The following is a 72,089-nucleotide window of genomic DNA, read 5'->3' as shown; positions in this document are numbered from 1 at the left end:
AATGTCATAAATATATGAATTAGAAGAAGATTTTGAAGAATTATTTGAATTAGAAGAAACCACAAAATGGCTACTAAGTTGTTTAGACAAAGTAGGTTGCTTTTTAGTTTCCACCATATCATCTTCCTTTTCAGTCTTATGCTCTCTTGGGGGGGATTTTATATTCTCCTATAAAGGTAGGTGTAAAATATAATGACCCTCAATCATCTTCTAAGAGTACCTCTTCAAAGGAAGTATCTTTAGGAGGAGATGATCTTTCAACTTGAATGGAAGAAGAATCAAGAGTACTTGAAGAAGTAGGAGTATTTGGAGAAAAATTAGAAGTGGTTGAAGAAGATTTATAAGTTTGCAAACAAGCTTGTAGATTTGTATCAACAAATAATGTATACATCTTGTTGTTATAAATGAATTTGGCACTATGATGAAGAGTAGAAGGGACAAATTGCATAATATGAAGCCAAGATTGTACTAATATAAGATTGTAGGTAAGCTTATCGAGCATGACATGAATAGGTGTAGGTAAAATAATAGGTCTCACCTTAATAGGAAAGGTTATAGTACCTAAATATTGTTTAGCAACATTGTCAAAGCCATGAATAGTGTAGCGTCCTAAAATTGTGACACTTGCAATTTCGACTGCATGTCGGTCTTCACGATGGCGATGCAACACTGAACCTGAATGGAGACCCCGAAACTTGTCCACGACATCAAAAACTGCATTTTTCCAGCACCCTGGCCTGATCCCTCCTTGCACCCTGCTGTCTCCGGAGGTGGGACCAGAGCGCCCAGCGCCCTGGTCCCCCAGGACCATGGCGCTCAGCGCCCTGGTCCCTGGCCCTATTTTGGGCCCGGTCTCCTATGGGGCTTCGGGTCTTTTTGTTTGCAAATTGGAAAATAACATTTCCTGGTCGGCCTAAGGTCGGGAAAATCAGTCTATCAACCCTAATTGGCAAGTATATAAACTACATTTTCCTCTCTCATTTGAGGAGATGGGAAAAAAAGGTGGAAACGATACTCAAGCATTCAAGCATTCCTTCAAGCAATTGATCATTCTAAGTCTCCATTCAAGGCTAAGTGTTGCATTCAAGACAAGGATTCAACCATTGAAGAGGAGATCACATACTACAACATACAACATACAACAAACAACAACATCTACACCTTCGCATGTAAGAATACAAACATTCTTACAACAAGGTACTAGTACTTGTTTTGCATTACAGTCATTTACATTTACAGCATTTCTCATTTCTTGGTTAATTCCAAAACCGGGGTTTGACCTAAGGGCAAACCCCTAATCCCTAACCCCCCAATCGTCTTCGCTTTTGTGTGTAGGTTGCAGGTACGCGACTGAAATTGAAGATCTGGAATCCTTGTGCAGAGACGAACAGATCCCCCTTCATTTCGCGGATTTTTCGGAGGACCGTGTGCACGCCGGGTGCCATCGTCCTGTCAACTTTCGCTCAAATTTGTAGGACAGCGCCGTCTCGACATTTTACTGCTAATTCCAGGTCCGTAGCTTCATCCTATATCCCTATCTCAGTTTATAAGTGGATCTTTCTCACTTTTCATGCATTCCTAGCTTAATCATTCTATCTACATTCTTTACAAAAGAGGGTAGCCTTGCTGTCTTAACCCTTGAAACTCATTTAGAATCCAATCTTGCCTTGTGTGGGATTGGACCTTGTGGGTTTCAACCCCTCTTTTGAATGTAAAGTCTCTCCTAAGTGAAAATCGACAATCCTAAGTGACCCCCCTTTCCCCTCGGGAGTGGTGGAGGGAACACTTAGGGTTCACTCATGATTTTCCGCTTTACAAATAGAAAGAGAATCAGGTTGAATAAGAGAAGGGTCTACCTTAATCTTATGCAATAAATCAATGCTACAAATATTAAGGCCAGATCCATTGTCCACTAAGGTTCTTCTTATATAATTACCATTGGTAATAACAACAATCATAAGAGGATTATATTGGTATTGAATCTCATGAGAGGGTAACTCATCTTGTGTGAACATAATTTCAGCTTTATAATATTTCATAGGATCAATCAAAGAAGTCATATTCTTAGGTGTCACTCCAGGTGGGACATCTAAGTTCTTTAAAGCATCTTGTAACATTCCATGATGTGTGGATGAAGTTTGAATCAAATCCCAAAGGGATATCTTGGTAGGAGTAGCTTTAAGTTATTCAATAAGATCATACTCTTTAATAAGAGTTTGTGATATACGAGGTGTTGGTGGGAGAATAGATTGAGAAGCAAGAAGTGAAGAAGGGATAACTAGAGGAGTATTAGGTTGCCTATTATTCCTTGTATTATATGTGTGGGAAACTGAATTATATCTCTCTCTTGAGTTATCTATTTAGCATACTCATAAGGACTCTTAGTGGTATAACCCCCTTGTATAGTAATAACTAGTTTTTTAGGACTGTAAAAGGAATCATTACTATAACCACCTTGAACCACTAAGAGAGGTTTGTTAAGAGATTGAGAAAATTGAGGAGGACTAGCACCTTAAACCGTGAAGAGGGGTTTATTAGGTGTTTCATTCACATGTATTATATTAATAAAAGATGGTTTGGGAACATGTGAGGAAGGTCTAGTAGAGCTAACACCATCGGGTGGTTCATAAAGAGGATTATCAACCTTACACATTTCTTCATAAATAGGATTTTATTTGGATTGAATGAAAGGGACATCCACATAAAGGGAAGTATTAATGGTATTAAACCTTTGTAACCTAAGATCACTCTCTTGTTCCAAATTATCCTTACAAGGGGTGTACATTTTAGAAGAAGGATCAACATCATTCATATGATGGGTAGTATTGATAGAAGTGTTGATAGTCTCTTCTTGCACCAAAACGTTATCATGGCTAGGATCAATTTTAAGCAAGGGACTATAACTAGGCATTAATGCTTAATCCCTATAGGGAAGGCCATTGAAAGAAGGTATAGTGTCACTAAGAAAGGTATCCATAATATCATCCTCTATCACCAAAGGATACACATAAGGGAGGTACTCTCTAGGAGAAGGGTCAACATTACTCTTCAATGCTTCATCCTTGAGAGGAAGATCTTTTAAAGAAATATTAACAATCTCTTCTTGAACTAGTGTATCCTCATGAGTAGATCCAATTTGGGTAGGCAAGGTGTCATTAAGGGAATTGTCAATCATGTCACCCTCTTTTACCATAATATCATATTTTCTTCATAGAGGTACTTTCATCGAGGAGGAATGCATTAAGAGAATAATCAACATCATCATCCAATGGTTCATTCCAAATAGGGAGGTCATTGAGGGAAGTGATAAAGGTAACTTCTTTCACTATGGTGTCCTCATGGGTAGGGATAATTTTGGGAGGGAATAGCATTATTTATTAATGCTTCATCTTTACGAGGGAGAGCATTAATAAAGGTGTTATTGAAATTATCTGCTTGCCTCAAAATGTCCTTAGTAGGATTGTTAGGAAAAGGGTGAAGTGTTAGAACAAGGTCTAAAAAATTATTATGATGCAAAGATAATTTGGTTGAAGTTCGATGTGTCATCTTAAGATTGATGGCATGGAATGGGGTTCAGGGCAGTGCCCCGAAAAAAAAATTGGCAACATGAAAAGATTTGAAAATGTCCCTTTTTTAAGGTTTAAACAATGCAATGAAAGAAACAATGCAAGTAAAGAAAGTAAACTAAATATCTAAGCAATTAAGAAATTATGTGGTTAATTAAGTGTAAGTATATGAACTAACCAATACCATTAATGAAAGTGTTGAATATCCAGAATACTAAGAGGGGAGGGGTGAATCAGTATTCCCTTGAACTTATTAAAACTTTTCATTAGCCAATCACATAACATAATTTAAATATAGTATATGGAAAATGACACAAAACACATAACTCCAAGTTTTATATGTGGAAAACCCAATATGGGAAAAACTACAGAGAGATAGTTCTCTCAGGAATGATGCAATATGTAACTGACTACACAGTACAAAGGGGTGGCTCACTATCGATGTGGCTCACCGTCGATTTGGCTCATTGTCGATTTGGGCTCACTACCCCAATACAAAAAAAGCTTACTGTCTGATAACATAATATACAAAATTTGAACTATTGGAGTTGCATCTAACATATGCATAAGTTACAATTCCTTCGAAGTACACAAGTTATCTCATACATTCACTGTATTGAATTCGCACCACAATATTTACATCCACAGTCTTATCACATATACACATAGTACACAAAATATTTATTTTTCAACAACCATTCCTTTAACAAGAAACATAGATGACAATATATATCCACATTGATATGACTATCAGGTTGGCTCAACCGAAAAACATGAGACCGGACTATCCATATGCTACATCAAATAAAATATCTTCATGATGTGTCATCTTCCATATTGAATCATTAAACAACTAGTAGAACATGCTTCCAAGATATCTGGATAGGATCATATCTAAAACATCTTGAAGAAGCCGCTCTCATCACATCCGGATGGGACCGGACCCAAAACAACTTTCGATAAGAGTAAATATCAGATCTTGAAGCTGAGCATACATATATTGCCTAATAGAGAAATATTCCATACTTGAAGTAAACTTCCAGAATGAATCATATATATACATGAGATCCATGATATCAATGACAACAGGCCAACAATCTCCCCCTTTGTCATTGATGGCAATATAAGGTTATACAATATAAGTTTGCTGAAATTTTGCTTGAAATAACATAAAGATTAACAATACCTAACACTACTACCCCTTTGACAACAATGACAAAGGGTCAAAAGGGAAGGTTAGAAATAGTGCAAAGATAAAACTGAAAAATCCCCCTAAAGGGGACAACCATTGTCATCCAGAGAACTGCTTAAGGTTCTGAGCATGAGCATTCTAGATGTCCTTGTGCTTATCCCAGTGAGAAATAGCTTCAAACAAAAAAACAATGTATACCAATAGGGATACGTGTAACTACGCTGCCTCTTGAATGGAGCCAGGAATATAATATGTGAATTGAGTTGCTCAGGAGAGGGCTCTTTTCATGAAGGAAATGCTTTCATTGCTAAAATCTCCTAGCTTGCCTAAGGGAAGACTAATATCCCATTTCTACTGCAATTCATAATACCTCTCATGGAGTTCCTCAATCTTGCATCTTCCAAAACTAGATAATTCCTTAGATAGTTTATATTTAGCATGTGCTTGTTAGATCTTATCTTCAATGATATTCATCTCATCTTTGATGCTCTTGGTGGCATCCAGCCACTGAAGACTGAAAGCAAAGTGTATGTCACCATTTTCCAAATAAGACTAACGTTGAGAAAACAAGTTGTGAAAGTTAGTGACGCACAGATTCACACTTAGCTTTGAATTCATGCAAGAGCTTTTCTTTGTCATCGGCTTTATCATTTTCATACTTTTCTCTTATTTTCTTGGTGTGACTACTCAAATAACTTATTAACATTTTGCATTTCTCAGCACTAGGAGTGTTTGGATTTATTTGACACTCAAGCATTGCAGCATGGAATGCCACCAAACATATCCTCAACAATCTTGTCCTTTTTTCTGAAAGTTCTACCTTGCAGACAAGATAAATGCTTCTCCAATCTCAAGCTTTTGAACCATATCAACATTAAAAAAATCAACTGATTGCATAGATGAAGTGATAGGGGGAATATTTAAGGGAGCAAAAAATATTTCCTTCCAAACATCTTCAGATGTACCAGAACTGGAACCTATTATAGATACCTACACACTAGATTCTTTTACCGGTTTATCTACTTTGTCTTCTAAAGGAATATTGGATTTAGGTTCATACCTTTTAGGCTTATCAGACACTTGATTGACAATAGAATCTTCAATCTCTTTACTTTTACCGGACTCAAAATCAACGAGATGAACCTCAGAGGTTCCAGGAATATCCATGCCATTATCCATAATATTATTTGTAGCATTGACCATGGCAAATACATCATCAACTAGATTATAAACAGGATTATTAGAGGGATTAACATCGGGGGCATCAACAAGATTGACTAGCACATATTGTTGGTTCCCAAACCAACAGATTCTAAACCCTAAAGAATTAGCCACTTACTTATCAACGGGTCTAGAATAGGATTTGGCCAACGAACGAGATTCAGTCACAAGACTGAAATCTCCTACAGTTTTGGCTCTGCAAAACCAAGGTGGGTCTCCCTAAACAATGTCTTAATGACCTACAACAATTTTATGCTCAAACATTGCATCCTACAATAGATTATCCCAGTGAAAATATACCAAGGAAGGTGAATAAACTCTTGGTTTTGGCTACAACCTTAGTTCATAGACACTTATGCAACCATTTGGACTTGTTTTTCTATATTAAACCCACTCATAATATAGAAAATAAAATGATTTTGATAAGATATTTGGGACCAACTAAACCAGAACTTGTAAAGTATTGACCAGTGCCAAAGAGAGGGCAGCAAAGTCATATGAAAAGCCTCCTATGCTATGACATTTCAAACAAGCTTTGAAAATATTACAAAAGTTATTACATGGTAATAACAAGATTGTTGAAAGTTTAGCATTCAACCATTCTTAAAATCTATTCGAGAACATAAAATTCCCCTCACATGCATGAAAGCATTTACTCTAATCCTTGAAAATAAAGCAATCAACAATGCAATTCACAACAGCAAATGTGTTGGAAGAATGTAGATAATACGTGATTATTTCCATTCCAAGAAATTTACATTCCATTTGGAGACAGTTAACAGATAAAACAAACTATGAAACACACTTCAAAATACAAAGACTTCATAAACTTGAGGCTATCTTCCATATACCTGGCTCTAGCTAAGAACACTTTACAAAAAATTTACGATGTTTTGTCTGCCTTTGCAAAAATCAAAACTGAACCCTTCAAAATGAGAAGAAAAAGAAATAAATAGACAGAAAAGAAAACCCTAAATTGGATCTCCACTTGACACATGGCCTCATCTCTTTTGAATTTTTAAATCTCAATTTTTTACTTTTCTCCTCAAGTCTACTTTCCATCTGCAACTCTGAATCTACTAATGACACCCCAAAAATCTGGAAAAATGACCCTACACTCACTTTTTAAACTCAATACTTTGCCCTTTGACTGAAAAATTTCCCTTTCTAGTTCACTGTCTTCTTGGGCTGTAGCGCACACTTTCTCTGTGATCAAAGTAAGAAAATTTTCTCCTTTGGTTGGAAGTGCTCTATCACTTTCAGCATAAATTTTCTCTCTATTCAGATCTGGAAAATTTTCCTTAGTGGCTGGAAAATGTCATTTTTTGTATGGTTCTTTTTCTAAAAATCTCACCTTTTGACAAAGTAATTTTCAGTACATTCACTCTTTTACTGCTTCACCTATCTCATGAAAATATTTCATGCACATTCAGTTACTAAGCAGGGACAAATCATTGCAACTTCATTAGTCATATTTCTTCCCCTCTCGTGAAGTATAGTTTCTCACTTTGAAGTAAAATTCCCCTTTCCCTTTACACTTCTAGCAAAATATTTTTCAAAGAAAAATAACTGAATCCCATTGATGCACATCATACTTTTCCCTTACCAAAATCCATGTGAAGATATTTTTCACTTCTCGGAGAAATAACACAAACTCTGTTTTTACCAGTGCATAAACCCCTTATTCACTTTTACTTGAATGCAGGATCTCCCTCTTTCATTCAATTTTTTGCTCAGAAACATTTCACTTAATTAAGGGTGATTATCTTATCTCTCCACCTGAGGTACTCTGGAAAAATGATTCATCCTATTGGGAATCTTTTTGATATATTTTTAATTTCCATCTAGACCCGGACATTTTACCTAGGTAAAATAACATTTCAAAATCATTCCTCTGTGTGTCACTCTACATTCTGGCAAAGCCAATCATTGTATCCATCCCCTGAGACACAGATTGGGCATATTAGATAGGCACTATCATATATATATCAATTTTCCCCTTACAATTTTATCATGGAAAACATTGGGAGTCCATATTTACGCTTACTGTGTGCGCAGGAAACTATTATGCACTTTGGCATAGCTTCTCATCGATCTATAATCAGATCATCTTCAACTCAATGAGAAGCATACTTCTTCTCATCATCATTTATTTCAGGGATCTAATAATTTTTGAAACATCATCCAATGCCTCTCATGTTTTTTGGTAAATCAGAGTACAATGGATATATATAAGTTCGACTCTGATTTCAATGAATCGCCCTAAGCATGGCATCCCAAAAAGACTGCACAAGAAATACAAATCTACAACCCTCCATCAATGTTGTGTTCCTGCACTGCCCTTTGTTAGCAATATTCATTGTCCGTGATCAATGCTAGATCAGACCTTGCTCTTCTCTAATGCTCTCAAAAGGCCATCACGCATCTACACAAATTTATGTGCATCAGAATATGCCCAAACTAATACCTTTGTATTCTCACCATATCACTTTGTATCTCCATGTTTGTGGATTTTTTATGAACATTGTGCAGCTATATTTCCCCTGGACATGGCATCAAACATTTACATGCCTAATCGATGCCTTCATACCATGCATGTAGTGCTTTCAAACCAAAATGTGGCATCATTTTTGTGTCCCTTGCTTGCACCGTTTAACGCCTGACCCTTCCTTTCCAGCACTTGCCAAATTAGTTCCTCTAGTATTTTGAAGAACCACATTGCATCTCTAGTTATCTTCATGGAAGCCCATAGTAGCAAAGAAAATACTCAATAAAAACATGGTCTCTCATGTCACAGTGCGAACCCTAAAATGTTTTGTACATAACAGTCGCCAGGTCCTTTCACACTCATTCTTTCCCTAATTCTTTCTTATGCATTGGTGCTCACCTTTTCTCTTACACTACGCTTTTCCTCTTACCCCACAACCTCGTTTTGTCGGCCCTCTTCACCCTGCGGGGTGGCGGGGGAAGCTCCATCTTTCTCCCTTTGCTTGCCCCACGCTTATGTCTGGCCGCCCTTCTTTACATTGTGGGGTGGCGAGGAAAGGTTCTCCCCCACCCATCCCCACTAACCTGCGAGTTTTCATGCTGGCTTGAGAATTGGTGCGGGGTGAATTAATATAATCTTCCGCCTTTTAAAAAATTTATCAACTTTGCAATTCCTCCTTTGTGGGCCCCACAAGCTCACCCTGACAGCTAACTTCCTTATGTGGGTGAAAATTCAAAAGACTTTAAAAGTCTTTGAAATTTTATTTTTTAGGATGCCCATTCTCATGGGGCCCCTCCCACATTTCTTCAACTCGCAAATTTGACCATGTAGGATATTCATATTTGCATTCAATCTTGCATATTTGCACATTGCTCAATTAGTTGTGTCTTGGGAATGTAATTAATCACTAGATATGCATCATTGCAAATGATTTAATACTTTGATTTTTCTTGCCCTATTATTTAATGAATAAACACCTTGTTTATAGCTGGATACTTAGGGAAATCAACTGACTTTGAATAATCTCATTAGCTTGCCTTATCTCAACTGATTTTAAGTATGTTATTAATTGAGTCAAATTAATCCAAATAATAAATACCTCCTTTGGTGGCTTCAACTAGTCTTACTGGGTCATAGCTTTAGTTGGGTCCCCAATTGGCCTGGCTAAAAAAAATCATTCTCAAACAAATGACCATTGAAAATGCTCTGGAACACTAACTAGATGAATTATGGTTGCAAAACCTTGAGAAGATTTTCATTAAATTTAATGTTTTGCAACCTCTGATTTCTGACCAAAACAACTTGAGTAACCTCCAGAACTAGCTTTGAAAACTTATCAAAACACCTCCTTGGAGCCTGCAAGCTGCCATACTAGCAAATATCAGGAGTCTAGAGAATCAAACGAATGCTCATTATGATGCCCAAGGTCAAATATTTTAATCTATGAAGTTGTCTACTCAGGCTTTTCTGAAACTGCACTTTTCAAATCACATTGAAAGCCATCCAAACCCTAAGTTGAAAAAATATCAAATCTTCATTTCAAATCCCACCACCTAGCAAATTGATACATCTAGATACCCTGAGCATGTGCACAAGATTTCTTGACTGGATTTGATCCCATGTGCAAAATATTAACCTCCCAACTTGCCTTCTCTAAAAAATCTAAAAAATGTTAATTATGAACCCTGAAAAAGTTCATATCGACCAAGCTTTGAAAAATATCAAACAATGAGCTGGGGGGCTACAAACCAAAAAAATGGTAGATAATTATGTAGAGAATCATGACAAACATTCACTTTGATAAGCAGGTCAATAGGTTTCACCATAAAACTTGAAATGTGGAGCTACTTTCTGCAGATTTACACAGTTCAGTTTACAAATCTGAACTTTTTGCAAACAAACAGATTCATGGGGCTATGCCTACTGACACGGGGATTCATAAAAAAATGCAAAGAATCACTAGAAAATATCAATTGGGCTTAATCTTCACTTGACACAAAAATACAATATCTCGAAGTTGGCCTCCTCAAACAGGTGTAACTATTGAAAACAACAAACCAACTTTAGAACCTCAAAATAGGGTCTTCAAAAAATCATGAAAATTAATCACAGGAGGCTACAAGTGATCATATACCAACCTTAATAGTTTCTCAACACTTTTCCAAAGTGGTTTTGCATGAAAATTCATGGGTGCCAAAATATAAGCTCTCAAACTGAGCTAATCAAGCTTATTCAGTGGGGTACTTTTATGAGTGCTTCAAACAAAATTTTATATGGGCCCTCAAAATTTTAGCAAAATTTTGGAAGTTTCAACACATACTCAATCTTACCGATAGAGATACTGGAATCAACTGAAGGGAATAGACTAAGTTTCTTGCCCATTGTCATTACAGTTTCCATGATCTCATTCTTAATTTTTTCTTTGGCATTGTCTTCTCCTAGCATAAGACTGCCTAGAGTCTTCTTGGTCCTCAATTTAGTCTTGCATGCCTCAATAAGAGCAGCCTTCTTATCATAAGAGGGAGTGGAACCAATTAACTCAAATACATGATCCTTAATGAGTTGTTCCTCTTCCCTAGCTATTTGCCTTATCCTCATCAATTCACCATACAATTCATTTGGAATAATATTTCTAAATTGATCAACTGTAGCATCGTACTCGACACAATAAATCAAAAAAGATTTAGTAACACTGTTTTGATCATCAATACTAGCCTCAGAATAAAGATCACCTACCTCTTTTGGGCTTGTACCTTGTGCAAGGGATTCACAGACTTTATGCATCAAGTGGCTTCTTAACTTTCTTTCCCTTGGATTTCGGAACATGTATATGGTATCGCTCTACATCCTCCTCTTCTTCTAGAGTTCAAGGACAATGGTCTTTCTTTTTACTTTAATTTTCTTCTTTGGGGAACTCGATAAGGGAAGCTCCTTCTAAGAAACTTTAGATGCTCCTACAAGCCTTCTGGAATGTCTAACTTTAGAGATATCCTCCTCGGTCAATTTGGCCTTATCCAATGATTCCTGAATCACTTTCTTTACATTCTATTCATGATCCTTCTTGGAGTGCTCCATGTGAACCTACAAAAAGACCTTTACTAGAGTGCAGTCCCAAAACATTCTTGAGACTCATCAATCAGACTCTCTAGAAGAAATTTGGCTACACCTTCAAGCAGTTTAGAAGTCACCTCATAGCTGAAGGGAGGGACCCAAAATTTTATTGGCACCACCGCTTCCATATAGCATTTGTCATTCGTGAGCACAAATGTGATATTATTCTCGTACTTAACAACAATCTCTTTTGGGATCTTGTCCCTACTCTGCATATTCATCTAGAAAATGGCAAAAAAGGTTGCAAACGCTTCATTTCTAGTCTTGTCATTGATAAATCCTTGAAGCTTGTCCATAATCTGATGGACTACCAAAGTATCCAGAGACCAAAAAACCCTACCCCGACTGGGTAAATCTTGCAAGAAATATAATAAGATGCACCGGGCTAGGGTTCCAAACTTGAAAGTGTTTCTTCTTTTGACATTGGCCAAAATTCTCAAGAAACTGTTGTCACAAGATTTCACATGTCAAAATCCTTGTTTAGCTCTGCCATCTCATATACCATGTGAACTTTCATGGCAGAAATAAAGTTTTCCTTGTTTGTGAAATAAATTTTATTTAAAACCAACATCAACAAATATTAACCGTCGAATTCCCGACACTGTCAATTACCAAAGAGGTCTTGTTGAATGTTGTACCAGTTAAGTCCATAACAACCTTGTTCTTGGCGGATTTTGGTTCGAGGATCTTAGTAGAGTCACTCAAACCAATGATGGTCTTCATTACATCCTTGGTTATGAGGTGATTTATACCTAACCAGAGAAATCCATCATGAAACCTTCCCATGGCTAACTTGACCCATTTTTTGCCATAGCAGAAATCAGGAAAAAAATTTCATGTGTCCAAATTCTTCTCAGGTAGGTTAGCAAATTCAGGCCTTACCTAGTCATGCTTGTTAATCATTTTATTGGTCTAGAATTCCAACATCTTTCTGTGATGGTTAAAATCTTCCAACTTGGCATGGACGCAAGACCTAACATCCTCAGTGAGAACAACCCAAATGGGTATGTTCGAAAAGGCTCCAGCTGGATCGGTCTCTATTACTTTGTATGGTGTCTTTGTGAATACATGTCAGGGCTCAGAGGCTACATCATCAATAGTAGGAGTATCCATGATCTCTGACTCTGCAAACAGTTAACTCCAATCGATCTTGCTGGAGAAACCTAAGCTTTCTGGTTGCCTTGACTGCCTTCAATACACTTAAATGCTTCTTTAATTATATGTGAAATAAAAAAATTGAAATGCTATCATTTTATTCCTTCATGTAGTTCTTTGCATTAAATGCACATGAGTTGTCTTCCACTTTTTGATTTTTGTAAAAGCCTACCAGATCTTGTGATGAGTTATGACTTTGATAACTAGTTAAACTCTAATATATTGGTACTATGACCATATACTACTTTGGCAGGGGATAAGGATATGCTTTCAGATTACTTCCCCTGGGCCAAAGCCACAAACTTCCTAATTACCTAATGAGGTGCCTCCACCAGAGCTAGGCGCTGACGCATCTTTTGTTTTCTTTTTCCTCTAGATCTTCTTCATTTCAAATTTTACATCCTTAGCACTAATCTTTTTTGTCATTTTTATTGGATTTTGAATCTCATTTCTTCTGCACTATCTTTCCATATGTCCGGATTGGTTGTAGTTGTAACACCTGATTTTCACTAGATTTTATCTTGCCTTGCACTAGTTATCTTTGTGTCTAAAAATATTGCATGTATAGCATCTTCCTCTAAAGTAATTATATATATTCTAATTCATAACCGAATTTGTACATTGATTATCTTTATGACCATAGTTATTGCATGTGTAACATTTACTGAAAAATGGATTAAAAGTTTGGTTTGTGTTACTTCTACACTCTACTACCTTAAGTCCTACTCTATTACATTTATAAAAACAACCTTTAAAGGAGGTATTTTTAATACTTACTCGCTATAGCAGAGACTTGCCTTTTTCTTTATTGGTAGTTCTTGCTTTTTCTGGAGGTGAATCTTCCTTGTTGGATTGTGAGCATTCACTAGATTCATCCTTAGCTTCCTTCTTGGTTTCTAAAACTTCCTTTGAATTCATCATTATGCCAGGTTTAACGGATTCAATTTTGCTCTCTTGTTTCTTTGCTTTTTCTAGATCTACCTTTAGAGATGTTACTTCTTGCCTTATGAAGCAGTCACCGGCTAGGAGGGACCTCAAAGAGATCAGTCAAGACCGGTCAGAAAGAGTAAACACAACGGAAACATAGGGACATGATGGAGGCAATGCAGAAAAGATTGAATTATATAATGAAAATTGATTACAACCAACTAGTAACAACTGGGTTACAGAAACCAGCTCACAAGCCTACTAAAACATGCTCAAAATATAGAATAGGTCACAACCGGGACCTCAAATCTTAAGATCTATCTTCTTTGCTCAGTCTAACTTCTTGATTGCATTCTAATTCTCTATTATAATGATTTATACGATTCAAGGGTATCTATTCGGCCCAAGAAGGGATCAAAACCCGAAGAACAAGACCTAACATGTAAAACCAACAAGGTCGGCCTCCACCAAAGAACTTCCTCCAGAAAATCCAAAGGATGAAGAGTAGATCATGAAAAAAGGTCGGCCACACACCAAGGAACATCGGAATCAACGTTGAGGGATCCGCAAGCTACGGAAGGGGATCGGGTAGATCACCAATGCAAATAGGTCTAGCAATCGGTAACAGAAAATTGTCTCGAAAACCGGTAGCTATAACTTGTCAGAAAATGATTCAAATGCTCCACAGTTTGAGAATAAGGATGATGATCAAGTCTTCAAGTCAAATCCAACTCCACAAGTTCCGATGAGCCAAATCTGGGACAGACCAAAAGAAATGTTGAAACTACAAGCAGAAAGAAAAACATAAAGGAAAGATTTGGTTGATGCAAGATTGCTATGAACCGGGGATGCTCCTACATCAGACATCCAAGGTTATTGAAAAAGTGAGTCTCTCACTTTTCCAAGGTTAGAGGAAAACCAAGGTGGTCTACCTCTACCTGAGAAATCCAAGATGAATCTTCAACTGGTCTATCCTTCCACTTCACAAGATAATCCTTATACTGACTGCTACGGGTACTATGCCCAATCCTATTGTCCAAAATGTCTTCAATCTAATCTGGTTCCTTCTGGAGCAACTATTTCTCCAAGTTTGCAATACTGTCCTCACTGAATTCTGGTTCATGATAATGATAAAGATCTGCAATGTTAAACATAGGTGAAATCCTCAAACTATCCGGTAACTCCACTTCATATGCATTCCAAGAAATGAACTTTCTCAAAATCCTGCAAGGTCCAAACTTTCTCATCTGCAACTTGTTATAAGTTCCAACTGGGAATCTTTATTTTCTCAGATACACCATCACTTCATCGCCAACTTCAAATTCCTTATTTCTCCTCTTCTCATCTGCCTTCTCTTAATACTTGTTATTCATGTCCTCCAAATGTTGCTTAACTTGAATATGTAAGTCCTTCATGTGATCTGTGAATTCTTCTGCTTCTGAACTTCTCTAGTCTTCATTGCTAATACCCCTTAATTTTGATATACTTCTAGAATGTACTACGATAACAATCTCAAAAGGTGTTCTTTTGGTACTCATGTTTACTGAATTATTGTAGGCAAACTAAGCTTGTGCAAGAATCAAATCCCAACTTTTGGTTTTATCTCCAACTAAGCATCTCAACAAATTTCCTAAGCTCCAGTTAACTACTTCTATTTGTCCATCAGTCTGTAGATGAAAAGTAGAACTTAACTTCAAATCTATCTTCATCTTCTTCCAAAGTGTTCTCCAAAAATAGCCAATAAACTTAGTGTCTATGTCTCAAATTATGCTCTTAGGTAATCCATGCAATCTCACTATTTCCTTTAAAAATAGGTCTCATACATGTAATGCATCTGATGTCTTCTTAAAAGGTATGAAATGAGCCATCTTCAAGAATCTATCCACTACTACAAATATAGAATCATTCTCTCTCAGTGTTTTAGGCAATCCAAGTATGAAATCCATGCTTATATCCTCCCAAGGTCTTATCGGTATGTCAAAGGTTTATATAATCCCACATTCTAACTACTACCCTTTGCGACTTGACAAACTCTACAACTTTGCACATATTTCCTAATATCCTTATGAATCTGAGGCCAAAAGTAATGCTCACTCACCAATGCTATTGTTTTGTCAATACCAAAATGTCTGGTTAATCCTCCATTGTGTTTCTCCTTTATTAGAATCTCCATCATAGAACTCTTAGGTATGCACAACTGAACTCCTTTGAATAACATCCCATCCTAAATGAAGTAATCCAACCACTTGCTTCTATCTACCGTAACTGGTTCTCTACATGCTCTCCAAGGTTCTGCAAAATTTGGGTCATCATCATACAAGGTCTTCTGATCCTCAAATCTTAAGACTGTCACTGTCATCTTTGTCAACAAATTCCTTCTCCTACACAATGCATCGATGTCTTTATTAGATTTCCGACATCTATGCTTCAACACAAAGGTGTAACTCTCCAAAAATTCTACCCATCTCATATGTCTCTGATTCACCTTACTTTGACTGTTCAAATACTGCAAAACTTGATGATCCATATACAACACAAACTCCTTAGGCAATAGGTAATGTCTCCACTTCTTCAAGGCTTGAACTATGGCATAAAAACCCTGATCATACACTGAATATCTCCTCTGGGAATCATTCAATTTCTCACTGAAATAAGCTATTGCTCTCCCTTCCTGACTCAAGATTGCTCCTATTGTTGTTCCACTTGCATCGCAATCCAATTGAAATACTTTATTGAAATCCGATAAAGCTAACACAGGCTGCTCAGTCACCTTCCGTTTCAACAGTTCAAAACTTTTGTTTTCTCCAGTGGTCCACTTGAATTCCTTCTGATCTCCCCTCATGGTCTTAGTCATAGGGTTACAAACTAAACTAAAATTTCTAATGAACTTCCAGTAGAAACTAGCCAATCCATGAAATGATCTTACCTCTCCAATGCTTTCCGGTGTAGGCCACTCAATAATTTCTTTTACTTTCTCAGGGTCTATCTTCAAACCATCCTCAGTTATCACAAATCCCAATTAGACTAACTCATCTTTCATGAAAGTAAACTTCTTAAGATTTATCAGCAACTTTCCTTCTCTCAACCTCTGCAAAACTTGTCTCAAATACAATAAATGCTCCTCTTTTGTCTTACTAAAAAAAAATAATGTCATCCAAATATACAATAACAAACTTACCCAATAATTTCTTCAATAACTCATTCATCAGCCTCATGAAATTAATTGGTGCATTAGTTAACCCAAAAGGCATCACTAACCATTCATACAGTCCTTCATTTGTCTTGAATGTTGTCTTCCACTCGTCTCCTTCTCTGAGATTGATCTAATGATATCCACTCTTCAAGTCTATCTTTGTAAAGTATTTGGCTCTACTCAAACAGTCCATTATGTCATCCATCCTAGGCAAAGGAAACCGGTATTTCACTGTGATCTTGTTTATTGCTCTGGAATCGGTACACATTCTCCACTCTCCATTCTTCTTAGGTGTTAATATTGTTGGTACTGCACAAGGGCTCAGACTTTCTATGATCAAACCTTTCTTCGACAGCTCCTGCACTTGTCTATTCAGTTCTTCATTGTCTGTCGGTAACATTTGGTGTGCAGCTTTGTTAGGCAAACTAGCTCTGGGAACCAGGTCCCTACAATGACTGATACTTCTCACAAGTGACAATCCATCAAGAACATTATCTGAAATGATGTCTTCATATTCTGTCAACAAATCTTTTATCTCTTTCGGTTGTTCCTATTCATGCTATGGATTCTCAGTCTTCTTAGGAACTAAGGCAAAACACACATTCTCGTGTCTCAATCCATCCACCAAATAGATTCTAGCATTCCTACAGACTTCACTCTTCAAAGGTTCCTCCAAGGGCAAGAAGGTTTGCTTCATCCCGTTGGCCACAATAGTGTATGTATTCTTCCTCCCATCATGTATTTCATGTCTATCGAACTACCAAGGTCTAATCAATAAAAGTTGACAAATATCCATAGGCATAATTTCACACAAGACTTCATCATGATAATTCCCAATTTTTAATTTCACCAAACATTTCTCGCTTACTAAAAACTTATGTTCATCCTGAATCCATGCTATCTAATAAGGATTGGGGTGTTTCAATATTTCCAAATTCAACTTATTCACCATCTCTTATGAAACAAGATTATCTGAACTACCACTATCAATAACAACTTTACAACACTTATCGGATACCTTAGATATGGTCTTGAACAAATTCTTCCTCTGCAAGGGCTCTTCATCTCTCCTAGTATGACACAAAGCTCTCCTCATCATCAACAATTCTCTATCTTCTGGTTTATTATCTGATCTGGTGAGGTTTTCTTCCACCACTATTGTTCTTCCAATATTCTTTGTCTTCTTACACTCGAAAGCATGATGTCCTTCTCCTCCACACTTATAGAAAATTCCTCTAAATATTCTCTTGTCTTGTCTTTTATCATCTTTGCCAAAATTCTCATTCTGATAGCCATCCAGTTCTCTCCTTCGGTAGAAATTTCTATCATCTTTCCGGTATGAATTACCTTCTTTGCTTACTTCCTTGTCCTTGTTCTAAACCATACAAGTTCCTCTACCTCTAGTTTATCCTCTTCCTCCTTGAAATCTTCCTCCCGAAAACCTTCCACCTCTTCCTTTTTGCCTCTGCTCATGTCTTTTGTTTTGCTTTTCTTCTACCTTCAGTGCATATCGGTGAGCCTCTAGAACACTTTGTAATTTGATCAAATTGAGTTCATCTTGTATAGACACCCGCAATCCATTCAAATATCTTGCAACATGTTCAACTTCATCATCAACATGTTCGGATCTGATATTCAACTTGTAAAATGCTTCAGTGTATTCCTTCACACTAGATTCTTTTTGTCTCCAATTCTGCAACTTTCAGAACATATTCACTTGATAATCAGCTAGCATAAATTTTGATTTCAAGTTGGCAACCATCTGATCCCATGTCAATCTTCTCTTTACCTCTTCTCTATGTATCAACCTGCAAATGCTCCCACCAAAGAGATGCATGACCTTTCAATCGAGTACAGGCATATTTCACCTTCCTTTCTTTTGTAATGTTCAAAATCAAAATATTTCTCCACCTCTGAGATCCAATCCATCAATTCATCCAAATCCAACATTCCATCATATTCCGGTAGGGTAAAATGAGGTTTAGTATTCACCCTACTAAAAACCCTCAAAAACCTTTCCTCATCCGGATCAACCACTGATGGGTTTACTTGTTATGTCGGGGCTTCTTCTCCATCATCTTTACTTACATCTTCAATGTGTCGGCCTCTTCTTTGGGCTGTCTCCACAGCTTCCAATCGGGTTGCTATTCCTCGCAACATTTTCATCACAGTGGGGTCTGCATTCCCACATGCTCCACCATTCCTACTTCCTCTTTGCACCATCTTTACGTCTGTCCTTTGCAGTTGTAGGTCGTATCCATAGTCTACCACCCTACAACAAACTTCTCGGGACAACACAATCTCCTAAAAGAAAGCTCGCTCTGATACCACTTGAATTAGTCACCGGCTAGGAGGGACCTCAAAGAGATCAGTCCAGACCGGTTAGTAAGAGTAAACACAACGAAAACAGAGGGACATAATGGAGAAAATGCAGAACAGATTGAATTATATCATGAAAATTGATTACAACCAATTGGTAACAACCGGGTTACAGAAACAAGCTCACAGGCCTGCTAAAACATGCTCAAAATATAGAACAGGTCACAACCGGGACCTCAAATCTCAAGATCTATCTTTTATGCTCAGTCTAACTTCTTGATTGAATTCTAATTCTCTATTACAATGATTTATATGATCCAAAGGGATCCAAACAGCTCAAGAAGGGATCAAAACTCGAAGAACAAGACCTAACGTGTAAAACCAACAAGGTCAGCCTCCGCCAAAGAAATTCCTCCAAAAAATCCAAAGGATGAAGAGTAGATCATGGAAAAAGGTCAGCCACATGCCAAGGAACATCAAAATCAATGCTCAGGGCTCTGCAAGCTACGGAAGGGGATCTGGTAGATCACCAATACAAATAGGTCCAAGCAACCGGAAATAGAAAATTATCTCAGAAACCAGTAGCGATAACTTGCTGGAAAACAATCCAAATGCTCCACAATTTGGGAATAAGGAAGATGATCAATTCTTCAAGTAAAATCCAACTCCACAGGTTCTAGTGAGCTAAATCTAGGACACACAAAGAAGTGCTAAAACTGCAAATAGAAAACAAACAGAAAGGAAATATTTTTGGTTTATGCAAGATTGCTATGAGTTGGGGATGCTCCTATTAGATAGTTCAAATAAACAGAAGACAAATGATAGGGGGTGAATTAGTTGTCACAGATTATCAGAACTATTAGCAATTTAAACTTAAATATTAATATCGTAATAGCAGTTAATCCAATTAAGCATAAATAATAATCACAGAATAAAAGCCATCCACATAACACCAAGATTTATACGTGGAAAACCCAGTAAAGGAAAAAACCATGGTGGGAAGCCTACCCATAGTCAGATAATACTTTTGCATTAAGTATGTGAATTATAATTCAGGGGCCTGCACTTGCAGGAAGGCCAACAACCTAGAGCGCACTGCTCATCAAAAAAGGAGCCTCACTGACTACATATAAATCCAAACTAAAAGCCATCCACATAACACCAAAATATTAATATCGGAACCCAAAATATTAATATCGGAATAGCAGTTAATCCAATTAAGCATAAATAATAATCACAGAATAAAAGCCATCCACATAACACCAAGATTTATACGTGGAAAACCCAGTAAAGGAAAAAACCACGGTGGGAAGCATACCCATAGTCAGATAATACTTTTGCATTAAGTATGTGAATTATAATTGAGGGGCCTGCACTTGCAGGAAGGCCAACAACCTAGAGCGCACTGCTCATCACAAAAGGAGCCTCACTGACTACATATAAATCCAGACTACAATCCGAAAAAGTGTTAAACTGCAAAAGATAGCATCTCCTATGCCTGAGTACAGTTCTGGTTAAGATCAATACTAGAGGACTAAATCCTCTTACATAAACCCAACTCGATCTCAAATAATCACCCAACTCCTCTGCCTGAATGATATTACATTATTCGCACATTACATTCCTTGACCATGACCTCTAACAATAACCATGATGATCTACAATGAGATCTCACATCTCTATATACAAACCCTCGACCATAAACAATTAGGTCAGCCACCAGATAATAAATCAATTACATAATTATAAACCATGTCGGCCTTAGACCAAAAAAAAAATATCCAACACATAAGACATCCTGGAAATACAACGATAGGTCCAATCTACATGTTACATTAAAGTCGGTCCATAACCTAGATCATCTGGGACCCAATATAGGTCCACACGCTACAGCAATGGTCTCCAATTGCCAAGTCTCGAACATTATTACCAACAACATCCTGGAACTCCACCAGAAGCTACACCAACACCACTTATGCAATTCATCAAAGATCTTCATCAAAAGCTCTGCTGGTGAAACCCTCGATGGAACCAAAAACCAATCTTCTAAGAAAGTAGGATAGCATCTGATCACCAAACCAAAACCAACTAACCAAATAAGAGCATCAGTATCATGAACAAGCCAATTCCATCACCAAACTATACCAGATCATGTTGGATCCAAATCAACCAAAAACCACTCAACCTACCAGGACCAGGAGGGTGTCGGTAAAGCATCCAAATAGCTAGTGTTCACATCAATGACAAAATATCAATGCAACACAAATTAATTCCACCAAATGGCCAACAATCTCCCCTTTTGGCATTAATGGCAACACTAGATGTGAAAAACATCTAAGCACTAAGAAATGCTAAACAAGTCTCCCCCAATGGAAGACAACCAACAATCTCTCACATACAACTTTAAATGATAATATCTCTCCCTTTTACTTTTCTTATTCATATCTCTCCCCCTTTGACTTTTTCTTTTTCTTTCTTCTTCTTTTTCACATCAATATCTCTCCCCCTTTGACATTAATGCCAGAAATCTAACAAAAATATCAAAGAAAAAATATAAACCATTGAATCACAAACCTGACTACTCCCCCTAAACAGTAGCATCCCCACATCAGTGCTGGAATGAATAGTATCTCTGATAATGCATGTCAGACTGATGCCAAAATTGTATCAATCAAATCTCTACCAGGGGGCAGAAACTCCCAATCTGTCTCTTAGGTACTCAAATGATTCCTTGGGAAAAGGTTTAGTGAAAATATCTACAATCTACTCTTTAGTGTTCACATAAACCAGTCTAACTTCATTTGCTTCCACCTTTTCCTTCAAAAAAGTATACTTGATAGATTTGTGCTTTATTTTTTAATGAAATACCGGATTCTTTGATATATCAATAGCAGCAGAGTTATCATAGTGAATAACTACTAGTCCCTCATAATCCACCTTTATATCCTTCAACATTTGCTTCATCGATAAAAATTGTGTATAGTTAGTAGTAGCAGCAACATACTCAGCTTCAACAGTAGATAAAGAAGTACATGACTATTTCTTGTTGATCCATGTAACCAACTTCTTTCCAAGAAAGAAATCTCCACTGGAAGTACTTTTCTGGTCATCAACATCTCCAACCCAATCAACATCTGTATATGCATATAAAGTAAATTTATCATCCCTAGGGTACCACAAGCCATATTCTGATGTACCTTGTAAGTATCTAAAAATCCTTTTCACCGCCATCTCATGATTTTCTCTAGGATCAATCTGAAATCGTGAAACAATACAAATAGCATTCATAATGTCAGGCCTAGTCTGAGTCAAATAAAGTAGACCTCCAATCATAGATTTGTATCTTGTAGGATTTACTGATGTAGAAACATCTTTTCTTGTCAATTTCTCACTTGTAACCATAGGAGTACTTACCGGTTTAGAATCTCCCATACAAAATTTCTTCAATAATTCCTTAGCATATTTAGTTTGACAGATGAAAATGCCTTTGTCAGTCTGAGTAATCTGCAAACCTAAGAAAAATTTCATCTCACCAATCATAGGCATCTCAAATTATTTCTCCATATTCTTAAAAAAATTATGTATAACTTATCTTCACCACCAAAAATAATGTCATCAACAAATACTTCAATAATCAGTATATCATCATCAATGATTTTATAATATAAATTATTGTCATCACTTCCCTTAGTAAAACCAAGCTTCAAAAGATATTTATCCAACCTTGCATACCAAGCTCTAGGTGCTTGTTTCAATCCATATAAAGCTTTCCTTACCCTGCAAACCATATTCGTATCATCTGATAGTGAAAAACCATCAAGTTTCTCAATATAAACTTCCTCATCAAGATCCCTATTTAAAAATGCACATTTAACATCTATCTAATAAACCTTGTAGTTTTAATAAGAAGCATAGGCAAGAAATAATCTTACAACTTCAATCCTAGCTACAGGTGCAAAAGTCTCTCCATAATCAATTCCTTCCTTCTGAGAATATCCTTTACAAACCAATCTAGCCTTATTCCTTATAACTTGACCATCCTCATTCAATTTATTCCTAAGAACCCATTTAGTTCGAATAACATTTTTATTTTCAGGTCGGGGAACCAAGGTCCATGTCTTATTTTTCTCAATCTAATCTAATTCTTCATCCATATCTTTTAACCAATATTCATCTTTACATGCCTCAATTACTGATACCGGTTCAACTTGTGAAATTTAACATACCTCATTAGTTGCCAGTATTCTTCTTGTCATCACTCCATTGCTCTTATCCCCAATGATCTGATCTTCTGAATGATTCAACCTCACTTACCTAGGAGTCTTCTGACTTTTTGTTCCTCTTTGTTGTTCTTCAGTTACTGCAGAATTCTATGATGTTGCTGGAGTAATTGGTTCAACACTCTGTTCCAGTAAAGGTGCTACCAGTTCAAATATAATCATTTCCACTATCAGTTCCTTCTCATAAACTCTGATTTGACTTATGTTCAGCTCATCTACTTTGGCATTAGCACTCTCCACAATTCTTTGCAATCTCTTGTTATAACATCTATATGCTTTGATTTCATTAGAATAACCAAGAAATATCCCTTCATCACATCTAGAATCAAATTTCCCAATGATATCATCTCTCCTGATATAACATTTACTACAAAAAATTTTGAAATACTTAACTATAGGTGTATTGTCAAACCATAGTTCATAAGGTGTCTTACCTGTTTCTTCTTTGATATGTACTTTGTTGAATGTATAAACCATTGTGCTCACTACTTCTCTCCAGTAGATATGAGGTAGAATAACTTTCATCTTCAATGTTGTAGCAGAATCCAAGATAGTTTTGTTCTTCCTTTGCACAACTCCATTCTGTTGGGGTGTTCGGGGAGCAGAAAATTGCCTTCTTATACCATGCTTCTCACAAAAGTTGTTAAACTCACCAGATGTGAATTCTCCACCATGATCTGACCTCAAACATTTAATCTTCAATCCTGTCTCAGTTTCCACTTTAGCCTTAAAGTTATTAAACTTCTCAAATTATGTAGATTTTTCTTATAGAAAAGTAAACCATGTCATTCTAGAATAATCATCAATGATTAGCATGTGTAAAGCGGAAAAATCGAACCCTAGTCGTTCTCCCCTCCCCAACTCCAAGGAGAGAGAAGGGAGATCACTATGGTTGATGGTTTTCACTTAGGAGAGACTTTACATTCAAAAGAGGGGTTGAAACCCACAAGATCCAATCCCACGCAATGCAAGATTGGATTCTAAATGAGTTTCAAGGGTTAAGACATCAAGGATACCCTCTTTTGTAAAGAATGTAGATAGAAAGATTGAACTAGGAATGCATGTAAAGTAGGAAAGATTCACTTATAAATAGAGATAGGGATATGGGATGAAGCTGCGGACCTGGAATTAGCAGTAAAATGTCGAGACGGTGTTGTTCTGCAAATTTGAGCGAAAGTCGACGGGACGATGGCGCTCGGCGTGCACACGGTCCTCCGAAAAATCCGCAAAACGAAGGGGGATCTGTTCATCTCTGCACAAGGATTCCAGATCTTCAATTACAGCCGCGTACCTGCAACCTACACACAGAAAAGAGAGGACAATTGGGGGGTTAGGGATGAGGGGTTTGCCTTTAGGTCAAACCCCGGTTTTGGAATTAACCAAGAAATGAGAATGCTGTAAATGTAAATGTTTGTAATGTAAACAAGTACTGATACCTTGTTGTAAGAATGTTTGTATTCTTACATGCGAAGGTGTAATGTATGTAGTATGTTGTATGTTGTATGTTGTATGTGATCTCCTCTTCAATGGTTGAATCCTTGTCTTGAATGCAACACCTAGCCTTGAATGGAGACTTAGAATGCTCAATTGCTTGAAGGAATACTTGAATGCTTGAATGTTTGAATGTTTGAATATCGTTTCCGCGTCTTGCTCTTGCTTATTTTCTCTTTTTTCTCCCTCCTCAAATGGGAGAGGAAATGTAGTTTATATACTTGTCAATTAGGGTTGATAGATTGATTTTCCCGAGCTTAGGCCGACCAGGAAACATTATTTTCCAATTTGCAAACTTAAAGACCCGATGCCCAAAAGAGACCGGGCCCAAAATAGGGCCAGGGACCAGGGCGCTGGGCGCCATGGTCCTGGGGGACCAGGGCATTGGGCGCCCTAGTCCAGAAGGACCAGGGCACTGGGCGCCATGGTCCCACCTCCCGGGACAGCAGGGTGCAAGGAGGGATCAGGCCAGGGTGTGGAAAATTGCAGTTTTTGATGTTGTAAACAGGTTTCGGGGTCTCCATTCAGGTTCAACGTTGCGCCGCTATCGTGAAGACCCAAATGCAGTCAAAATTGCAAGTGTCACAATTTTAGGACGCTACATTTAGCCCCCACTTTAGCGGGAGTATAAGCGTACGCTCATACTTCCGATAAAGTACAAGGAAACAACATTGAGAGACTTTCACCACGTCAAGGAGGCAAGATACACCAAGCCCCCAGCGGACTAAGGATCTTACGACTTCGATTGACAAAGTAAAAGGGAAGATCACGAGGGAGAACCATGACTATCAGTAGTAAGGTTCCCTCACTATGAGTCATGTGAGAAAGATATCAAAAATTTTCAAGGCAAAGCTAAATTCGCCAAGAAATTTTGAAGTATCTTGAAAAGATATGAATGGGATGTATGCCCCCCTACGTTAAAGCGATCGCACATGCCTCACCGGGGGTGATTTCTTTAAGGTAGTGATACATATAAGAAATGAGAAAGGAGCACGTTATCACAAGGATTTAGCCCCCAAGTGTGAGATAAGCCCAAGGATAATAGACACAAAACACAAAGCACAAGGTGACTTCGCTTTCCTCGGGGTCAGTATGCTGTATGATAATTCATGTATATCATATGTATGTATGCATAATTGTTCTTCATTCCCCAATCAAGGAAGGTCGCCTAGAAGAAGGGAACACGTGTCTTTTGAGTCAACATGAGAGAGACCAAAAGAGATCTCAATGCTTTGCATCGTCCTCAAGTAGACAAAACTAAGGACAACAAATAGAAGAATGAGAATAACACATAGAAGAAGTAACAAAAGAAATCAAGAGAGGAGGAAAGAGTCTGCTATGCTAATGAAACTAGTCTAGCACGTCATCTACCCCCCGATCTTGCTAATCAATATTTCGGGAAGGTAGGAAACACACTAGAGGAGGAACATCCAACACAACAGATGGAGCTATCCAAACAAGGGCTATGTTCATACCCCAAGCCACGTTGTTCTTGTCTAGGAGCTAGGATAAGTGCTTTAGAAAATTCGTTAGATAGATGGTTATCAACATCAACATATTCATATTCACTATCAGAATGAACAGGAGTAACATTTTCATCATGAATAACATTTTCATCTATATCATCATCAAGATTTATAAAAATAGGATCTTTAACTCGCACAGGATCAAGACCATCATGCATCTTATGTTCAGGAGATTTCAGCTCAATCGTCAGCTGAGGAGAAAATGGAATAATATTAGTTGAAGGTGTTTTTGGAGATTGCAAAGTTTGAGAAGCAGCTGCCTGAGCTCTAAGACGACGCTTTCATCGGCGTTCACATGCAGAACGATTTCGTCTAGTCTTAGTAGGAAGTTGAGAAGATTGAGGAGGAGGAATGTTCTCATCCTTATCACTTAGGTGTTTAGGTTGTGGTTTCTTAGGTTGAATAATAGGAGAAGAGGAAGGTCTCTTCTCTCCATAAGAGGAAGGAGGAGGAACTGCTCCATATAAGGGAGGAATATTTGGTTTAGGAAGGAGACCAAGTCCATCATGACGAGGAGGTATAGGTCTACTTTTAGGAAGTTTATTAGTCATAGGCATAGTCACATTCATAGGGATGAGTTGGGAATCTTCTTGAGGAAAGACATTAGTTTTATCTTTCAAAGGAAGAACTTCCTTCTCAAGAACGATAGGAATGTCAAGTTTGGGTGTTCTAGGTTCACTTAGAGATAGGATCATATCTTTTTTCCACCTTTGATAAGATTTGAAAAGATGATCACTTCACAGAGGAAGAGATTGGAATTGTTTAGGCCAAAAGTAATCAATAGGAACGCTAGAAGTTCTTTCAGCTAGTTTAAAGAGACTATGATTGACAGTAACAACTTCACCATTATGGGGAAATTTCAAGCACTTGTGAATAGGAGAAGCAATAGCTTTCATGGAAGATAGCCAAGGATAGCCTAGCTTCACACGAAATTGTTCGGATGATGGAATAATAGCAAAGTCCACATCAAGGGATTTGTTATGGATCTCAATAGGTAATGTAATAGAACCAATTGCAGGAGAAGAAAATGCATCAAATAGTTTCACAACCACATTTGTTTCGTCATAGATCACTTGATTCAATTGCAAAGTAAAAAGAAATTCTTCAATAATGATATTAACCATACAAGAAGGATCAATAAGCACTCCACAGCAAGGTGTATTCTTGACTTTTGCAACTATATATAAAGGACCATCAGGTGCCCTGATAATTTCACTGGAATCAAAGGTGATGGAAAGTTCTTTAGGGATTTTTTGCTGCTCTACAAAGTTAATCACATTCGGAGTCATGGACACAAGATCATCAGGTGAGACAGAGGAATCAGTAGTATCAATCGCATTAGAGGTATGAGAAGGCAATGGATCAGTAAAAATCTTAAGATTTTGGTTAGGAGGAGCTATAGATGTGTTGCTTTTATCATTCACGCCAGAAACAGAGATAGTATTATTATCAATCAAATCTTGAATTTTACCCTTTAAAGCAAAACATTTTTCAGTATCATGCCCAGGATGACGATGAAATTGACAAAAAGATTTGTTATCAAAATAAGGTGAATTAATCTTTGCAGGGTCTATTTGCCTTATAGGAGGAAGAGTAAGCACATTTTGTTCCAATAATTTATTCATAATACTATGCAATGATTCATTCAAAGGAGTAAACTTTCTTTCTTTCTTGAAAAACTTAGAAATAGGAGGCACCCCTGATGTTGCATTCACATTGTTGTTGATGATGTTTTCATTGAATTTAATGGACTCTCTGTTCGGTTTAAACTTCCCAAATGGTTGTTGACTACTATCACCCTTATCACTCGGAGCCATAGGATTTGCTTGTTCCATTTGACTCACAGTCAGTTGATAATTGTGAAGAGTTGCGCACAACTGTTGGAAAGAAGTAAACTCAGAAAACAGAAGTTTTTCTCTGATATCTTTTTGTAAATTAGAAATAAATATTCTTTGAATATCATTGTCAGGTACTGGAAAAGAAATTTGAGCATACAAATGCTTATATCTACCAATGAAATCAGTCACTTTTTCTTTAACACCTTGTTTACAATGCATTAAATCAATCAAAGTAACTTTACATGCCTATTTACTTGTATACCTGTTTAAATGAATAAGATCAAGAACATCATTTGATTTATCTTGTATACTTCTGAAAGAGGTTCTGACCTGTTTACCCATCTGACATTCTTTACATACCGGATTATAGGGCTTCCTAATCTTAGGTATGTCCCTAACTACCTTAATTGAACTAATTTTCACAATGCAATCAAAATTCACATGACACGGCCTTTTATGACATAGCCAACTCTCATCAATTTGTGTAATCAAACATGTCTTCTCACTAGAGTTCAAATGAAATATATTACCTTTTGTGGATGTACTAGTTGCAGTCTCCAAAGAAGCTTTGGTAATGATTTTACATTTTCCATCCTTGAACTATAATTGAAATCCCTTATCTACTAATTGTCCTACACTCAAACGATTATGCTTCAAACCTTCAACATAATAAACATTGTTAGTAGTATTCTTACCATCCAATGATATAGTTCCTTTTCCTTTGATCATACATGCTTTTTTATCTCCAAATCTAACCAGACTGCCATCAAATTCTTGCAAAGATAGAAACTTCCCTTTATCTCCAGTCATATGATGTGAACAACCACTTTCCATTACCCATTCATCCTTGTCTTCAATTTTAGCAGCAATTGCCTTCTCTTCAAGTACATTATCTTCCAGTGTCGGAACATCTTCCTTGATAGCCAAGAACACCCATTCCTTCCCATTGTTGGAACCACTAGCAAAGTCCTATGTCAGTTCATCATCAGAATCAGTAATGCCTTCTTCATCCGCTATGTAGCATGACTTGTCTCTATTTTTTGTGTACTTATAATTGTTCTATTATCTAGGGTTATGCTTAAAAGATCTTCTAACTCTTTCTTCAAAACTTGAATTCCTTTCAGGACATCTAGATGAAAAATGACCAATCTTATTATATGTAAAACATTTAAAAGGTGTTTTTCCTTCATGCTTACTTCCTACCGGTCCTTTAGGTACTCTTCTAGTAAATGGTGCTTCAAGTTGCTCAAACTCTTCATCTTCTCTCTTCATATCATCCAATTCCTTTGCATACAAAGCTTTCCAATCTTACTTACCGGTTGATGATGCACATGCATGAAGATCAGGTTCAGTCTTCACAACTCCAGAAGGTCCAAATTCTTCAAGCTCAAAGGCAAATAGTTTCCCAACCAAGGTATCTTTGTTGACAGATGTATTAGCCATTATTCTCAACTCATTAATAGCAGTAGCCTTCATCTTGTAAGTTGGTGGTAAGGCTCTTGAAACTTTAGAAACAATTTCATCTTCACTCAGAGTTCCACCAGAACATTGAATTCCCATAACAATCGTATTTACCTTTTCCATGAATGCAATGATCCTTTCATCTTCTTCCATCTTCATATTTTCATATCTCACTCAGTAACCATCAAGTTTAGCAATCTTTGTAGTAGGGTCACCTTCATTAAGAGTCTCCAACTTATCCCATATAACCTTTCTAGATGATTTGTTGGTTAATCCTATTATTTGTTGATCAGAAAGTGCACACAAGAGGGATTCTCTTGCTCTGCAATCATTCTCAAGCTCCTTATCTAGGTTTGCCGAAGGAGGATTGCCAGATGTTAGATTATAAGGTGTGACACTATTTCATGTGATCTTCCAAATCTCCTTGCCAAGACAGCTCAGATGAGTCTCCATCTGAATCTTCCATACTGTGTAATTTGTTCCATAAAGCCTAGGAATATCTCTCTAAAAGATATCTCCAGATGAACTAGATGAACTTGAACTGATAGTCGCCATAGGATCTTCCTCGAGTGGTTAAGCTTTCTACAGAGAGGACCAAAGCTCTGATACCAATTATTAGACAATTCAAATAACCGGAAGACAACTGAGAGGGGGGTGAATCAGTTGTCACAATTTACTTGAACCTTAAGCAATTAAAACTTTAATATCAGAACCCAAAACATTAATACCAGAATGCTTAAACCAAATACTAGAATAGCAGTTAAACCAATTAAGCATAAACAGTAATCACAGAATAAATATCATCCACATGACACCAAGATTTATACGTGGAAAACCCAGAAAAGGGAAAAACCACGATGGGAAGCCTACCCATAGTCAAATAATACTTATGCAGTAAGTATGTGAATTACAATTGAGGGGGCTGCACTTGCAGGAAGGCCAACAGCCTAGAGTGCACTTCTCATCACAAAAGGAGCCTCATTGACTACATAGAAATCCAGACTACAATCCACAAAAGTGTTGAACTACAAAGATAGCATCTCCTATGCTTGAGTATAGTTTTGGTTAAGCTCAATACCAGAGGACTAAATCCTCTTACATAAACCCAATTCGATCTTCAATGATCGACCAAATCCTCTGCTTGAATGATATTATATTATTCGCACATTACATATTCATATCACATTCCTATATCTGATCTACAATGAGATCTTACATCTATATATACAAACCCTCGACCATAAACAATCAGGTCAGTCACCAGAAAATAAACCAATTACATAATTATAAAACATGTCGGCCTTAGACCAAACAAATAATATCCAACACATAAGACATCCCAGAAACACATCGAGAGGTCCAATCCACACGTTACATTAAGTCGGTCCATAACCTATATCAACCGGGACCCAATTTAGGTCTACACGCTACAACAATTATCTCCATCCCCCAAGTCTCAAACATGATCACCATCAGCATCCTGAAACTCCACTAGAAGCTGCACCAATACCACTTATGCATATCATCAAAGATCTTCATCAAAAGCTCTGTCAGTGAAACCCTCGCCGAAACCGCAAGCCAAGCTTCCTAAGCCAACAGGGTAGCATCTGATCACCAGACCAAAACCAACTTACTAAATATGAACATGAGTATCATGAACAAGACAATTCCATAACCAATCTATATCGGATCCTACCAGATCATGCTAGATCTAAACCAACCAGAAACCACTCAACCTACTGGGACCAGAAGTTTGTTGGTAAAGCATCCAAACAACTAGTGTTGACATCAATGACAAAACATCAATGCAACACATAATAAATTCCACCAAATGGCCAACAAAATCAGACAAGCTTTATCATCTCTAAATTTTACTATACCACCATCATACCTTTCCATCTTCATAAATTTACTTTTATCACCTATCATATGATGTGGACAACCGTTGTCAATACCCATTCATCTTTCTCTTCAATCTTAGCAGATAAAGCTTTCTCCTCAACAATTCAGCTTGTAGGATTCATTGGTACCAGATCATCTTCCTTGATAGCAATAAATACAAATTCATCTCCTGAATTACCATTGTCTGATTCTGCATCTGTCACACCCTCATTAGCAGCATAATAGCATCTCTTTTGATTTTTGTACTTCCAGTAGGGCTTATAGGGCTTGTCATACTTATCATGATTCTCATATTTATCATGTTTATCAAATCTATAATGTCTTTCATGCTTATCATACCTAGACATTCTTTCAGGACACCTAGAAGTAAATTGACCTATCTTATTACAAGAGAAAAATTTCAAAGGTAACTTTCCATCATACTTATCGACTCCCTTAGGCAATAAGTGTTTCAAAATTATCCAACTCTCTCTCCCACTCTTCAATCTCTCTCATATCTCTTTCATATCTTTACCCTAGATGAACTTTATCCCGAATCATACAGCTACTTCTCGGATACAGAGGGTTTAAATGCGGTCTTAAATTTACCATGTGATTCTCCAAATTAGCTCAACTCAAATGCAGCAAGCTTACCAACCAACATATCTCTTGTCACAATAGTCACACTATAGATCTCATCAATATTAGCAACTATAGCTTTATAAGTAGAAGGCAAGGATCTTAGCACCTTAGCAACAATCTCATCTTCCTCAAGAGTTCCACTCGCACATCTGATGTTCATAACAAGTTCATTCACTTTAGCCATAAAATATGTTATGTTCTCATCTTCTCCCATCTTCAATGTCTCAAAATTTCCCTTCAAACTCTAGAACTTAGCAACTTTAACTTATGCATCTCCTTCATGCAAGACCTCTAGATTTTTCCATATCTCATGTTCAGCTTCTTTGATTCCATCAGTAGTAACTAGTCCATTCAGAGGAACATTTTAGACATTCTATGTAATCTTCCAATAATCTTCTCCAATACACCTCAAATGAACTTCCATCTAGTCCTTCTAAATAGTATAATTGTTTCCATTAAATATAAGACTCTCCTTCTTGAACACATAGATTAAGCTTCTTCTGGAGGATCTATCTCTAATACCACTTGTTGACAACTTCGAGGAAAGAAAACTGAGAGGGGGGTGATCAGTTTTCACCGAATTATACAAATTAAGAACTATCTCAGATCTTATCAACTATAGCAAAAAGAAAGATAACAACAATAATAGCAATACACATAACATCAATATTTTTGACGTGGAAAATCTTGTTAAGGTAAAAACCACAGTGGGAACCTACCCACAATAAGATGATACTCTACAGTAGTATGTGAAAATATTACAATAGGGAATGCACATGCATTCAGGCACACTGCCTAGAAATCATTGCTCAGATTACAATGACCCAGAAGGGTACAACCCTTAGGGAAGGTTCACTACCTTAAAATAAAGTTTGGACTACAATCCAATTAAGATGAACTGCAAAAATAGCATTTTCTAATTCCTAAAGAAAGTTCTGGTTAAGCTCATATGTCTTCCCTTCACCAATATTTTCTCACTAAACCACACTTAAAGACGAATTTACTTGATTTCACATACACCACTCTTTGTTAATGCAGAATCAACAATCACACCTCACTGAACCACCAATAACACCCATTTATATAGATCATCAACCCTAGCTACAAGGTCGGCCAAACCCTTAACACCTAGTTACAAAATTACATCACATGATACATAAATCAACCATCGAACCAATACAATATCTTAGACAACATAGAATGGACCTAAATAATCTCCTCAAACATGCACCACCACTAAAATTTTTGCCAAGATCAACTGCAACAGTTGTGTTACACCACCAAAAATATCGCATAACATGAAGAATGTCATCTAACCCATAAGATCATCAAGAATATGCACAACAATCAATGCGGACCACCAAAAAAAATAGGACATGATTAGGAAACACCAACAAGAACATTAAAACCATCTGCAATATTTGCATTAACACCGCTTATTCAAATCTTCATCGATCAACACGCTAACACTCAAGAACACTTAACAGCACCAACTCGGACAAGAAAGATAGCTTGCAAAGCATCAAATCATGAACCATCTAAAAGTAAGATACACATGAACATCTCAAACATTCTCCCAAATCCACAACACACCATGTGATCATACCAAAGCACAATGGATCAAACACTAGAACACTACAACACTAAACACTGAAAACCAATCTCTATACCGAAATCCTCAACTCAATCAAACCATCACATAGAATCGTGGAATCAATAAAGAATGATGTATCTCCAGTTGATTTGGCATAGAAAATAGATAAACCAACCAAATCAACTCACTGCAATCACCAGAACACCGAAACACAAGAATATGTTGACATCAATGACAACAACATATCCTAGCAACAACAATATCCAACACAATCTTGCACAAGAATCAATACTAGAGGCTAGGATTGCGAAATAATTTTTCTTGAACATCTAACCATCTAACTCTTTCACCACAACCAAAACTATGCAGCTAAAATGAAGATCAACTCAATGTACCCATACTCTATATTCCACCTTCTAGACTTAAGCATAAATGAATATCAAACTTTCACTAGAATGAACCTGCATATATTAGATGTGATCTCTTATCTGAGTTTCCATCAATGAAAACCCAAAAACATTCCTCAAGCACTAATATTCATCAGTATAATGTCTCTTGCCAACAATCTCCCCCTTTGTCATTGATGGAAACACTTGATGAAAAATGACACTGTAACTGCAAAACTTCAAAATTTCAAAGCTAAAACAACTCAATAAGCTCAACAAGCTCATTAAGCTCCCCCTGGGAATATACATCATTTTTCATTCCTCTTTCTCCCCCTTTGACAACAATGCCAAAGATAGGTATCTGCCAAAATGTATGTACAAGGGTATACTCGGTATCTTACATGAATTTAAAAATGTCTACAAAAATGGACTTTAGGGACTGCAGGTGACCATCCCGACCTTTCTTAAGGTTCTCCAAAATGTTGATTAGTGAACTAAATAGATAAGCATGCATCTCTGCTCCTCTAAGATCTCCCAAAACACTCCTATTCAAAGCATTCATAGCATCCTATTGAATGCTCAGCAAGGTGTCCAACCAAGGAGAGATTATATTTGTGATCTCTCCCACTCTGCCAATTACTTTGTCTTTTTCTTGATTAAGGCTCTTGATTTTGTCAAGTAGAGCCATCACCTGAGCTTTATAGTTACTAGAGAAAATTGATTGAGGGGCATAAGATTCGGATATACCAGCTAACTGTCATTCACACTCGTTAAGCTTCTTATCTATCTCAATTTTAAACTTAGGAAAATGAAGACATGACTTATATATCTTAGTACCTTCATCTAGTGCCTCTTGAATAGTCTTCAAACTAGAGATCAAACTAACTCTATCACCTTCAACCATTTTCAAAATTATCCTTAACCGCATAACATTAAATTGAATAAGTACCTTTCCTTTCATTGCTTTCTCTAAGGATACAAAATAAGAACCTACTGCTTTTAGCATGCTCCTCAGCTTATCAGAGCGTGAGTCTGCTGAATCTTGCTTAAAACTTGGGAAAATTTTCTCCAACAAACTTATCACCATGGATATCGGTTCTTTGTCCTCAGAGTGATACTTCAATAAATCTTCATTTGCCTTGGTATGTGTAAGTATTGCAAGCTTAAGTACTTGGACCAGAGATAGAGAATTAAGATCTATAGGTCCTTTGGTGAGATCTGTGTCACTGATAATTTTCTTTCCCTTATCCATGATGTCTCTTGCCACTGGAACCTATTCGATATTATCTCCATCCTTCTCCTTCTTTTCCTTCTCTGCATCGTCTCCTTTCTCGGCATCCTCTCCATTTTCATCTCCAACCTCCTCAACTACCTTCTCAGATTCAACATTTATCATCGGAGGAGTTTAATAATCTTCATCGGAGTCAGTAACCTTCTGATTGTCAATAGTATCATCTCCAACTACATCTTGTATATTTTTCTGCACATCTGGAGCGAAGGTATCATCCTATACATGCACTTCTAGAGGGGTGTCAACTTTGGCCAGATTAATCTCATATTTGTTCTCTTCCATAAAATGTTTCAAAATTGTTTTTCTCTTTCACTACCTCATCGACTTTTTCGAGCATGATATTATTAACTCTTGTTTTTCTTCTAAATATCCTCTTCATAATCTTAAGTAATATGTCCACTTCACTCTTTGAAATCACAAAACATGATTTAACCAATACATATTCTTGTATTCTTTCATCTTCTAAACTAGGCCTATGCCTTCTAGCATCCAAAATTTTATATATACCCTTCAGAATCATCGATGATAATTCTATCAATACTTTTCTATATGCATTCATGTATTGTAAAATACCTTATTATATTGCTCTTTGATCATTCTCATCACAATTCTTATAATATTCAAATATATTCTTCAAATTTACTTACTTCACTACTTCGTCAATTATTTGACTTAATGAAATGGGGGGCACAATAGGGTAATTACCTTCTAGCTTCCCAGACTTTAGAGCTTTATCAAGCTCAAACTTAGGCTTCATGTTGGGTTGAGGTCTTATGCATTGTTCAGCTGCAACTTTAGGCTTTTTGCTTGGCTAACCTTCATCGGATGGTGGCTTCTTAACTACCCTGACACGGGTGGCAATCTTCTTCACTTCCCTCACTGCTTGATTAGATTTTGTCTCTTCCTCAATAGTGGTTGCCACATAGACTCTCTCAGGCTTCCCTTTCTTCCTCTTCTCTGCTCCATTAGATGATTTGGTTTGAGGTTTAGGTGGAGGGACATACTTTTGTGCATCGGAGGAAGTTGTTGACTTTGTTTGTCTTGGCTTTTCAAGAGTAGAGGTAGGTTTATTCTTCTTTGGTTGAATCATGCCCTCCTCTTTGAGGGTGTTCTTCTCTCTGGCCCTACAAACAACTTCCTTGGTTATTCCCATATCCTCATCGAGCTATTCTACTTCTTTCCTTACTCTCTTTTACATACCAAGCTCGGTAAATTAAGAATGTGTTGGTTAACATATTTGTCCCTTTCTTCAGATTATAATGTTTACTTTGTTTGAATAATCATATGACTCTTGTACACCCCCTTTATGAAAGGAAACAAATAAACCAACAATTGGCTGAATCAATTAAAAATCCATCCTCTACATTAGAGGGAATCTCCTCGTATGATTTGCAATGAATTTTATGCAATAAACTTTGAAATGAAGACACTTTTAACTAGAAAGTGTGGAAAGTCTTTAACATTCATCTATCAACACAAAGGAATGCTTTTAAAATGAAATGGAAAGAATATTTTGAAGATCAAATAAGAGCTCACAGACTCTGATTTTCACACATGTTCATTTCATAAATTCAGAGCAAAAAGCAAATGCATAGTAGTATGAACTCTGATCGATTCTCTCTCATGTCTCACATGACAAGGGGGATCAGCACAACTCAATCCACAATGAATTTACATGTAAATAATGGTAACAATGAATTCAAAAAACATCAAAATAACTGATAACAAAATGATATCATGCACATTAGCTGATTTCTCAAGAAAGATCGCCATTCCTTAAATACACAGATTCAAAGATTGCACACTATAACATTTCATTAATAAACCTATCATTCCAGTTACAAGAAATTCATAGAAAACAGATATTGTTTGTTCTTTGAAAAATCACAGTTTTTCCGACCTTAACATAAACTTACTTCCTATCTTATATAGCCTCCAAGATCATAGTTTGTTACATAATCATTAAAACCTCACTTTAACTAGAGGTTAAAGAAACCGTTTGCTAAAAATAAGAGAAACTAAAATAATAGCCACAGAAAGGCTGACGGCTCATCCCCTAATTAATCATGACTCCACCATGGCAGAGGAAGCCACTGGTCTATCTTGCTTTTCCACAGAAGTGTACACACCACGCCACTCTAAATGTTTCGCTAAGAAGTTCAGGATGACTTGAAAGTAGGGAAGTCAAATATGCTAGATTCGTTGCATTCAAACCTCCTTGTCCATATTCACTTGTGTCACCCTTGCCTTTTGCGCTTCTAGATAATCGAAACAGACCACGAGTATTGACTCAGTCCTGGCTACTTTTGGGAAATCATCCATACTCAAGGACTTTGTCTTCCGAATGAGTTGTATCGGTTCTTGGAATATTTTTGTCATCTCTGTGGCAACTTTAATTTTCTAGGCATCATCTTTCATAAGCTGGATGTCAATGCATTTAAGATCCTTTTGTATTGTATCAAGTAAATTTGTCAATCCTTTTAGCAGTTTAGTGGATTCTTCATGGCCCTGTTTGACAATTGAATTACGTCATTCCATGTTTTTCCTTAACAAATATAATACATTATCATCCAAGCTTTCTACAGGTTTTTCAGTCAAGAACTTCATCACTCCATATTTTTGTATATCATTCATCTATGAAAGAGCTACCACCCATTTGGTCCTTTCTTTCTCCTAGGAAACAACCTCTAATTCCAGTTTTTTGCTCACAGTCACAACATCATCATATACTTTCACCAGACTAACAATATAGTCTGAACCTTGTTGTATTATAAGATCTAGTCATTTATTGAACTTCTCCGCGACCATTCTATTTCGTTAGACTTGATCCAACATCTTTTGATTTGCTAGAGATTTGGGATCAAATGATACTGCCACCTATGACAAGGGTTGAGGATTTGGATGGTGGATGACATTGATGTCCTCAGCCATTTGAGTGATGATTTGCTTCAGCTCCCTTTTATCCTTCTTGTCCTTCCATGTTCTAGAAATCATTCTCTTCATGGAAGACTCCAAATGTTCAACATCAACGACTCATGAAGCAACTCCCAGATCAATCTTTTCCATTGTGAAGTCATCATCGGTAGCTTTGTTTGCGTCTCTATCTGGAATAGGCTTGGCTATCTCGGTTGTCCAATGACATGTTGCTTCATCTACCTCAAGCATTGTCTGCGTTTTGAGTCTTTTTGTCTTAGATAACTTTCCAAGACACTTGTTGATCATATCTTCTATAGGGATTGTAATTGGAACCACACTTTGTTTCTTCCCAACAAAAGCTTCCAACCATCGTGGTATGTTTGCAGGTTCTTTAGGTGGAGGAGTTGTCAGAGTATCTGGTGAATTGATAATAACCAAAGTGTTCATGGGGTCCAATTCACTCTTTGTTTCTTTACCTATGTCAATTTCCTGCACCGCAAGCTCACCTAAATCCTATTGATCCATTATTACTTCTACCTCTTCACTAGGATCCAAGTCCACAACAATCTAGCTCAATGTTGGCTTTTTACTCTTTTTCTTGCTCTTTGACCAAGTTACTCGGGCTGCTGTAGAACCTAATGGTGACCTTTTTGATCTCTTGGGTTGGATTTTTTCAAAAATTGGCTTTGAATCACCTGTTACCACTATGAATCTGGAAACCTTCTCAAGAAAGTAGAGTTGAATTTACCTTCGACGCCTCCAATTTGCTCAATTATAGCAGCTGCGACCCTTACAAATGTGGAGATGAATTCATATATCCTTTTAAATAGATGGGAAAAATTTGAGAAAACCACACATGCTTCATAATGATTCACTTAAGTGTGTGAAGTAATAGTGAAATGACTAAAAAATATGACACCTTCTTAATTGCCCATCACTTCCACACAAATAGTTAGTGTTCTCATGCGTACTTTCCAAATTTTGAATTTTAAACTGTTATATGTCGGGAATATTCCTTCTTTCCGCATAGCTTTCAGTGGTAACAAAGTCTTAGAATCAGCTTGAAGTGAACCTTATGAACCTTGAACCATCTTACAAAGAGTTCAATGGTTCAAGTTCATCCAGGAAGAACAACAATGAACTAGCGACTCAAAACAATACTGGGAACGAGCAATAACCATGACTAACAAGCAAGAACTTTGAACCTTTGAACCGTTGAACCGAAAAGACAATTGGTTCAAGTTTCAAGTTCAAAGCCAACTTAAAACATATTGACACCTGCTCGTTAAGCAACATTACATAGCCGCGACTCACAAAAAGACGTTTTGAACCTTGAACCAAAAAGGTTCACAGGTTCAAAGTTCAAAATGCATAATAATAATGTGCTTGCTTTAGTGGAGATAAAGGTCGCTAAAGACATTTTCCTAAAACGTGCCTTGAACCTTGAACCTATTGAACTGTTTTTTAAAGTTCAATAGCTTAGGTTCAAAATGAAAAGGTAGAAAAGAGCCAAAAGAAATAAAGACACCATAAGGCAACCCACAAGCTTGAACATTATAAATGAAAAATTATGGGGGGTGCTAACATAGGCTCTGACTGGGGACTAGGATTGTAAGGGAACTAGACATGAACTCCAAGATCTTTGGTTTTGCAAATAGACTTTATTACAGACCAAAACTAACTCAACAATAGAAAAGACACTACAAACTAAACAAGCCAAAATTTATGTACAAAACCATGAGGGACTCTCGTTTACAATTGATATAATTTCAAATTCTGGCCATTATAGGTCAGGGGAAGAGCAGAACCATCTTGATATGCAATTTTGAAAGAGTTAGGACCTTTTACCTCCTGAATCACGAATGGTCCCTTCCATAGCAATTTGAACTTTGTATGTGCTCCTTTTGGTTCCCTTCTTCTGTCCCACAGCAAGACCTGATCACCTAGCATGAATTTTTGTAGCCTGGCTTGCTTGACAAATATCTTCTTTACCCTCATTTGATGCTCTTTTATCCGATCCACTAACTTGCCTCTTTCCTCATCAATCCTCATTAAATACATAATCCATTTTTCCAGAGAATCTTGAAAATAGCCATCCTCAATGACAGTCTATAACTTGGTAGCTGCAAGTTCCAGAGGAAGTTCTACCTAAGCTCCTACACAATAGACCAATTCAAATGGTGACATCCCAATATCTCTTTTTGGTGATGTACGATCAGCCCAAAGAGCTTCATAATTTTTTTATGCCAATCTTTGAAATTTTCGCTCACCAATTTCTTCATAATATTTATAAGATTTTTATTGTTGGATTCTGCCTAGCAGTTCCCTTGAGGATAATAATCGGAAGAATGAGCGAGGGATATCCCATGATCATAGCATAATAATGAAATCTTAACAGAAGAGAAATTAGTGGCATTACCAGCCACAATTTTTAGTGGAACTCCAAATCGAACCAAGATATTTTCTTTGAGAAAGTTAGAAACAACCTCCGAAGATGTTTTCCATACCGAAATGGCTTCAACCCATTTAGTAAAATAGTTTGTGGCTATCAGTATATGTGTATGCCTTGCACTTGAAGTAGGCGTCAAAGGACCTATGAAATCAAAACCCCACTATTTGAATAGTTCATCCACAATCACGGGTCAGAGCGGTAATGCTGTGAGTTGCAGCTTACCTGTGAACAATTTATATTTCTCACACTTGGCCACCCATGCTACGCATATTTGAACATTCTTGGCCAATAATAGAAATTTCTTAAAATTTTGTAAGCAGTTACTGTAGATGAAAAATGGCCACCACAAGCTTCATCATGAAAGGTCTTCAACAATGACTCCTGAAATGATTTATCTACACAGCGTAAGAAAGTTCCATCCAATCCCCTTTTATATAATACATCATTGAAAATTACGTATTTGGCAGCCTTTAACCACAAGTTCTACTTTTCTTTTGAAGAAAGATGTATTGGGAAATCTCCATAGGTCAAATAGTATGCAACATCCACAAACCAGGAATCCTAAAGTCTGACAAACAAAACTAAAGGCAATTCCTCTGTCATTTCCTCCTTACTTTCAGCAATCAATTTGCACAGACCCTGTCCTCTCACCAATTTTGTGGGCTTAATATCCAATTTGAACTCTTGAATCTTTGACACTGATGAGGCTCTATTATTCATTCCTATATCTTGTTGTGTCAGTATGCTCTTGTTGTGTCAGTATGCTCTTGACTGCAAAGTGAGGCACATAAACATTTGCAAGAGAATGGAGAATATAGTACCTGAACTGTTTTATGACTTTCACAACCGCATATGCTTGTTTTTCCATCAAGGAATACTTCAATTTGTGTTCCTTCAAGGGAACACTCATAAAAGATATTGGGACTTCTTCATTATCCTCATTCTTTTGCAATAGAATCCCTGACATAGTATGCTCCAAGGCATAACAATAGATACCAAAGTCCTTAAAATCTGGATTAACCAGAACAGGTGCATGACCAATAGAATTCTTTATTGATTGGAATTCTTTCTTTCCTTCCTCATTCCATTTAAAAGCTTGATTTTCACTCATCAAATTTACAATATACCTAGTAGTCTCTGCAAAGTCCGGAATGAATCTCCTTAAAAAATTTACTTGTCTAAATAAGGATCTGACTGCATTTCTATTTGATGGTAGACTTAGTTGTTGAATTGCCTTTACTCTTTCAGGATCTACTTTGACTCCTTCTTTAGAGACAATATGGCCAAGCAACTTACCCTCTGTCACCCCAAACACTCACTTTTTTGGATTTAGGGACACCCCATGCTCACGACACCTCTGTAAAACGTGTCTCAAATCCCTCAGGTGATGTTTTCTTCTCTTGGAAAAGATGGTTAAATCATCGAGATACACAATGATTATCTTATCTTTCAAATGACCAAAGGATAAATCCATAGCTCACTGAAATGTCGCCACTGCATTGATTAAACCAAATGGCATTATGTTATAAGCAAAGGTAGACCAGGGAGTAATCAAGGTAGTCTTATGTTGATCACTTTCCATAACACTGATCTGATTATAACTCAAAAATCCATCAAGCATGGACATCATTTTGGAACCTGAAACTATTTACAAAAGGTGGTCCATAGCTGGTAATGGGTAGTTATCTTTTAGGCTGGCTTGATTCAGATTTCTAAAATCTACACAGTTCCTTATTTCTCCATTTTTCTTCCGAACAGGAACAATGTTGGCTATCCATGTAGAATGGTGGATGGGGTATATAATCCTAGCCTTTAACATTTTATCTACCTCCTGAAATATGGCTTCAAATACTTTAGGATTGAAACTTGTAAGCTTTTGTCGAAAAGGACTTACTCCAGGTTTCAGGGGAATTTGATGTTGAAATTTTCCATCTCTAAAATTCTTTAGATCATCATAACACCAAGCGAATACATCTTTGAACTCCAACAGGAGACTAATGAACCTCTCTTTCTCTGCGGGTATCCAACATTTTCCCAGATTGATATATTTGGGATCATCTTGAAACTTGTAAGCTTTTGTTGAAAAGGACTTACTCCAGGTTTCAAGGGAATTTGATGTTGAAATTTTCCATCTCTAAAATTCTTTAGATCATCATAACACCAAGCAAATACATCTTTGAACTCCAACAGGAGACTAATGAACCTCTCTTTCTCTACGGGTATCCAACATTTTCCCAGATTGATATATTTGGGATCATCTTCAGTGCCAATGTTAATCCTTTTGTAACCTCCAACATCTTGAACCTCGGGAGACTTATCACCTTTGCTTTTCTTGTAGGCATCATGACAATCAAATAGACATTCTAATGAAACTAAGCCTTTAGGAATCTTGTTCCCTTTTAATTGCATAACTCCATCACTCAACTCCCTGGCTCGTTCTGGTGAAAACTCCTTACACTCTGCATCTGAACCTTCAAAATATGTAGCAGCGAATGTTTCTACACACTGCATAAAATTATTAATTTTTTTATCATTTTCAAATACTTGCCAAAATTCAGAGTTATCAGGAACACTAGGCTGATATATTAACTCTACTCAGTAAGTATCATCAACAAATTCAGGAAGAGGAATCAATAAGGAAGCTGACACCACTAATGAATCTGCTTTTGAATTTTTCTTCTCTAGGAATAGCCTCAATGGAAAATGCATCAAAATCTTTGATTTTGTCCCAAACTCTATTTTGGTAGTGTTTCAGCCTTTCATTTTTTACATTAAACAACCCTCTGACCTATTTTACAATCAACTCAGCATCTCCTTTGACTCGCAGAAGTTTTACTCCAAGTTTCTTGGCTTCAGCTAAACCCAATAACAAAGCCTCATACTCAGTCGTATTGTTGGTGTTCTTAAACTTTAATTTCAAAGAAAAAGGGATATGAGTACCAGAAGGCGGAATTATCACTACCCCTGCACCTGAACCTGACGTTGCACAACTTCCATCAAACTCCATTAACCACAAACTTTCATCTCCCTTTGGCTGTGATAGGCCTCCCACTACCTCATTATCAGACAAAAACATATAGTTTATGAATTGACATTCATGATACAAAATTTGGGCCCTTGGATCATCAGAGGGAAAAATAGTGAATTTAGACTTTGGTTCAGGCTTCAAAATGACTCGTTGTTTTCCTACAGGAATTGTGGCTTGGGACCAATCCATTTTTATTTCACCTCCTAAGTCTCTACAAAATGTACGACTTAGTAACATTCCATAGCTAGCTGGGATGTCATCTATTAGAATAGTTAGCTCGATTCTTTTATTCGGGTGGGCAATAAGAACTACTTGAGCATCCTTAACTTTTCCCAATAGGGGAATCTGTTTAGAGTCCATAGATTAACATCTACCAAAAAAATTTGTCAAGGACAACCCCAAGGCTTTAGCTACTGCAGAGGGTATTATATTATCTGATGCACCTGAATCTATGATACAGTTGTTTAATTTATGACCATTTATAACAATGATATATAAAAGGGCTCAGGTTTTGACTCAAGGGCAGACAAAGTATCATCTATTTGGAGGGCAGTTATTTCAGGGGTCCTTTCATGAGCAATAGGGTAAGTTGATACATCACTATGGGAAGATAATGTGGCATTTGCTAACTGTTGTGTTCCGTTAGCTTATAACACATTATTTCCTTTTAAAAACTGAATGAGTCTATCCAATTCTTTGGGATTTAACTTAAGGTACTCAGTAGGTGTAATTTGAATTTGGGAGGATTTGCAAAATTCTACAATATCAAATGAACTTTCCTTTTCAACAAACCATACCAATGGGGACTCTTGCAGTTTTTTATCATTGTTGTGAAATTTTGAAACAATCTCCTCATAGCAGAAGATGAAGAAGTGCCCTGAGGTTTTACATTTTGTTGATTTCTTGTGGGCACAACACATGAAGGATCTTCTAAAGTAACCAAAATGTCACCTCCTCTTTCTGAATCTGACTCATACTCCAGGAAGTGGATTTCAAAGTCGTCGAGCTTCTTTAAAGATTCCTCTTCACTCCACTCATTTGAGATATCTTTAGAATTCATCAATTGTGCATAATGCACCATCTCAAGACAGGAACTGCCATCGTGTTCATCTATGAGATGAAAAACACACATACTCCCCTTAGGTGGTGGTGCCTCAATTGCCAATCTTTGTTGGGTAGTGAATAACTACAAAGATTTGTTTCCAATTCCCAAATACTGATTTGTATTTCTCCTAGGTATGTCTTGATAAGGGGATGAGTATGATATACTGGATTTAGGTAATTGTCTTTTAAGAGTTATTACATCGTTCATCAGTCTCTAGATCACAGGGCCTAATGAAGTAGAAGGTTGAGCATTGGGTATTTTTACTTCTCTTTTCCATTTCCCTACAGTGATCAGATCATCTTCCAACTCAATGGCAAGTGTTTTCGCAGCACTTATGTTTGCAACTCTTTGCCTGTGGATTAGGGAAACTATCTCAGAAGGCATGGAATTTATAAAAAACACTTCAGATTGTCATCTGAGGGTTTTTGATTGACTGGAATTTTATGTACAATCTTATCAAATTTTGCTACAAAATCCCTCATAGACTCCGGAATCTCTTTCTTTAACTAGGCCAATTGAGCCAAAAGAGAGTGTTCATCTTCAGCCACTTTGAACCTTGCCTCAAACCTTATTTTCAAATCCTGCCAATTTGTTATCACACTGTTTGGCAGGTGATAGAACCAATTTGCTGCTACTCCAATCAGTGTTTGTACAAATAATCTCACGGCAACATCCTCATGTTGAACAGCTATTATCCCACAAGCAACATTGAACGCATTCAAGTGTTCATCAACAGTGATTTTCCTATCGCCACTAAATTTTGGCAAGTGATCTCTTGCACATTTGGGTAAAGGATTTTGATTTAAACCTAAATTCAATGGACCTACTGTGGCCCCCCAAGGTTTATTTATTGCCATTGGAAAGATGATATTGAGAGGAGTAAGGTTGATTATATTTGGTAAAGAAATACCATGCAAGGTCAGAGCTTGATAGACTGAGGATATAGGAAATAAAGGGGACGGGGAAGGAGGCCTACTTCATGCTCATCTTTGAGGTGAAAAAGTGGGTTGAAAATTTAGGTTCTGCAACTCTTGAAAAAACATAATCAACTATCCTCTCCCTTCTTTGGGACCTAGTATATCTTCTTGACTCCAGTCTTGCAACTAGGCAACCAGTCTTGCGATTCGACTCCCCAGTAGATTCGCCAAGAATCTATTGGTTAATAGATTTGTCCCTTTCTTTAGATTATAATGTTTTCTTTCTTTGAATAATCATATTACTCTTGTACACCCCTTTATGAAAGGAAACAAATAAACCAACAGTTGGCTGAATCAATTAAAAATCCATCCTCTGTATTAGAGGGTAGCTCCTCGTATGATTTGCAATGAATTTTATGCAGTAAAATTTGAAATGCACTTTTAACTAGAAAGCGTGGAAAGGCTTTAGCATTCATCTATCAACACAAAGGAATGCTTTTAAAATAAAATGGAAAGAATATTCTGAAGATCAAATAAGAGCTCACGGACTCCGATTTTCACACATTGTTCATTTCATAAATTCAGAGCAAAAAGCAAATACATAGCAGTATGAACTCTGATCGATTCTCTCTCATGTCTCACAGGGCAAGAGGGGTCAACACAACTCAATCCATAATGAATTTACTTGCAAATAATGATAACAATGAATTCATAAAAATAGGAATAACTGATAACAAAATGATATCATGCACATTAGCTGATTTCTCAAGAAAGATCGTCAATCCTTAAACACATGGATTCAAAGATTGCACACCATAACATTTCATTACTAAACCATTCATTCTATTTTTAATAAATTCACATAAAAGAGATATTGTTTGTTCCTTGAAAAATCACAGTTTTTCCGACCTTTACATAAACTTACTTCCTACCTTAAACGACCTTCAGGCTCATAGTTTGTTACATAATCATTAAAACCTCACTTTAACCAGAGGTTAAAGAAACCATTTGCTAAAAACAAGAGAAACTAAAATAACAGCCACAAAATGACTGATAGCTCATCCCCTAATTAATCATGACTCCACCATGGCAGAGGAAGTCACTGGTCTATCTTGCTTTGTCGTAGAACTTCGCACACCACGCCACTCTAAATGTGCCACCAAGAAGTTCAAGATGACTTGAAAGTAGGGAAGTCCAATATGCTGGATTCGTTGCTTCCAAACCTCCTTGTCCATATTCACTTGTGTCACCCTTGCCTTGTGCGCTTCTAGATGATCGGAACAGACCGTGAGCATTGACCCAATCCTGGCTACTTTTGAGAAATCATCTGTAGTCAAGGATTTTGTCTTCTGAATGAGTTGTATCCTTTCTTGGAAGATTTTTATCATCTTTGTGGCAGCTTCGATTGTCTGGGCATCATCTTTCATAAGTTGGATGTCAATGCATTTAAGATCCTTTTGCATTGTATCAATTAAATTTGTCAACCCTTTAGCAGTTTAGTGGATTCTTCGTGGCCCTATTTGATAATTGAATTATGCCATTCCATTTTTTTCCTTGACACATATAATATAGTATCATCCAAGCTTTCAACAGGTTTTTTAGCCAAGAACTTCATCACTCCATATTTTTGTATATCATTCATCTATGCAAGAACTGCCACCCATTTGGTCCTTTCTTTCTCCCAAGCAATGGCCTCTAATTCCAATTCTTTGCTTACAATCACAAAATCCTCATATACTTTCACCAGACTGAACATATAGTCTAAACCTTACTGTATTATAAGATCCAGCCATTTATTGAACATCTCCGTGATCATTATGTTTCTTTGGACTTGATCCAACATCTTTTGATTTGTTGGAGATTTGGGATCAAATGATACTTCCACCTGTGATAAGGGTTAAGGATTTGGATGGTGAATGGAATTGATGTACTCAGCCATTTAAGTGATGATTTGCTTTAGCTCCCTTTTATCCTTCTCATCCTTCCATGTTCTAGAAATCATTCTCTTCGTGGAAGACTCCAAATGTTTAACATCAACGGCTCACGAAGCAACTCTTAGATCAATCTTTTCCACTGTGAAGTCATCATCGGTAGCTTTGTTTACGTCTCTATCTAGAATAGGCTTGGCTATATAGACCATCCAATGACCTGTTGCTTCATCTACCTCAAGCAGTGTCTGCGTTTTGAGTCTTTTCGGCTTGAATACCATTCCAAGACACTTTCTAACCATATCTTCTATAGGGATTGTAATTGGAACCACTCTTTGTTTCTTGCCAACAACAACTTCCAACCATCACGGTGTGTTTGCAGGTTCTTTAGGTGGAGGAGTTGTCTGAGTATCTGGTGAATTGATAATAACCAGAGTGTTCATGGGATCCAATTCACTCTCTTTTTATGTACCTAAGTCCATTTCCTGCACCGCAGGCTCACCTAAATCTTGTTGATCCGTTATTACTTCTACCTCTTCACTAGGATCCAGGTCCATAACAATTTGGCTCAATGTTGGCTTTTTACTCTTTTTCTTGATCCTTAACGGAGTTACTTGGGCTGATGTAGAACCTAATGGTGACCTTTTTGGTCTCTTGGGTTGGATTTTTTCAACAATTGGCTTTGAGCCACTCATTACCACCATGAATCTGGAAACCTTCTCAGAAAAGTAGAGCTGAATTTACCTTTGGCGCCTCCAATTTGCTCAATTATAGTAGCTGCAACCCTTACAAATGTGGAGATGAATTCATATATCCTTTTAAATAGACGGGAAAAAACCAAGAAAACCACACACGCTTCATAATGATTCACTTAAGCATGTGAAGTAACAGTGAAATGACTGAAAATATGACACCTTCTTAATTACCCATCACTTTCGCACAAATAGTTAGTGTTCTCATGATTACTTTCCAAATTTAGAATTTTAAACTATTAGATGCTAAGAATATTCCTTCTTGTCGCTCCGCTTTCAGTGTTAAAAAATTGTTAGAATCAACTTGAAGTGAACCTTATGAACCTTGAACCATCTTACAAAGAGTTTGATGGTTCAACTTCATCCAGGAAGAATAACAATGAACTTGTGGCTCAAAACAATACCAGGAACGAGCAATAACCATGACTAACAAGCAAGAACTTTGAACCTTTTAACTATTAAATCGAAAAGACAACTGGTTCAAGGTTCAAGTTCAAAGACGACTTAAAACATATTGACACCCACTCATTAAGCAACATTACATAGTCGTGACTCACAAAAAGACGTTTTGAACCTTGAACCAAAAAGGTTCACGGGTTCAAAGTTCAAAACACATAACAATAACGCGCTTGCTTTAGTGGAGATAAAGATCGCTAAAGACATTTTCCTAAAATGCGCTTTGAACCTTAAACCTATTGAACTATTTTTTAAAGTTCAATGGCTTAGGTTCAAAACAAAAAGGTACAAAAGACCCGAAAGAAAGAAAGACACCATAAGGCAACCTGCAAGGTTGAACATTATAAATAAAAAATTGTGGGGGGTGCTAACAGAATGCAAGCTTAAACTTTTCTCCTTATAGGTTCCAAATATTTCTTCCTTCTCATCCACCAGCTTTCTCAGAAGATGTTAAGCATATATGTCAAGGGTATTAGCATCAACTTCATACCCCATTGACATGATCCATACTATACTAGGCTCAACAATTTCCATTAGACATTGGTCAATCTTCACCATGAACCATATGGTATCCTCATAATTCTCTATAATTTCCTTCAGGATCCTTTCCCTACTCTACAAAATGCCTTGGAAGGATTTTAAGTAGCCCCATAGGATAGCTTTGTATGCTTGAGCATCTCTTAATCCTTGTAAAGCTTCCTTGATCTGCACTGCCACTAGTTTATCATATGCTCATTGAATTTTGCCTATACCAGGGTTCTCATTCATGAAATAGAAGGCCAGATAGACAATCAAAGTGCCAAACTTGAAAACATGCTCTGTATCCTGCTTAATCTTCTTCAAATTGCTCAAAATCTCACTTAGAAGTACTCTACATAGGTCATACAACTTGTTCTCCTTCAGAATTTGATATGTTGCATAAATTATCGTACCAAAGACTAAGTTAGCTCTGCTAGATTGATATACCTTATATCCAGTCACCATGGATGCGAATCTCACATCATACTCAATAATATCACTTATTGTCATTGATTTTTTCTCATTTTGAGAACTGGTTACCTCTGTCACAGTTGTGTTCTTCACATTTATCAAACCAAGGACTTCATTGATTGCATTCAAATATATTATTGCTTAGATTGCATTCTTGGTAATCTTGTATGGTTTGTATTGTTGGCCATTTGGTGGAATTGATTATGTGTTGTATTAATGTTTTGTCATTGATGCCAATAGTAGTTGTTTGGATGCTTTATCAGCACCCTTCTAATCTTGGTAGGCTGAGTGATTTCTGATTAACTTGGATCTTGCATGATTTGGTAGGCACCGGTATAATCTGATGATGGAATTAGCTTGTTCATGATACATATACTCATATTTGGTCAGTTGGTTTTAGTCTGGAGAGTGGATGCTATCCTTCTTGCTTAGAAGATTGATTTTTGGTTCTAGCGAGGGTTTCACCGGTAGAGCTCTTGATAGAGATATTTGATGAATTGCATAAGTGGTATTGGTGTAGCTTTTGATGGAGTTTTAGGATGTTGTTGGTGATCATGTTTGAGACTTGGCGGTTAAAGATCATTGTTGTAGCGTGTGGACCTATACTTGGTCCTGGTTGATCTAGGTTATGGACCGACTTTAATGTAACGTGTGGATAGGACCTATGGATGTATTTTTGGAATGTTTTATGAGTTGGATATTATTTTTTTGGTCTAAGACCAACATGGTTTGTAATTATGTAATCAACTTATTATCTGGTGGCCAACCTGATTGTTTATGGTCTAGGGTTTTGTATAAATAGATGTAAGATCTCATTGTAGATCATCATGGTTATATGTAAGAGGTCATGGTCAAGGAATGTAATGTGCAAATAATGTAATATCATTCAAGCAGAGGAGTTGGTTGATCATTGGAGATCGAATTGGGTTTATGTAAGAGGATTTTAGTCTTTCGGTATTGAGCTTAACCAGAACTGTACTTAGGAATAGGAGATGCTATCTTTTGCAGTTCAACACTTCTCTGGATTGTAGTCTGGATTTGTATGTAGTCAGTTAGGCTCCTTTTATGATGAGTAGTGTGCTCTAGGTTGTTGGCCTTTCTGTAAGTGCAGGCCCCTCAATTGTAATTCACATACTTACTACAAAAGTATTATCTAACTGTGGGTAGGATTCTCACCGTAGTTTTTCCCTTTACCAGGTTTTCCACGTACAAATCTTGATGTTATGTGGATGGATTTTACTTTATGATTATTGTTTATGCTTAATTGGTTTATTTTTTATTCTGATATTAATGTTTTGGGTTCCGATATTAAAATTTAAATTGCTAATGGTTCCTATAATCTGTGACAACTGATTCACCCCTCCGCCTCTCAGTTGTCTTTTGGTTATTTGAAATGTCTAACATGTATAGCCATATAAATTCATCATGGACCTTGCTCAGAATATACCTAACCCATTCGAGTTCATCAAAAACTGAAAAGTTCATGAACTGAATGAAACCATTACCCTGCAAAGATTTGAAATTGGGTTTGAGGTTGCCCATACTGTTAATCATGTGCTTGGTGTAAAGTGATAGCATTTATGTGTTTCCAAGCTCCTCAATATTGTAGTGGATGTATTTCCTAATGTCTTCAACATGCAATACGTCGTATAGAACATATGAGAATGCACCATTTAGATCATCTTCCATTCATTTGTATGAATCCTTCTTAAATTTTGGCCTTTCCCTATCAGTTATCTCAACAACCAATGGAGTCACCACACTCTTCTTCTCTTTCACTTTGCACGTAATATGAAAAATGAATGTTAAAATGCCTTTTTATCCTTCGAATACCTAACTTTAAGGTGCAATAAATGCTCAACCCTAAAGTTCTTCTGGATGCCCTAAATCTCACAAACATTATACCAGATTATCAAATCGGTATAAAATCTCTTAGATATCTCTTGAGATCATTTGCATAATCATCTACAGTCATCTGCAACCATTTGTAGCCAGTTATAGATCTAAGAAAGGGGGGTTTTAAGGATCTACATGAAAAGCTTCTCCCTAAGGCCAAGTGCCTTATCGGATGAAGATTCAACACCGGAATTAGGCATGGACCCATTTGCTACATTTGAATCTTCCTTTTTAAACCACATATTCTTGTGCTACTCTTTGATCTCTTCAACCTTCACTTTTCCCTTTTCATCTACTTTATTCTTGTCTGTCAAAGCATTCTTGCTTCTACAGTATTTTGCAATATGACCGACTTTATTGCAAGCATAACAAACAATATTGTATCTTTGATTAGGCCTGAAACTACATTGATTTCCTTTTGATCTGCATTGGTTAGCAATATGTAGAAATATTCCACAAGCATAACATCTTAAATTTCTCCTAGTTACCATACTTCTACATTCAACTAACTTATGACCATATTTATTACAATTGAAACATTGACCGGAGAATGATGTAGTATTTTTATAAGCTCTATTTCTACATTAACTTTCCATATGACCAACTTTATTGCAAATGAAACATTTACCATTGAATTTATAAGTAATAGGCTATCTTACCAAAGATCTTTTTTTCTTCTAATGATTACTTTGACCATATCTGGAGCTTTCTCCTTTCTCAAATCCAAGTCCTCCTATATCACCTTTGTTCTTCTGACTTTTCAGCATCTCATCCACCTTAGCTAAGCTAGCATTGAATTTTTCTTTGTACTCATTAGCAGTGGTAAGTTCATCTCTCAAAATTATGATATTTCTTTCAAGTTCTTGCTTATTATTTTGGGATTGTATCAATTCAAGATTCAACGGGTCATTCTCATGATTGAATCTAGAACATTCATCATATCTATCCTTCAATTACTAAGTCAAACTTTATTCATTCTTCTTCTTGTCTTCAATCTCCTTTGTTAGCTTCATCATAATGGATTGCAATTCATTCTTCAAGAATGCATTATCTCTAGCAATTTTTTTACATTCATCTATCATGTCTCTCTGAACTTGATCATCAATGCAATGCTCTTCTTTCTCCTTTAGTTTGTCCATCAGCTCCTTTCTCTTCTCTCTGGATGTGTTCACTTCATCTTTCAATAACTCAATGAAATTTTTTGCATCACTCAAATTTCTTCTCAGATCACTTGCTTCTTTCCTTGTTGCATCTAGGTCTTCAAGTGCCACAATAAGTTGTCTCTGCAAACCGGAGTCCATTGATTCAATCTCCCAGATCTTCCTCAAGCTGATAGGCTTCCTCAGAGGAACTAGGCTCTAATGCTAATTATTGGAATCAATGAACACTGAGAAGGGGGGGTAAATCAATGTTTTACAATTAACTTTTTTAAACTGATTCTTTAACCACGGGATACAAATGAATAAAAGTAAAGTGCAGAAACTGAATGCAAACAAGCACAAAACCATAACACCAAATTTTTTTATGTAGAATCCTAGAAAGGGGAAAACCATGGTGGGATTGAGACCCACAATATTATAATACTATGATCAGGAGTATAATAATATTACAAGAGGGGAATGCACATGCATTCAAGCACACTGCCTAGATCTCATTGCTTAATTACAAAAGAGGGCTGCAACCCAGAGGAAGGTTCATTGCCTTATAAATGATTACAAATGATAACAAGAATGAATAAAATAGATAATAGAATCTACTAATGCCAAATTGCAGTTTCGATTAAGCGCAAAGTGATTGTCTTCACTGTTTTATCAAACTGCTTTGCTCTACTGCTCTATCATATACCAGAGCACACATACAAAATTTTGCATTGTCGCTTATACAATATTTTCTCACTCACATCTCGTCACATCACACAAATCAAAATTCTCAAATGAATTGGTCTTATATATCCACACCAACAAAATAAATCAATTTTCATGTCGGCCCCCAAAACCGCATAACATGCAACATGAAACATGTAACAATAAGTCGGATCAATCCAATTACCAATACATATTCAAGCCTAAAAAAAATGATAATAAGCTTCACACATGTTGTCTTGACCTCCTCAAACTCAAAACAAATCACTGAAAACATCCTAAAGATTTTGCACAACATGTTACACCAAAATAACTTTGTTCTTCATGAATTACCGGATACCAAATCTTCAATCTTGCACCAAAATAACTTTGCTTTGAGTCAACATTGAAGAGACCAAAAGAGATCTCAACACTTTGTATCATCCCTAAGGTATACAACACAAGGGACAACAAATAGAAGAATTGAGATATAAATAGAAGAACATCACGATAGATTTGACCTCTTTGTTACCTTGTACCAATGGAGTAACAAGGATCATCTAAAGACAACTAATCTTCCTTAGGACATCTTAGAGTAACAAGGATCAATATATTAGAAGGAGACTTCTAATCTACCTTGGGACATCCTGGAGTTGAAGGATGTGGCCCAAAAGATGAATTGACTTGAAGCTGAAGTTGCTAAAACTTTAAAGAACCTAGGCTAGTATTGTTTCTTCTGCTGACATTTTGTTCACTTTTTGATGGTGTTGGGCTAGGCTTATCTCTGTTTTTCTATCAGTCCTATTGTCTTTCTAGGTTGTTTTGTTTTGTTGGGCTTTAATGACATGTTATATATATTTCTTGTAAAGGGTTTCGAGTCCCTTCAAAACATGTTTTTGCCTTAATCAAAAAACAAGGATCATCTAAAGAGAACAGAACATAACACAAAAATACATCATGGGGGAAACACAATATGAACAAGAAAGAGGATCTACAACATGAATGAAGCTAATCAAGCAAATCATCTACCTCCCAATGTTGTTGAACATTGTTTTAGAAAGGTGGACAAGTTGCAAGAGGAGAAACTTCAAGCACGGTAAGTGGAGATACTACAAGTTCCAAAAGAAGGACCATGCTCTAATGATAAGTCACTTTGTTTGTCACTAGGAACTAGGATTAATGCTTTTAAAAAATATGAATATAGATCATTGTTAACATCAACAAGCTCATACATATCATCAAAATCATTAAAATCAACATTGTTAGCATGAACAACATCATCATACATTTCATCATCTAAATTAATAAAATGGGATCTCTAACACGAAAAGAGCATGAACCATCATTTTTATTAAGAATTTTTAATCTTGGTGATTTAGGTTAAACTTCCTCCCTAGGGTTAGATGAAGGTTGGATAAATGGGACCAAGTCAACATTTGGTGTCTTCAAGGAGGAAATAATTTGAGAAGCAACTTCAGGAGCATTATCATGGTGTATTCATTGGAATTCTCTCACATAATGATTTCTTTTAGTTTTATCCAAGAGTTGTGAAGGTTGAGCATCAATAGACATAGGTTTCTTTTTTTCCTCTAAAGGAGGAATGTGAGAAGCCACATTAGGTTGAGACATTGAAGATGTTAGGTGCTTTCCTTTGTAAGACATAGGAGGCAGGACTGCAACATATATGAGAGGAATAAAATATGTGGGAAGGATAACAGGTCCATCATGAGGAGGAGTAATGGATTTAGGGTCTCTAAGCTTACTCAAAGATAAGATCATCTCATTTACCCCCTTTTGATAAGATAGAATAAGGACATCACTTTGAGGCTTAAGAGGCTCAAGTTGTTTACACCAAAAGTAATCAAGGGTGAAATTTCCACGCTTCATCGTGGGTTGATACAAACTATAATTAATTCTTATGATAATTCCATTATGAGGGAAATTTTTTAATTTTTATGAACAATAGAAGGGATAGCTTTTATTGAAGAGATCCAAGGATATCGTAACTTCACACAAAACTTATGTGATGTAGGAGTGATAGTAAAAGTCACATCTAAGCACTTGGTACCAACCCAAACATGAAGAGTAATAGAGCCTATAGTAGGGCAAGAGGAACCATCATACACCTTGACCATTACATCAAATTTATCGTATGTTACTTGATGAAATTGTAAAATGTAAGGATATTCTTCAGTGATCACATTCACCATACACATTGGATCAATGATCACCCCTCATAAGAGTTTGTCTTTGATCTTTGCAGTGATATATAGTGGGCCATCATATGAAACAACAAACTCACTAGGATAAAAGGTAATGCATAGGTCATCATGCAGTCTAGGTTGGTCAACAAAATTCACAACATTATTAGATTCAACACCAAGGTCATTGGGAGGAAAAGCAAGAGACTTAGACTCAGCCACATTAGTAGAATGGGAAGGAAAAGGATTGGTGAAAATTTGGATATTTTGATTAGGAGGTGTCATAGATTTGTTTTCTTTGTCATTTGCACTAGCTACAGATCATATGGTATTAGTATCAATGAAGTCTTGAATATTACTCCTTAAAGTATAGCACTTTTTAGTATCATGACCGGGTTGATGGTGAATTTGGCAAAAGGATTTGGGATCATGATAAGATGGAAAAGGTTTGGAGGTGTCAATTGGATTGATGGGAAGAAATTTCAACTTATTATTTTTATTAATATCAACATTATACTATGCAAAGACTCGAAAAGAGGAGTAGATTCTCTTCAAAATTATTTGGATAAAGGGGCAACACCTTATGTCATGGCTGCCACTTGAGTATTGATGTTTTCATTTATCTTGATGTATCCTTTATTTGATTTAAACTTCATAAAATATTATTGAGCATTCTCATTCTTATCAACCAGAGCCATTGAAGGAGATGATTTAAATTGACTCACTTGAAGCTAATAATTATGAAGCACTGCACACAATTGTGTAAAGGAAGTAAAACTCATAAAAGAGAAGCTTGTCTCTAATGTTTTTTTGTAAATTAGCAATAAAAATTCTTTGAATATCATGATCAGGCATAGTATAAACAATTTGAGAATACAAATATTCATATCTACTATGAGATTTTGCCAAGATCTAGAGCTCAATGAAAAGTACAATAGAGAGACAAAATAAATGATAGGAATAAACTGTATTCTATCAAGATGAAAATACTGATCAACTAGATCATCAAAAGTTACATACAATGTAGATGACCCTGCTTATAAAGGCAAGGCTAAGAGACAAGAGAGAAAACAATCATGACATGTGGCTCAATGAAATGCAAGGGTAGGTAGGGGTAGGTAGGAGAAATAGTAGAATATTCCACATGAGGTGGATCACCCACTGAAGGTGGAATTATCACTCCACAATAAGTGCATATGATAAAGTAACAACAAGATCACACCATAAAAGGTAGAAATTCTCCTACACACACACTCCCAATGTAGCACATCTCCCTAAGTGTCTCATATACAAACTACAAAGTTGTGCATGTACCTAAGTAAACTTAAGTAAAGTGTAATTATATCCAACATGAATAAATTATTACACTAACATCTACCAATAAAATCAATCACTTTCCCTTTAACTCCTTGCTTACAATGAATCAAATCATTCAAAGTATCTTGAGGACCAATATTAATGAAACTATTTAATGAAATCATTAGCTAATTGTTCAAATGATGTAATAGAATAAAGAGGCAAAGAACAATACCATAGCAAAGCTTTATCCCTAAAGGTTTGAGTAAGCAATTTAGCCATAAGTATTTGGTCATGAGAAATATCATTATAAAAAGTTTGAAATGTTTTCACATGAGTCAAGGGATCACTTTTTCCATTGTACAACTACAATTGAGGGGCTTCCATATGCTTAGGAGGGACAAAATGAAAATTGTCATCTAATAATGGGCTTGCTACATTAAATTTGGGCACATTAAGCTTGGATTAGGTAATGGAAGCCAATTGTTGTTGTAGGGATGTAACAGTTTGGGCAAGATTATTAATGATTGCCTCAGTGGATGGATTGAAATTGGACAAATTGGATTGTGATGGAGGAGTAATATTGTTGCATATAGGTGGAGGTTGAGAGTAAGGAGGTGGAACAGTATGATATGTGGGCATGGGGGATGAATGGGATGCAAATGGAAGACTCACAAAAGGAGGTATGCAAGAATATTGATTAACGGTATTGCCCTCATCACTAACATGTGTAGGACTAATATTTTGTGTGGAAGTAGTCATGATAGAAGATGTAAATGTAGGTACACTAGGCAAGGATGTAGGCATAGGAATTGAATGATTAACTTGACTAGTGGGTTGAGAGAAACCAAGGACTTCAACACAAATTTTGATACGCATGATACTAGTGTCAACAATATAAGAAAGGCCACACAACAAATCAACACCGATTTTATCACTTTGCACCATTCTCTTTAATCCTTCAAGTAATGGGATTGCCTCACTTTTCAAGTATTGTTGACTCGTCCATTGTTGAATAATTTTTAATTCATTGTCAATCTTCTTCAACTGGTCAATGGTAACCCTAGTTAGTGATTCATCCTCATCATGAGAATTATGAAGGGAATGGGGATAAATAGCATCATTTGTTGGGCTGGAAGAGGCACCAACATTCTCATGAAATAAGTTATCCTTACTAATTAAACCTTGAGAATCCTTAATTCTACTACTTCTCACGAGAATATTGTAGGTAAGAATAATAGTAACAAAACTCATGCACAAAGGAGGGAAATTTGAATGCACAAATTGAAGATTGCGATTAAACAATACATTTTTTTGTAAAAGTGATTGATTAACCAATTAATTAATCAATTTAATTTGTAATTGAAAGATAAATGCCTATACAACATAGCATAACATATCATAAAGAGCAGATTTGAAAATAGATTTAAAAAATATGCAATCCACAAGTGAATTTTAGAACTATAAATTAGGGATTTTGTGAATTCAACCTCTAAATTTACATACCTCATTTTGAAATGAGATCTATGAGTGAAAAAGTGAATTTTAAAATACATAAACAATCAAATCCAAGACAATGAATCCAAATTAAACAACTGACAAGTTCAAATTTAGAATTATAAATTAGGGTTTGTGTGAAATTAACCTCTAAATTTATGTAATTCACTTGAAAATAAAACTTATGTGTAAATTTGAATTTGAAAATGCATGCAAATTAGGTCTTTAATCACAAATCAGAAATTAAGGTGCAAGAAGTCAGGTTCGCCAAAATGTAACGGTGAAAATTAGGGTTAGGGTTAAATTAAAATAATAAAACCATTAGCAAGCCTAATTCACCAATACATTAAGGAGGAGAGGAATCTAATAGATATAGCCTTGATAGATCTATATTCTAATCAAATTTGAAGCCTCTTTGGATAGGGCTATTTCCCCCTTAAATTTAATTGTTTTGAATTATTGAAGATTAGGGCAAAATAGTGCATTATTTAAGTAATCTGATAGAAACAGTGATCTATAGATGTCGTACAGAGACACTATCTTAGAACTGAGAAGAAGACACTATTTTGGATCTATTCTCAGAAGTTTGGTCGATTTTTTCAAGACCAGGTAGTATCAATTCACCATGGTCCTCTGAATTTCTTGCCTTTGAAAGTTGAACCTGTTTGTCTCTGCGAATCATGTTGATCCTCCCAAACGTAGCTATGTACCTATTTCCTACACACAAAAAGGAGAAAATTATTGGGAATAGTAGTTTTCCTTAGATCAAACCCTGATTTTGAAATTAAACAAGAAATTGAATTATAAATGTAAATGAAGTGCTGTAGTAAAATACTTTCTTTTTAGGGAAAGCTTGAAAATACTTGAAACACTAATGATATACCTTTAATGAAGTTTTGTTTGTCTCCACAAAGGAATTAGGGTTTCATGTAGATTATCTTCATAAAACATAGAACATAAATGTCATCTCCAATGCTTGAATCTTGACTTCATTTTTTCTCCAATACTTGATAGAAGACTTATTGCTTGCTCACTTGAATTTTGCTAGAGTGTGATTGAGATCTTGAATTGGTTAGATGATTGATTAGCTTTTAAATGAGAAGGCTAGAACTATTTTTATACTTGCTTGTCAAAAATTTAAAATCCTAAGCCGACATAGGATCTACTTTCTCTCTCTCATAATGTGACTGTTGAGAGGGGCTAGTTTGGGGCCCAACTGAGGAGCCCTGGGCATGGGCGCCATGATCCTACAAGTCAGGGCTCCAAACAAGGGGGTCAAACTAGAAAATAGGTGAAAATGTGACATGAATGAGGTGTGTGAGCATAATAAATGCTTCAGTCAATTCTTGGAGGAACACCAAAGTGAGGCCTAAGTGAGGATAAAATTGTATGTGAGTACAATTTAGGACACTACACACATCATGAGGGAAACATATTTCAAACAAGAAAACACACAAGAGAGGATCTATGATGTGAATGAAGCTAATCAAGCAAATCATCTGCCCCCCAATCTTTCTAAACATCATTTAGGGAAGGTAGAAAAGATGCAAGAGGAGCCATTTTGAGCATGGAAAATGGATCTACTACAAGTTCTAAACAAGGACCATGCACTAATGATGAGTCGCTTTGTTTGTCACTAGGAGCTAGGGTTAATGCTTTTGAAAAATATGAAGATGTCATCATAAACATCTGATGCAGTCATGGTCTGGTGGGTCCTCAAAGAGAATTGACCAGATCATGCAGTAAGAGTAACACAATAGAAGAAACAACAACACATAGAAATATTACATAATCAAACATCCACATCGTCATATATTCATCATAGAACGTTTGTAATCAACCGATTACATGCAGGCTAACATGTCAGATTATAATCCATTTGGAACTCTCAAAGTTATCCAAATCTCTAATCATGAATATAGAACCTTACTCATTGATGTACCCCTAATGACTACTGAAAACAATATATCCTTCGGAACACATCTAGGTCAAGCACAAAACATTACATTAACCAAGGAAGCAAAATGGAATGTGTAAGACAGGTCAGTCCCAAAACATGAAGATCTCATTCGTCAAGAACAACCGAAAGTGTAGACCACAAAGGAAGGTTGGCCATGGGCCTAAGAATATTGAGTGTGGTTCCAAACTGATCTGCAATGCAAGAAATCACTTTGGAAAAGAAGAAATATCCAACTTACCGATAAGCTCAAAACTGCTCCGGAACCCAGAAACAATTACTCCAGAAGGAACAGCTCATCGGAAAAGAACCCAAATGAACTGGAAATATGGAATAATACACAATAACACACCTAGAACCTGAAAATATGATATGCAATGAAAGATAAACAACTACTAGAATACACTGAAAGAAACACATAAAACTGCTACAAGAACTAAACAAAAAAAAAACTAAGGAAATATTTTTGGTTGATGCAAGATTGCTCATAGACCGGGGATGCTCCTACATTAAACTTCCCAAGTAGAAAGATATGTTCCATGAGTGGAAACTCATGAACTTTGAAAAGGATTTGTAATATAAACCCCGTTCTCATTTCTAATCCAAACATCTTCCTTGTCTACAAACTACTTCCTTTCCTCTTCCGAAACCTCAGCCATATTCTCCAACTTCTGGTTCTCTTTATTCTTCTTTCCTTGCTTCTTACTCGCACATTGTCTCTTCTTACCGCTTCTCTCTTTACTCTGTAACTCAGATTTATTTCTACCACAAGACTTCATCTGGTCTACCACCAACCAGTGTAGCCTTTACAACCAGCTTCTCATTACAACAACTCTTCCCAAGACTCAAATTTCTCACGTCTTTCTCCTTCTCTCTTAAGGAAGTCAAAGTGAACTTCTTCCCATCCTTCTCAATAGTGATCAAGTTTCTTCTACAATCATAAATATCTCTTCTATCAAACTTATAAGGTCTACCCAATAAAACATGACAAGCACTCATAGTCACAACATCACATAAGACCTCATCTCTAAAAGGTCCATTATTAAAATGCACTAAACACTGCTCCTTCACTTCTATCTTTTGATCATCTTGTAACCAACTTACCTTGTAAGGACAAGGATTCTTAAGCCTCTGCAATCCAAGCTTCTCCACCATCTCCTCAAATACCAAATTATCGGTACTTCCACTATCCACAATAACCTTACAACACTTACCACCTGATTTGCATACAGTCCAAAAAAGACTCCTTCTCTGAGTAGGTCTGGTATCTTCACTGCTCTACTCCATCAAGTTTCTCCTATACATAAGAGATTTAGTGACTCCAACTTCCTGATCCTCATTTGCCACATAATTTCTTGTCACCCCTTTCTTGCACTCATAAGATATATGTCTAGTCTCTCCACACTTTTAACATCTGCCCAAAAATTCTTTGTTGCTACTGTCACTGCCTTTTCTCTCTATCTTTTGATTTGGTTCTTTATTCCACTTAGGTTTTGGTTCTTCATCCACTTTCTACTTCTCTAAACTGCCACTCATTTGCCCCTTATATCTCTCTTTTTCTCTAGGGTTATTCTACTGTCTTCTTTTCACTTTCTCCTTAGCTTTCAAAGAATATTGGTAAGCCTCCTCAGCTGTAAATTATTATCATACTCATCTCATCATGAATGTTAAATGTAAGTTCATTTATGCATCTAGACACCTTCTCCTTATCCATCTCTCTATGTTCAGATCTGGTCGTCACCTTGTAGAATTCCTCAATATACTCTTTCACATTCATGTTTCTCTGCTTTAGGTTCTGCAACTTCTTGAACAATTATAACTCATAGTCTCCAGAAATGAACTTGGCCTTCAATCTTGCAACCATCTGTCTCCACCGAGTGATCTTCATTTCACCATTCTCCACTCTATCTCCTACAACTCTTTCCACCATAAGGAAGCATGCCCTTTCAATTTATTTTGTGCCAACCTAACCCCTTGCGGGTCCTTAATATCCTCAAATTCAAAGTAGTCCTCCAACTCTCCGATCCATTCAATCAAATCCTCCAAATTCAATGTCTCAGAAAAGTTTGAAATCTCCACTTTATGTATTTTACTTGCTTGTGCCACCACTCTCAGAAATATTTCCTCTCTTCCATCTTCTAGTCCTTCAGCCTCTTCCACCTCAAGTTCTTCTCTAGCTTCTCTAGCTTCTTCATATTCATCCTCAGACTTCAGGTTCCTCTGCAAACCAGCCAATGTATTTTGGATCTCATTCCTCATATCATTCTTGAAATCCTCCATCGTCTGCTCTACCCTCTGGGGGTTCATCCTTCTAGGTGGCATCTCCTCCTTTGCTCTAGTGCAACTACCTCAAATTGGTGATCTAACTAAAGGTTTCAATTGCCTTACACTCATATATCTATTGAACACACTCCTAGCCTACCTCCACTTGGCGATCTGTTCACCCAAAGGAATGCCTCAAGGTTCACAACCAACTCTGATACCACTTGATGCAGACATGCTCTGGTGCGTCCTCAAAGAGAATTGACCAGATCATGCAGCAAGAGTATCACAATGGAAGCAACAACAATACATAGAAATATTACATAATCATATATCTGCATCGCCATATATTCATCATAGAATGTCTAGTAATCAACCAGTTCCATGCAGGCTAAAATGCTAGATTACAATCCATCCAAAACTCTCAGAGTTATTCAAATTTCTCATCATGAATCTATAACCTTATACTCATTAATGTCCCCCTAATGACTACAAAAAATAATATATATATCCTTTGAAACACATCTGGGTTAGCCACAAAAGATTACATTAACCAAGGAAGGAAAATGGAACGTGTAAGACAAGTCGATCCCAAAATGTGAAGATCTCATTCGTCAAGAACAATCTAGAAGTGCAAACCACAAATGAAGGTCGACTATGGGCCTAAGAATATCGAGTGTGGTGCCAAACTGGTCCACAATCCAATAAATCACTCTGGAAAAGAAGAAATCTCCAACTTAGATGATAAGCTCAAAAATGCTCCAGAACCTAGAAACTATTACTCCGAAAGGAACAACTCACTAGAAAAGAACCCAAATGAACTGGAAATATGGAATAATGTACAATAACATGCCTAGAACCTAAAAAACTAATCCATAATGAAAGATAAATAGCTACCGAAATACACTGAAAGAAACACAAAAAACTGCTATATGAATCAAACAAGAAAAAAACTAAGGAAATATTTTTGGTTGATGCAAGATTGCTCATAGACCAGGGATGCTCTTCCATCAACATCAATAAGCTCACACATATCATCAAAATTATTAGAGTCAACATTGTTATCATGAACAATATCATCATCCATATCATCATCTAGATTAATAAAAATAAGATCTCTAACATGAAAAGCAAATGAACCATCATTTTTCTTAAACATTTTTTATCTTGGTGATTTATGTTTAACTTCCTCACTAGTGTTAGGCAAAGACTGGGCAAATGGATGAATTCAATATTTGGTGTTTTTAGGGAGGAAATAGTTTGGGAAGAAACTTCACGATCCATAGTACGACATCTTTGTAAGCTTTCTTTCGCACAACAATTCCTTTTTTTTTTTAGTCGAGACTTGTGATGGTTGAGGATTAATGGACATGGGTTTCTTGTCTTCCTTTAAAGGAGTAGGAACAGGAGAATCCTTACGAGGTTGAGACATAGGATATTCCAAGTTCTTTACTTTGTAATATGTAGGAGGCAATATTGACGCATATATGGGAGGAATAGAAGGAGTAGGAATAATACTAGGTCCATTATGGGGAGGAAAAATATCCATAGGTATAGGATCTCTTGGCTTATTGAAAAATATGATCATCTCATTTTTTAACTTCTGATAAGATAAGGGAAGGATTTCACTTCAAGGCTTAAGAGGTTCATGTTGTTGAGGCCAAAAGTAATCAAGACTTACCATGCTTTGTTGTGGGTTGGTAAAGGATATGATTAATTGTTATGATAGAGTCATTATGAGGAAATTTCAAACATTTATGGATTGTAGAAGGAATAGCTTTCATGGAAGAGAGCCAAGGATGTCACAACTTCACATGAAATTGATCTGATAGAGGAATGATAGCAAAAGTCACATCTAAGCACTTAGTACCAACCTCAACATGGAGAGTAATAGAACCAATTGTAGGGCAAGAGAAACTATCATAACCTTGACCATAACATCAAATTTATCTTATATAACTTGATACAATTGTGAAGTTTAAAGATATTCTTTAGTAATCACATTTACCATTCACACTAGATGAATGAGCACTCCTCATGAGAGTTTGTCTTTGATCTTCGTAGTGATATACAATGGGCCATCGGGTGAAATAATACTCTCACTAAGATCAAAAGTAATGCATATATCTTTAGGAGGTAAAGGTTTATCCTCAATATTTATAATATTATTAGATTCCATACCAAGGTCATTGGAAAAAAATGCAAGAGAATCATACTCAATGACATTAGTAGAGTGTGAAGGCAAAGGATTGGTCAAGATTTGGAGGTTTTGATTAGGAGGAGCTACAGACTTGTTTCCCTTGTAATTCACACTGCCTACAGATATTGTATTGTTATCAATACAGTCTTGAATCTTACTCCTTAATATATAAAATTCTTAGTATCATGGCCAAGTTGATGGTGATATTGACAAAAGGCTTTGGAATCATGGTAAGATGGCAAAGGTTTATAAGTATCAATTGGCTTGATGGCGGGAAGTTTCAATACATTAGCATTTATCAACATCGACATTATACTATGCAAAGGTTCAAAAAGAGGAGCAAATTATTTTCTAAAGTATTTTGATAAAGAGATCACACCTAATGTTGTGGTTGCCACTTGAGTGTCGATGTTGTCATTTATATTGATATAACCCTTGTTCGGTTTAAACATAACAAATTATTGTTGAGAACCTTCATTCTTATCAACTAGAGCCATTGAAGAAGATGATTAAAAATGACTCACTTGATGCTAATAATTATGAAGCATTGCACACAATTGCATAAAGGAAGTAAACTCAAAAAATAGAAGATTATCTCCAATGTTTTTGTGTGAATTAACAATAAAAATTCTTTGAACATCATAATCAGCTTCTTGTTAAGTAATTTGAGAATGCAAATGTTTATATATCTACCAATGAAATCAAGCACCTTTTCTTTAACTCCTTATTTACAATGAATCAAATCAATCAAAGTAATTTTAGGACCAATATCATTTTGAACTGTTGAATAAAAGCATTAGCCAATTGTTGAAATGATGTAATAAAATAAGGAGACAAAAAACAATACCATTGTAAAGCTTTATCTCTAAAGGTTCGGTTAAAAAATTTAGCCATAAGTCTTTGGTCATAAGTAAAATCATAACACAAAGTTTAAAATCTCTTTACATGAGTCAAGGGGTCACCTTTTCCATTGTACAACGCCAATTGAGAGGCTTTCATATGTTTATGAGGAACTTCATGAATGATATCACCAGATAATGGGCTTGCTACGTCAAATGTGAGTACATTAAACTTGGATTGAGTAATAGAAGCCAATTGTTGTTGTAGGGATGTAACAATTTATGCTAGGTTCTTAATGGTTGCTTCACTGGATGGATTGAAATTCAACATGTTGGATTGGGATGGATGAGTAACATTGTTATATATGGGCAGAGGTTCTGCATAAAGAGGTGGAACACTATGGGAGATGATTGGTATACAAATGGAAGACTCATGAATGGAGGTATATAAGAATATTTATTAACGAGATTGCCCCCGTAACTAACATGTGTAGGATTAAAATTTGTGTGGATGTAGACATGATAGAAGATGTAAATGTAGACACATTGGGAAAGGATGTAGGCATAGGAATGGCATCATTATCTTGACTAGTAGATTGAGAGTAACCAAGTATTTTGGCATAACTTTTTATTAGCATGATATTAGTGTCAACAATATGAGAAAGGCCACACAACAAATCAACACCAATTTTATCACATTACACCATTCTCTTTAATACTTCAATCAAAGGGATTCCTCACTTTTTGGGTATTGTTGACATCCATTGTTCAAGATTTTAAAATTTATTGTCAATCTTGTCCCATTGGTCAATAATAACCCTAGTTAGTCATTTATCCACATCATGGGAATTATGAGGATAATAGAGATAAATGATGTTATTGGTTGGATTAGAGGAAGCACCAACATTCTCATGGAATAAGAGATCTAACTAAGGCTTCATACCCTTAGTGATTAAACCTTGGGAGGCCTTAGTTTTACAACTTCTCACAGGAATATTGTATGTCAGACTAATGGTAACAAAACTCGTGCATAAAGGAGGAAGACTTGAATGCACAAATTGAAAACTATGATTAAGAAATGCAATTTGTTGTAACAATGATTGGTTAACCAATTAATTAAGCAATTTGAATTGTATTTTTGAATAATAAAATGCCTTTATATCATAACATAACATGTCACAATAATCAAATCTGAAAATACACTTGAAAAAATATGCAACCCATGAGTTAATTTTAGAATGGAAAATTAAGGTTTTTGTAAATTTAACTTCTAAATTTATGAAATTAAACTAAAAGTAACAATTATGAGTGCAAATCTGAATTTTAAAATGCATACAGAATCAAATATGAGATAATAAATCAGAATTAGGCATGCAAGATTTTGGGTTCACCAAAATATAACATGGGGAAAATTAGGAATTAGGGTTTAAGAGAATAAAACCACTAAAGCCCATTTAACATACATACATTGAAAGAGGGTTGAACCCAATAGACCTAGGCTCAATCCTTGTGGGAAAGTTACTAAGATTCTGATTAGATTCAGTTGGGTTAGTGTTGTGATTGTCCTCTTTCTTAAGCTGAATTATATTGATTATGAAATTAGGGCAAAACAATAAAATATTAAAGTAATTTGATATAAGCATTAAGCTATAGATATCCCACTGAACCAAAAACTTGAATCTGGGTAAAAGAAGATGTGTTGGATCTATTCCTAGAAGTTTGACCTAATTTTTTGAGACCAGGTAGCATAAATTTTCCCTAGCCTTCTAAATTTCTCATTGTCAAAAGTTGAACCTGTTCATCATTGTTAACTCTTCTAGATTTCTCGAGTATAGCTCCACACATGTTTCCTACACATAGAAAGAAAGGGAAATATGTTGGGAATAGAGGTTTGCCTTAGGTCCACCCTAGTTTTGGAATAAACCATGGAATTGAATCTAAAATATAATGTTGAAAACCACAATGTTTACCTTGATGAAGTTTTGTTGGTCTTCACACAAAGAACTTAGGGTTTTATGTAGGATTTCTTCATAAAACATTGATCATGAATGTCATCTTCAATGCTTGAACTTGACTTCACTTCTACTACAATGCTTGCAGAATGTGTTGTTGTAATTTATGTCTCATGTAATTACACTTTACTTTAGTTGACTTAGGATAATGCATATCATAGTAATTTGCATATGAGACACTTAAGGCATTGCATATCTAGGGAATATGGTTGTGTTATCCTTGTTTTCATTTTGCGTGAAAACAAGATGACCCATACGATTTTTTCTCAAATTCATACTCTTTTCTCTAAAGTCAAGTTTTTGAGACATTTTTGTCGTCTCTTTTGTCCTCAAATACTTCGTATTCAATCTTGGAATTCCATCCTAGGAGTTAAAATATTAAATTTGAACTTAAAAGTTATATTTCCTCTTTTGGTGTCAAGTTGGGTTTTAAGCCCGATCTTGAACCATTTTTGGTTGTTTGGTGTCAACTCGGGTTTTAAACTCGATCTTGCATCATGATGGTCAATGTTGGTGTTAATCAGACTGATAAGTCTAATTTACACCATCTTTGGCATGATGATGCAAATTGAACTTGTAAGTCTGATTTACATCATTATTATGCAGGTTTTGGCATGATTTCTCATTTAATGATTTGAGAGTTTGATTTATATCAGGTTTCTTTTATTTTTGTATTATCAATTCATGCCCTAATTTTCTTCATTATTTTCATGGAGATTCTTAAGGCATTGAAGCTTTAGTTTGGAGTCGATTCACTAAACCCTAGTATGTTTTTCATTCTTCCCTTTGTGTATTTCCATAGTTGAATTTTAATATAAATATACATATCATAGTGTAAAGTGGAAAATTGGACCCTAGTGACTCCCCACCTAAGAGAGAGCAAGGAAGTCACTAGAATGATTTTCAGTTGGAGATACTTTACATTCAAAAGAGTGGCTTGAATCCACTAGATCCAAATCCAAGAGAGACAAGGGTGTGAATTTCAAGTGGATTGCAAGGGTTGGGGTGTGTTTTTTCCTCTTTTGTAAATAGGAAAGTTGACTTGTTGACTATGTGGAAAAGAGAGAGAAAATGAGTGAAATGAGGAGCTACCAGTTCAAGATCGCGTTGTTACTTTGGATCTAAGCTAATTAGACTGATATGAATCTACCCTACAAATTTGGAGAAAAGTTGTCAAAATCGTGGCGAAAGTGTACATGGTCCTCCACAAAATCCGCGAAACGAAAAGGCTTCTTCTATCTCTGCAAATGAAGCCCAAACCTGCAATTACAGTTGTGCACGTACAACCTACATACAGAAAAGAGGTGTAGAAGGGTTGTGGATAGGGGTTTGCCTCAGTCAAACCCCGTTGAGGAACCAACCTTGAAAAAAAGTAATTGCAAATGCTTGAATGTAAATAATGGAAATGTATACCTTGTAGATCTATAATTTGTTGATGATGATTTCGTTGCTTCTTGAATGTAATCACAAGTGTTGCATGAAATGGCATGTAACATGACAAAACCCTAATACATACACATGCTTACAAATGAATGTTGTAATATTGCTCCAATGGATGAATGAAGAAGACTTGAATGCTTGAATTCTTGATGATGTATATCTTTGCCTATGCTTGCTTCTCTCATTCCTGCTTATCTCATTCCCGCCCATGCAAATGAGAAAACCAAATCCCTTTTTAAACATGCCTCAGAAGATTAATTTATCTCAACAAAGGCCGACATTGAGGAGAATTGGGATCCCGGAGTGCAGATAGGGCCGTGGGGACCTATCTTGGGGCCACCTTAAGAGGGTGGGACATGGGCGCCACGCCCCTATCCTAGCCTATCTTGGGGCCCGTACCCCTAAGGTCCTGAGGATACCTTAGGGCTCAAATAGGAAGGGGTCAAGGGGTGAAAATGCAGAAAGAGGTATTGGCTAGGAAGGAGGATGTTGTCGCCAAGGTGAGGACTTAAATGTGGTTAAAATTGCAGGAGGTGTAATTTTATGACACTACACATAGTTTTCCCAGATATGTATACTATCAATATTAAAATTTGTGTTACTGTATTTCATTGTTATCAAGCCCTAGTGTGGTGTGAAGTCGGGTTTAAGACTCGACACACACCAAAGCCTCAACTTTGATGTGTGTCAGGCCTTCAAACCCGACTCACATCATTATTTACCTTCCTTGTTTTATTGTGTCTTTGCATGGTGTTGAGATGGGTTTTGAACCCGATACACTCCATATCAAATAGCTATGATGTGTGTTGAGTTCAACCTTAACCCACACCATTTCAATGTTTTTCTTTCTACACATTCCATGGTCTATGGTGGGTATGTAACCCCGTCACATACCAAATCTTTACTCAATGGTGTGTGGCGGGGTTACAAACCCACCACCCACCATCCTTGATGCCTTTCTTTCTTTCAATGTTGATTAGGTTTAGAACCCTTGCCGACACCATTTTGCATTTTGACATTTTTTTGTTAAGTACCTTCCTTTGGGTGTAAATTGGGGGTATAAACCCGCTATACACCTGACCTGATTTTTTGCTATCTTTTAAGTGAAAATCAGACTTATAAGTATAATATGCACTTTTTAATGATTTTCCACCTATATTAAGTACAAATCGGACTTATAAGTCCAATTTGCACCTAATTCACACACTTGCAAATTGGTGGTTTTTACCCAATTTGTGGTTGATCGATGGATTTTATGCTATCAAATGAGATTTCTATGGAGGATAATAATCTTAAATGATGATGTTTTCATGTTGCAATGAATTTATTACAAATGACAGAGACCTCACCTAGTAAAATTTGAATGAAGTTCAAAAAGAAAGAGATTCATCCTATTTTTCCTTCTTAGCCTGTATCATCCAATATTGATAATATAAGGGATACGAAGATTGGCCATGTGGATCTCAATGAATTCTTGAAAAGAGTCAAAGAGACACCATTGTCTTACAAAATGGAGCCCACCATCAACAATGGAATTCATCTAGTAGTGGCTTTTCCTATATCTTCTCATAATCCTGAATTTATGTTAGCCCTAGCTAACAAGTATGACCCTACCACTAGATTAGTAAAGGATGCAAATGGAAAGAAGATTCTCATCAAGCTTGATGAGGAATTATTTGACACTTTTTCAAGTGTCCACCCATAGAGAAATATGCCAATATTGACATGCAATCAATTTTGTCTTATTTTGACAACAACTCAAATAAGTGCAGGAGGAATATCAATGAGAATTAGTTAAAGAACCCTAGGCTTACAATTGCAAGATGTCTAGAGACTCTTCCTCGCAGTGATTTCATTAAAGAGGTCAACAATCTCATTACTCTTCTTAGCAGGGTAAAAGGCTTCCCGACTTCCAACACTTACTACAAGTGGATGTATCAATACATTCACATTATTAGGAAAAATAAGAAGATCTACGGTGGCAAGTAGATTGCAGATGCTTTGTGTGAGAAGTTGACCAAGCTACCCACCACCTTGAAATTTTATATGACTTCCTACCTTGTCTATGCAATCGCCTCGATGATAAATTTCCAAGTTTATCTACCATAGGTGACACGAGTTAAATTCTTATTTAAAATTATTTTACTTAGTTAACTCTCAAGAAGAGTTTGCACCATTCCAGGAGGGTCAATGATGCCTTCTTTGCTCATTATATGTGTTTATTTGATAAAGATCTTCAAAACAAGAGAGTGTCAGATGAGGCTTGGAAGGTGTTAAGTGAATATGGTTGTATTTTCTTACAATTCCTCATATTTACATATATTAGGATTGGATTCTTCGATGGAGAACCCTTCATGCTCCCAAGGTATCCGTTAGACAAGATTATTCTTATGGAGATGGATTGCCAAATGATATCAATCCATGAGTGTCAATCTGGAGCTCATAAGATAGGTCTCAAGTTCTCCATTGCCATAGGGAGATACTCCATTAATTCCATCTACAAGGCTTGTGCCATGGAGGAGGAGATGAGGAGAGTGACAAT

The sequence above is a fragment of the Cryptomeria japonica genome, chromosome 2 (assembly GCF_030272615.1).
Source record: "Cryptomeria japonica chromosome 2, Sugi_1.0, whole genome shotgun sequence".
Classification (NCBI taxonomy): domain Eukaryota; kingdom Viridiplantae; phylum Streptophyta; class Pinopsida; order Cupressales; family Cupressaceae; genus Cryptomeria; species Cryptomeria japonica.
This window is presented reverse-complemented; position numbering follows the sequence as displayed.